The following is a 60,948-nucleotide window of genomic DNA, read 5'->3' on the forward strand; positions in this document are numbered from 1 at the left end:
AAGGAGTTGGCTGTTGGTTGCTCGCACCAGCAGCTAACCCAAACTGTACCATGACCCAGATAGCAGCAGGAAATGTGACTTGGCATTGTGTTGGATGGCATAACTGTGATGAACTGGGTAGCAAATGGAGAGCAACACACAGAAATGAAAAGTGAAACATTGTGCAAATGTCAACTCATTAGGAAGTTGACCAGTACATGGAAGAGTGAAAAGGGAAAAAGCAGGGAAAATAAAAACATAGAGAGAAATACATGAATAATATTTTGAAACTAGTTTAGCAACATGTGCTTGCTTTTTTATGTATAGCAAAGCAGGAAGTTAACTGCACAGGATTTCTCCTGCGGCTCTGGTGATACACACTGATGAGTTGAACTGTAACTCAGTACAGTTACAGTCTTTGGTTTGTGCCGTTTCTCACACTGATGACAGGTTTAGACATGCAAATAGGTGCTGGACAAGAATGGCAGTAGGGGCATGAAGCCAGGAGGGGAGAGGAGTGCTGTGGGGGAAAAATACACAGCAAATATTTATTGAAGGCAAGCTCATATGTAGGGACATCAAGCCCACTGAAGGTGTGAACAAAACCTAACATCGATAGATAACTATGTCCCCAAAAATAAATTGGCAGCAGGGAATGTTCATGATCCTGAAATGAAATCAGCTGGACTAACAAACTCCTAAAACACTCTCTGTCTTGCTTTCAGCGTAAATCAGCTGGGTTTCTTCACAGCTGTTCTGAAGATTTGTCCAGGGAGTAGGACCCAAACACTCTCAGCCTGTCTTCATAGGAAAGGTGCTCCACCCCTTTGATCATTCTTACGGCCTTCCTCTGGACCTGCTCCTGTGCTAAGGCCCCCAGAGCTCGACACAGGTGAGATCTCATCAGAGCAGAGCAGAGGGACAGAATCACTTCCCTTGACCATCTTGTCACACTTTTTGATACAGCCAAGGATATGGTTGATTTTTTTTGGCTGCAAGTACACATTTCCAGCTCTTGTCCAGCCTCTCATCCACCAGTACCCCTAGTCCCTCTCATCAAGGCTATCAAATTGTTTCCTTTGTTGCTGAAAGATTGGATTACTCGGAATCAAAATAAATGAATCATACAGACACACAAATATGTCAAGTATGTGGAACAGGTATTTGACCCTTGCCCTGTGGCTCTGTTCTCAGTCTGGCTATATCTGTACCAAGTTTACTGTATGGATGTGAACTAATCAGGAATTACCTTGTGCACACCACACCTCAACCTATTTACTTTGAATAGGCCGGAAGCAAGGACTATATTACACTGTTTGTATTGATTTGTGAACCACACCTTATGATTACCTTATCTTTGGGCTATGAATGTGAGGCATCCTCTTGTATTTACATTTATGCCACTGGTTTTCTGTGCAGCTGGGGACAACTTATTTAAACATGCTATGGCTCCATTTCTTCATCTCTAAATTGGGGGCAATTCTTTCCTCATAAGATTGTTATGAAGACACATTAATTAACGTTGATAAACAGAGGATATCCTGGGGTGAATGAGATAGATGCATGAAAAGTATTCTTATAATTCATATTATGACAGCACATTCTGTTTGTATGTACACAGGGAATATACACACTGGCTTAGAATGGGTGAAGTTTACCTCAATAGTGAACTATACATAAGGGTGGGATTAATTTTCTTTAGTCACCTAACACCTACTAGTCACTGCTCTAGGCTTTTTTGCATTATTGATAGAGATGGAAAACCTCAGTCAATGACTTTTTTATCTAAGGGTGATAGAAACATCTTCCTCTACAAGTATCTATTTCTCCCCACTGGCTATGGAACCTGGAGCAGCTCATAGAAAATTTGCAGGTGCACAGTGGAAATTGAGACTAAGCACAAACTTACCATTTTGATCAAGCAACTGCTACTGTTTATTACTTATTCATTAGAATGATAAGGCTAAGATATCACCCATATTGTACCCACCATATCCTTTAAAGTGAAGTTGGATAGCCATGTAACAAAAATTATACAAGTGCGTACCCAGCTTTATTATTGCACATGTGGATACTTATTACACTGTCTTTCTAAGCATGCAGACACAACACTGCAGAATCACCTGGAAACTCCAGAAACTCCAAATTCTGCAGGCGTGATCTCCGGTTTCTTCACTGAATGCATGGCAAGCCCTAGCCCCAGAAATTGAATATGCAGCAGGAATCCATTTAAATTTAACAGCAGAGCTGAGCTCACATTTGGGAGAAGGAAAGGAGGTGTAGGAAGAGGTGAAAGAGGTGGACTCATCTCAGGTACCCCTTTGAACTTCAATGATCAGTGAGTCATTGTTATAGGTCACTATACCTATAGGAATATTGTCTTGGCAGTCTTTAGCCTTAACATGGACCAGATGCCTTTTTCCCTAACCTTCCCTCCTTTGGCCAGAGCATTTCTCATGCAACCATAGCAGAGTGTTTAAAAACTGCCAATATCCAACTTGCCTGCAATGTATTTTTATCTAAGCTTATTTTGCAAGGGCTTTATGGTAAGGGCTCTGTTCCTGCTGTACATGTGATTGCTAGCATAAAGGTTCCAGTTCCAGTCACTGTGGCATTACAGATAAACTATTCTATTTGCAATTAATAGTATTCCACTCTTAGGTGAAATTCCATTTATACATGTGTTAGACATACAGAATATTCACATTTTAGGATATAGTGCAAGATATTTTAACATGTTTGATATTGTGATGCAAGAAAAATCTCTATACATTCATATGAAGTTTGAGCCCAAGCGGCAATAAAAGTTGCTGTAAGTGCTATATTGGTTTAGTGTTTGATTTTCTTAGTAAAATGATCTTCCAAAACTCCCATGATGACCATGTTGGATAGTCTGACTGTATTGTAACTGCTGTTATTATGATTAATCACAGAATTGCCATTCCTATAGGGTAACGTATCTGTGGTTATCATTACACCTATACATTCACAAATATTCTTTTACAGTATGACTTAATCTGTATCATCAATGAATTTGAGTAAGTTTGGGAGTATAAACATTACCTGATCATAAATCCTGTATGATGTACTGTGAGATAGCATATACTGAAAGTATAATTCAGGTCATGTAACATTGTAACCTGTGTCCTTTTGCACATATCAGAAAAAAAAAAAAAGACTAACTACATCTAGGACTAGATTCCATTTTTACTTGTCATACAAAAACTTTTCTGACACTTTAAATGCAGTACACATTGAACAGAATACAATTTTCATCCCACCTGGCCACTTCACAAGTCACCAAGTAAAGCTATCCCATTTGAAACACTTGAAGTAATATTATAATTTAATGGATGCATATCTTTAATGATATTGGTAATATTAAAAACTCTAATCAGCACAGAAATGAAAAACTCAGAGTCCAAGAGTATTAAAACACTAAAATACTTGGCCAAATGACTCCCTTAAAGTTGATTTTTCTCTAATCTTAAAACAATAATTAATTTAATGTGCATTAGAGAGAACATGTTCAAATATTAAATTGGTTGATATCACAAATGTGTAACTCATTAACATGGCTCAGGTTCAGGACTCCATAAAAAGGCAGAAATTTGATTTCATTAAAACAAAAATAAAATACGTAAGCAATTAATGGCCACCAACCAGGTATTATGAAATACAGATTTTGCTAGATAGGCTTACTATTTGAAGATCAGAAGTCTGATCAAAAAAGTTAATGGTACTAGCCTATAAGATAAAGCTTCTGTAAGCATCTGAATTACATGAGTTTAAAGAGTTAGAGGTGCAAAATCTAGTTAATTTAATTTATATGAATTAACAAGTAGCTAAGTGACAGCAAGTGTAACTGCAAGTGGACCATCAGCTGTATGGAGCACAATAATTTCTGAGAAACCGTTGACAGATCTGGCATTCACATTTCTACAAATAATATAACATCTCCAATGTGCCTAACACTAACCATCAAAATAAGACTAATCTGGTTTGCAGTCCAATAAAAAATCAAGAAGTTACTAAATGAAGAAATATGAATTGAATTCCAACATAGAGAAGAGATTACTGACAATAGTCTGATCTATACAGTAGGGCTGACAAAGTAGAAAAGCTGCAACTGGAAATTCTGGCAAGAAAAAATTATTATAATAACAACTTACAAGTGATTAATTCAGAAGAAAGAGAGAAATGGAAACTCTTGTATACCACAGAGATAGAAGATATAACTTCTTTTTCTTTGTTGCAGAAAGTTACATGGAGGCTATTTGCTAGGCAGCCAGTCTGGGCTGAAAACAGAGCAGAGATGCTGACAGCAACCAAGAAGGATGTTTCATCTGCTTCTTGACACAATAACCAGCAGCTCTGAGCACCATAGCACTGGGCAGCTCTGGGCACTGGGTTATGGGCCTGCACTTTGGCAGAAGTTTCTGGTGCACTCCCTTACCCCTGTGTCAGAAAAATACAGGAGATAGATTCTCTTGTAGGTACTCTTATAGGTTCTCTTATAGTCAGGTACTGTCCTGCACTGCATTTTTGTTTAGGCACCAATATTGTACTGTGTAAAACTTTAAAAAAGTTAAAAGTACAGTTTCCTTTCTGTAGCTAAATAGCCCCTGTGGAATTTGAATACAGCCCTGGAGCTAGCTCTGTATCGACAGATACCCTTCCTAGAGCATGCTGGTATAATGAATGCTATTAAATATCATATGTACTGTATGGATACTGGTACTGTTGCATGGTGTTATTCTGCCCAAGATGCAAGACTGCATTTGTTGGATTTCAGAAAATGCTTGTCAGCCCATTTCTTCAGCTTGTCAAGGTGACTCCAACAGCAGACATATCATCCAGCACGATGACTGCTCCCTACATTTGGATATCATCTGTGAACTTGTGGCAGATACATGCTGTTCCATTGTCAAAGCCATGAATGGAGATGTTAAACAATACTGCTCCCAATATGAATGCCCAAGGAATACCCCTTGTAAACAGACAGCACATAATTTTCAGCCTGTTGCTCCAGCCTTTTTTTTTTACTCACTTTAATTCACCCAGCTAGTGAATTAAACTAATAGGTAAACCCACCTCCCCTGTCTAGTTTAGCTCCAAAGATGCTGTAAGAGCAGAGACAAAAGTTTGCCAGAGTTAAGGGCAACCACTTCTCTGCCCTCATCTTCAAATCCAGTCATTAGAATGACAAATGTAATGAGGTTGGTCAAGCACAATTTGCAATTGGTAAATCCATACTTCTTTTTCCCAATCACTTTCTTCTCTCTAATGTGCCTGTACATGACTTACACAAGGATTTGCTCCCTAATCTCTGCAAAGATGAAAGTAAAGCCAGGTGGTCTCTATTTCCCCAGCTCTTCCTCCTTGTCATCCTGGAAGATGACTGTGACATTTGCTTCTGCAGTCATTGGGAACTTTTGATCACTGTAACCTCTTGAAGAAGTAGAGAACAGTCTTGCAGTGATATCAGTCACTCTTCCTACCTGGCTCTGTGTTCAAGTTGATTGAGTCATCCCTAACTCAGTCTTCCTCTCACACTGGTTATATTCCACCAAACACATGGAAAGCCTGAGAATTTTGCCCATAAAAACTGGGATGTAAAATCCTCCACCTTTCTGACTCCTTCATTATAGGCTACCTGTTCACTTGGCCTTATTCTTTTATTCTTCCTCTTGCTGCTTTCTTAATGTACTTCATCATTTTTTACTCTGGCTAGTCTTTCAGTTTTTTAATTCAATCATTTCAGACTTGGGAATTCCTTCTGTATTTATCCTGAGCAGCCCATGCCTTCTTCTGTGTCCCATAGGATCCCTTTTTCCCCTCTAAGCTCTGTCAGGAGTTTCCCATTTGGATAGTCTGGCTGCCTCGCCTGCCTCATGTCCTGCAGACAGAAGCTGATACTTCTCATGGTTTGAGACTCATTCTCCTGGGATCCTTTTTCTTTCAAAGGAGCAGCTCCTGGGAACTTGCACAACAATAATCTCCCTGAGGTCCCCTTCTTTTTAGTTCAGAATAGATATCACTTCTTGCCTCTTTTGTTTTCCTTCTTTAAATCTTATGGCTTACTAGGTCTACACCAAATAATCCTGGTTCTTTTGTTATTAGAATCAGCTAGGCAGAAATAAAACCAAATTTTATTATTTAACAAGCTTATTTAAAAAGAAGAATTTTTTTCAGCATGTATCAATAAATTGATCCTCAGAATATACTACTGTAAATATTTTATTGTACTCTTATAATGCAGCATCCTTGGCCTTCCTCACATTGACCACTTTCCCAATGAAAAGACAAGTAGCATATTTCTCTTAGTGTTTTTGCTGTAAAAATATAAAATAGGTGTCCATAAAGACTCTGCTGAATTCAGTGGAGTCCTGCTCATTTACACATTATCTGTTCCAAGTATTGATTCATGAACTCTTGAAGTAATTCAGATACAGAGCTATCCTTTTGTGTCCATGAGCCTGTCATTACTTGTGGTTTTTTGGCAGGTATTACAGTATCTGATTGGCCTTTGTCCTTTGGACATACTTTAATATTGCCTCCAAAAGATAGATTCTCTTCCAATGTCAGGCTTCCCAGGTTTTGGTTTTAAGCATCCTGCTCCATTACATAGATAAGACCTAATATTTTGAGAAAAGGTCTGCGGCAAAATAAAGATTTGTGGGTAGATGCAGAGTTCATGAAATGTGCACGTAGATAAAATGTGCTCATTTAGTGCATCTACTCATATGCAATAATTGTCTTTTAAAAAACAGGAAAGTTTAAGGTGTCAGCTTTCCCTTTGGGAGTCCACTTATCTGCCACGTAGAGCTGTGACTTTTACCTTGGGGACAGGTGACTTCATTCCCACCAGAGCTTTGTAATCCTGGTAAAATCTTCCTGAGCATTAATTGCTGCTTGCGCTAAGAATGGATGGCTCAGAGGCTAACACCAAGGCCAGTGCCACAACACCCTGTAATGGGCAGTGCAAATCCCAGCAGGAAACCCAGTCTGCCTGCAGAGCAGCCCTCCCTGGGGATTTCCCTGCCTGGATATCCCCAGCCAGGAGACATGGATGCATGGCAACTTGGGCTGAGTGTGATCAGGATGTGGTAGAAGATGATTTCAAGGCTCTTTACAAGGTAATGATAGTGTTTCTGATTTCAACAACTAAATATTCATATGTTCTATTATCTTTTTCTGCTCTTGCTTTTTCTCTTGAAACCTTATTGTTTTATACACACACATACACACAAACTGCAAAATTTTCTACTGCAAATCCTGACAACTAAAAGATTTACAGTAGTCACTGCACAAAAACTCAGAGCAAAAGCTCATACATTTAGTAAGAAATTTAGAATTTCACTATACAAGAATTTCACTATACAGGCATAGGAAGTTTAATGTTTTATATGTGTCTTACTTGCTTTCAAATACCTGGTGGATCTTCAGGTTCTCTCCAAGTAGTGTCCTGAGGCTCATGCCTGCATATGGCACTGAAAAGACCCATGAACCATGGGTTTATACCAGAGAGTGGCCAAGACATAGCTCATTTAAAGGACATATCAAAAATTTCTGCTCTATTCCATTCCAAATGGTTGGAACTGGCATCACTTTTCTCTAGGCTCGTTTTCCCCATACATAAAATGAAATTAATCATCCCAGATTACCTCAGTAGGGCTATATGGCTGATCTATTGTTTATAAAATGTGCAAGCCTGTGGCAAATACTTTCACACGATTTTCTGAGGATAAGACAACATGCCTATAATGATGACTGGCACTCAGGCTTGTCCATCCAGAGCGTGCAGATCCACAGCGTATCCCCCTGGCAGAGTGAAAGGTGGAGCGGGAGCCAGGTCACGCCAGTTCAGGGGCCAGAGGCTGACACAGCCTTTATATATAAATGCCTTTACCACAGTTTTGTCCTCCACACAGCGCACAGGTAAAGGGTATGGGCAGCACCATGGTTACCACCCATACTCACACAGTTACGGCTGGAGGCAGCACGATGGCACCCAGCTTGCATAACCACCGCCCTTCCACCTGCCTGCATTGCTATAAGCAGCTTCTGCAGGGGACTATGCCCTACATTTCAGGCCATTACTAGTGCAGAAGCAAAGGTGCAAGATCATCCCTACAAACAGCTCCACGCCTTCAGGAGGCTGACACACCCAGTGAAGTGGGTGCAGTAGCTGTGACACACACCTATGGAAAAGGCTGGATTTGGGAGTTAGTGACTTGCTGCAGATCTGACTATACATGTTGCTGTCATTTCAACACAGTGCCCTCAAAACATCAGCCCATAGTTTAGCATCGTCCTTCTCCAGCATGTACACATATGAAGCCCTCATTGCAAAAGCGTGCTTGCCACACCTCACAAATGATAGATGCTGTGACAGATATCACCGCAGATAAAAATCTTAGCTGTGTAAAAGTATGAGAAACCGTGTAAGAAAAGTATCGTCAAGGCAGAGCAAGACAGTATATATACAGGTTTCTGTCATCTTCATGTCTGTTGAACACTCAGTTTTGAAAAGAAGCTGAAATGCAGGTAAAGCTATGAATGTATGTGTACCTGCTGGGTACACAACACATCTCCTATACTGGATATCCACATTAGCTTCATGGTTAGTGACATTTTCCACACAGGAATCAATGATAAATGAATTGCTCAGAATGGTGCTGGGAAACACTGGACTAGTGGCTCCTCTTCTGAACAAGTACCAAAGAGCATCAGTTTAAGCTAAATGCAGCCCAGCACTGCAGGCCAACACTTCCAGTCTCTGCCCAGACTGCAGTAAACAGTGTTTGTTCTACAGTTTAGAAGAAAACTCTAAATATAATGATCCTGAGTAAAATCAGAGATATATTTACTTGAGAGTCAAGCCTGATATGGCTTCGGAGAAAGCTGCCCACCACTTCCCCCATCTTCTTCTTGGCACCAATTTTTTATGCAGAAAAATGAAGAAGAAATGTCAATATGTATAGAGAGCCCTTTGGAAACAAAACTTGCATTGACTTCACTGGGAGAGTTCAGTCTGACCCTTAATGATTTAAACCAGGATTTTAAACATACTTTAATTCTCATATTTCTGTTGGAGCCACAGTAAAAATGGCTGATGTTCAAAACATGAAGTTGACACATATGAGAGATCCAATCCAGTGCTGGTGACAACAGCAAGGTGGAACCTTGTGGGAACTTACATCAAGGGTAGGTTTTGGCCAAAGCCTGCAATGAGCATTAGCATCTCTGGACACTTGCTTATGCATCACTCCAATATATTTGGTTTGGAAAAAATTCTTTTGATGCAGTTAAATATATAAAAGGACACATGGAATCTAGCAGATGGTTTAGAAAACAAAAAGCCAGATCTGTTTCAGATCCCATGGAAGACTCTCTGTGGTGTGGAATACCTGTATGCAGAGTTACTCCACCTCAAATTATGGAATTAACAGAATGTTACGTAATAAACAAATTAATTAGTGCTGAAAGACGCATAGTTGGTTTTAATGTTATTATTTTAAAATATTATGGTTGTATGAAATCAGCTTCTTTTAAGCTTTTATAGTATGCATATGAATACACTTGAGCCTGTACTTGTTGATTCAAAGATCAAATGAGCTTTTTTTGGCTCAGCTAGCAATCTTTATAAGGCATATCAACATGAAAGTTTTAATGCAAGGAGCATATCAATTGGATAGGCTGTGCAAGAAAATCCCATTCACTGCAAATTAATGTGCTAATTTATTTAATCATTTTCCCTCCCAAGACACTGATGGAATCAAATGAAAAGACATGAGAATTCGATAATTCAAGTAATTAAAACCCATTTCTAAAGTTAAATGTATTTTCAACATTTAAATTTGGTCATGCTTCAATATATACAATACTTGATGCGCCTTCTTCACTGCTAAGTGAATAGGCTGTCCCTTACCACATCATGTAACATTTAGATCTGTCAAATGTGTTGATTCAAGCAATTTTATGATTTTCCACCAGGTAAGTTTCTGGCTGTGGTGATTGTCTTAGTAGCAAGGCAGAGTTCTTTTACTGCTGTTTTTGTCTTTTATTGAGCTGCCTGGAGGGATCACTGGTGGCAACATACAAAGCTCTGACTGCTTTCTTCCTACTACACTTCATAAGTATTACCAAATACACCTGCATTACATTTTCCCCTCACAGTAATTTCATTGCTAACCTGAAGCAAAACCTGAGTGGGAATACTTTCAACTAGTGCAGAAGCATCTGCTGATTCATCAATCATTACAATAGCATATGCTTCACTGAAATTAATGAATAAATGCATTTTTACAAGCACAACTAAAGGCACTGATCATCGGGAGCTTGTAACATTTCTATTGTTATTTGTTTGTTTCATGAAAAAGCAGAAAATGGATTGAAACAGCTCTGAAATGAGATATCATTGGGGGTTTTTTACAAAAATATCTGGAAGAAATACACACAGCTTGTATCTGGAATGGGAACTGGGAGGAGACCTTCCTAGAGCCACCTATCCCACGACTTCCTGTTCCCTTCCCAAAGCACACAGTTGCCTGCTGCCAGCACAAGCACCCTGGAGCACTGGGCAAATGGCCGGAGCACAGCTGGGAATTCATGTGTGTGTTCCTCTGGAATCAGCTGCCACAGACCTGCCTTTTCCTAGCAGAAATTTGCCCATCTGAGATGTCCAAGTTTTAGGAACGAGTAGATTATCAAGTAGAAAATGACAACACTGGCCAACTAATGATATTGAAAAATCATCATTTTCTGACAACCATGCTGGAGATTTCTTTGGAGGATATTTTGATACTATGCCTTTGGAGGCCTTCTTCCTTCTGCTCTCTTTGAGTAGAGGACATGGTCTCAGCATTCTTAATTTAGCATATCCTGCTGGGTGCACAAATGTAGAAAACTATCTGGGATGTGTTTGGAAGCCCAGACACAGACCTAATTTTAAAAGCACATCCACATATTTGCAGGCTGAAAGTTAAACTAATGAAAATAGTTAGCCATAAATTTCAGCATGCTTTTTAGGGCAGTCTTAAAGCACAGAGGAAGTTACTCTGGTTAGAGAGTTCATATTCTCCCTGCTGTCCAAACTCTGCAACTCAGTTGTGGCTCCTCTCAAGCCTTAATGGCTCTGTGAAATTATCTATGTACAATCATATTGCTAATATAAAGGATTTAATTGCCATCAAGAAAAGTTACCTAATTGGAAATAGATGAAACTGTAAATTGGATGATATAAACATTTTATAAACAATAATTATTGGTGTCAGTTGTGCAAAAAAGACTTCCACAGAATAAACAGGCATTCTAATAAAGAAATATATGTAAGCTATAATATAAATAATTATTAACAGAAATATGTATTCATATTCCTAATATGTCTTGTTCCTTTTTTGTTCTTTGGTAGACTGTGGATCTTCACTCCTTGGGCTGGTGGCACTCTCCTAAGTCCACATCTTGCTCAACAGGGCAGGGAAGTGCAAACCTCTCTCACGTTGATTCCCTCAGTAGCCGTTCTGTTTCAAGCATGTGGCCAACACAAATGACCACATACCAATTTGAGGATTATGACTCAATCTCCTGATTTCCTTTTGATTCAAATGACAATGTTACCAAAAGTTCTGAAGCTGTGCTTTAGACAATGCTAACCACATATCAAGATACTAAATGTCCAAGAATGCGCTCCAGTGGTTTCTTCTATTTGGAGGCACAGGAAGCACAGCTAACACTACACTGTGTGCCTGCAACTTGAGAAGCAGGTTGGTGTTCACCTTGCCCTACCCAGTGACAGATCCATTTCAGAGCTCTCACCAGACCTTCTGCCACTATCAGCACCATCAAAATAAGGCATAATTCAAGTCACTGTAATTCATGAAGAATTTTGATTGACTGTTCTCATGTGCGAGAAGTAGCAGCTGTCCATCCATCCGCATGTGACATCCTTGCTTCACTCCAGCTTTCAGCCAGCATTGGGGTAAGTTGGACTTCCCTGCCCATCGAGGCCTCCTGTTGACATAGCTCCTTTTCCTTTTCCCAGTGTAGGTGATCCCTACTGCCAGCCCCCTGGTTTTGGTGCAGTGACTCTGCTTCCAGTGGAGTAATTAGTGATGGCCAGTGTGTCTGTCCTGTCCATAGGGCTGGAATCGCAGCAGCCAGAGCAGTACAGGAGCTAAGCTGGGGGTGACTCACCCAGGAGGAGGACTGCAAGCTGTGCTCACCAAGACCAGGTGAAAAGTGACAGAGGTGCTGCTGCACTGGAGGAGGGAGATGCAAACACCATCCGATCTGCTGCCTGCTAGGAGGAAAGCTTGCAGCTTGGGTGGAGCAAGTCCCCTCCTGCCCCTCGCTCCCGAGGGTGTCATGCAGCCATCTGCACTATGCAAGATCATGGCACAGACATGCTGCCAAGAAGGAGATAAGAAGCAAAGGGTGTGAGGAGCAGGTGGTGCTTGTACACCAGACAGAGAGTGCCTTAGACAGAGGGTTTGCTGGGACTGAAACGCAGGGTGCAGAATGGATGCTTCTCCTGCAGCACCCAACAGCACTCCAGGCAGCTCAATCTCTCTGCTTCATGAAGCGACCACAGGGGCCTTGGTCCAGGAGATAAGGGGAGGTGTGCGAAGGGCATCTGGGTGGCACCTGGAGAAGGCTGGTCAGGGAGATGCCACCAGGTGGTGGGGCAGGGAGGTAGCGAGGTCCCGTTGCTGTCGCTGGTGTTATCCGTGCTGGGAGGAGGAAGGATCTTAGCGAAGGCTCCTGGAAGCAGCAGAAGAGCCTCGATACGCACAGACCGAGGTAACCACAGCATCGCTTACGCCGGACCCTCGACGTGTCTGTCAAGGGGTAGCAGGAGGGGAAGAGAGAAGAAAAATACAAACTCACACAAAGGGAAAAGAAAGAAAGGAAACAGGAGTTGGCTGAAACACTCATTTCCCCCCTTTCTGGTAAAATATAAATTAAAAAACCCTATTTGAACATAAAAAGCCGGGCTGAGATAACACGCACCTCCTCGCCACCCCGCACGCCCTCCGCGGGAGGAGGAGCGGGTCCGCGCCGCCCGCACCTGCTCCGGGGGGGCCGCCGGGCGCCTGCGCGGCCGGGCCGGGCCGGGCCGGGCCGTGGGGCCGCGCTCCGCGGGCGCCGCCGGGGGCAGCGGGACGGCGGCCACGTGACGCCCCCCGCCCCCGCCCGCCCGCACCGCGCCGGGCGCTGCGCACCGAGCCGGGAGCGCCGGGCCGGGAGCACCGAGCTGCGGAGCCGCGGCCGCCGCCGCGCCGCCCCCCGCCTCCGCGCCCTCCGCCCTGCCCGCGGGGCACGGGAGCCGGTGACGGGAGCGAGGCGGAGTCTGGAGGGAAGATACGGAGAGATAGAGATTTAAATCACATCCCCGGCTGTAGAAGGGGCAGCAGCAGCAGCAGCCCCGGCGCAGAGGCACGGACGCACGCGCCAAGACAGGTCTGCCGGCTCCGCCGCTGCTGCTGCTGCTCACCATGGGTGCCGCCGCCGCCGAGCCCCCCAGCGCCATGGGCCTGGTGTCCAGCGTGGTGAACGACACCCTCGAGTTCTACCGCTGGACCTGGAGCATCCGAGGTAACGCGCCAGGGCGGCCGCGGCCCCGCCATCGCCGTGCCCGGCGCCCCCCGCCCGCCGCCACTGATGCGCAGCGGCTCAAAATGGCTCCATCTCCCGGGAGACGCGGAGCGCGCTCCGGCTCCCCGGGATGGGGCCGCGGCGGGGACAGACCCCCCACCCCCGCCTGCCCTCCTCGCCCCTCCGGGTGCGTTCCGTGCGGTGTTTGTTTATCTGCCGTAATCCCGTGTAGCGGCCCGGGGTGCGCGGGGCATCGATCCGCGGCAAGGTGAGCGCGTCCCCCGGGCGCCCGCGGGTGGACGTAGCGAAATCCGCTTCCCAGGGCCGGGGTTCCTACGGTTCTCTGCCGCCGCGGCGTGCCTTGAGCTTGTCATACGGGGATCTGATGTCGGAGGTAAGCGAGGCCCTCCGGTAAGTGGTGCCGGAGCTCAGGCGGTCTTTGGCTTCTGCGGCAGGTGGGAGCCCCACGTCGGCATCGCGTGGAGTTCAGCAAAAGAAATGAGGAAATGGTTGTTACCGCCGCTGCAGCAGCTTATCATTTTATATTGTGTTTGGGTCAGTCCTGCTGGTTTTCGTTTTCAATGTGCTCCACTCCTGTATTGGCACTCCACGACTGCAATGTGGCAGATGCTGAAGGAAGAGTAAATGTCTTGGAATACGGAGAAATGTGCAAAAGCAGCTTGCGGTGCTGGGACAGCAAATGAGGTGGTGCCTTGCTGCAGTGGCCGGTAGCTCTGGGAGTGTTATTGGTCAGCGTGAATGGTTCTGTCTCGTGTATCAAATGAAAGGAGTCGCTTTCACAGCTGCTATTGTGAGTAGCCACGGGCAGCTGGCAGAAGGATCATTTACTCCTCTGGATGTTTTCTTCACTTTTTCGTTGTCCACGCAACGATGAGGTTTAGCTATTTTGAAACCCAGAGCAAAACTGGTGTGCATGTAAGTGTGGATGTATTTGGTGGCAGTGTGATAGGTGGGAATGCGGGGCCTTCATTACAGACGGGAAGCTCACTGCATCAGCAGTCTTTGCTTTTCCACCCCCCCTTCCTTCTGCCATCTGTCAGATAATAAATTAATCTTATGTTATAGGTGGAAGGAGCTCCTTTTTTCACAATTTGCCTTTCCATAACTTCTGTATATTGCTATATTTTAAAAATTGAGCCTGCTTGTGTATTTTTCTCTTCTGTTTTTAAAAACTGCCAGAATACGAGAGCAACTAAAAATGCTTGCAGCAGCACTGCATTGTAATCTACCAGTGCTTGCTCTCTGACTCTTGCAACATACAGTTGTTCATAGACTGCCAGGTAAAGAATGAAAGAGATGCTATTCTGGTCAATCAATAGCATTTTCAGATGGATATAAAAATAGATGTGGGTACAAGGTTGATAACCTTATAGATTACTTGATTTATTTGAAAAAAATACTTCAAATTCTGCTGTATTTCCTGAACTTCAAAAATATCGTTTAAGTCTCTCAATAGACTATGTCTATTGCAAGCAAAAATGATCAGAAGGGAAAAAAAGAAGAAAAAGCAAGTAAACATAAAGAATGTAACAATAAGTAACTAACTATGATACTATACATAGAGCAAATTTTTTTCTTCTGCTTCTTTGGAGGATGTTAAGCAGTAGTAGGATGACATTGTTATTGCCCCTAAAATATGTGTAAGTCTTACTGATTTACTGAAGTAATTTTTTTAATTTTTGCTTTAAGTTTGGTAACACTGCTGTTAAAGCAGGATTCCATTGTAATGAAGTAATCAGTCCTATCTCGTGGAAAGTTTCTTGTTCAGATTTTGGATTACAGCAGGTCCGTGCAAGGCTAGTTTTGAGTAGAGCCTAAGTCACATGAAAAACACATTACAGTTCTTATTTATACCCAGTAGTATGTGGACCAAGGTTATCCTGTAGTTTTTACAGTCAGGTAGGGATAGGTGAAACATGTAGTGTGTCACATTGTAGTTACAAGGTAGCTCAGAATAAGAAAGTGTTACTCATGAGGCAGTGCCGTGCGGCTGTTAGTGAAATAATCTTTAATGACCGAAGTTCTGCAAAAATACCTGCTCAGTTTGCTGTTTTTCTGCATGTTTCTTTGTTCAGACAAAAATAATTGTCTCCATTTGCCATCTCTGAGTGAACATACAGCATCCTTCCAGTACCTAAAGGGATGCAGGAGAGAGACTTTTTAAAAGGGCATGTAGGGATACGACAAGGTAATGGCTTCAGACTGAAAGAGAGTAGGTTTAGATAATAGGAAAATAATTCTCTCCTGCAAGGGTAATGAGGCACAGGAACAGGTTGCCCAGAGAACATGTGGGTGCCCCATCCCTGGAATTGTTCAAGGCCAGGTTGGATGAGGCTCTGAAATTCTAGTGAAAGGTGTGTCTGCCCACAGAAGGGTGGTTGGAAGTAGATGATCTTTAAGGTCCCTTCCAACCCAAGCCATTCTATGATATGTTAAAATTGTGAATTCAGCACTGTTATGAATTCATGCAATTCACCTTTGTGTTAAGAGCTATAACAGTAACGTTGCTCAACAGAAAACACAAATTATGGCATGCAAGACCATTGCCTAATGTTCAATATCATTAAATAAAAAACTATACCACGCAGCAAAGTTGCTCAACAAATGATGCTATGCAATAGCATTACACAATAAATCATACTGAAACACTACTACACAGCAAAATTACACAACAAAATGTGAAGAAATTTTATTCCCACTACTACTCCTACACTTATTCTCTCAATTTCCCACTTCCATTTTTTTATTGAACACCTGTGTGTCTTTAGCCCTGTTCTCTGTATTCAGCAAGATTGTCTTGCCAGCAGGTGTTTTCTCCTGCTGCCTCGGACTCCTGTGATGACACTTCTGTAGAACTGTGCCAGAACATCCCACTGAGTCTTGTGCTGCTTTATTTTTGCACATTAAAGATTTGATCATTTTCCTTCTCCTGCTTTGTGCTATTTAAAAAGCAACTGACCTTTTCTGAGACCAAAAACCCCCAAAAGACCAAGTATATAATGAGCCTAAATGGTTTTGAGTCGATGTTACAATTTCTTTTAGCATTAAGCATGCTGTCTAAATCTGATTTGTTTGTGGTTTTGGTTTTTTAAGTCTTGCATTTGGGAATAATAGCAGTGTTCTGTGACTTTTCCCCCAAGTATATTATCAAATACATTTTCAGCATTAGCTTGATGCTTTTGCTTGTTCATTTGTTGAAAAACTACTTTGTTTCTCTCCACCCGTGACTACTTTTCAGACCCCTTCCATGAAAGCCCAAAATCCATTGTAACTATATATTCACCTAGGAGGCTGAAATTCATAATTTAGGAAGCCATAATCTTCAAGAAGAGATAGAAGGGTCAAAAACATGTTCTTAGCGGTCATCAACAGCAAAAAAAAGGTGGTCAGAGGAACAGTTACTATCAGGAAATATGATCTAGGAATTCCATGTCCTTATTTCTGTAAGGGCATGGGACCAGTTCCATGTAATTGCTAGGGCAGGGCTTCCTTCTTTCTCTCAGCTCAAGTAGCTGGTTGGGGTTGGATTTGCCAGGAAGGATTAAGGGTATGATTAGATGACTGAGCAAGTGACTTAAAGGGAGGTTCCAGGCTGAGTCCAGGGGAACTATTAAGATGAATAACTCAGGACACAATCAGAAAAGAAGAGTGTGGAAATCTCAAAATGTGGGCAAAGAGACCATTGTCAGTCGGGGAGGGGGAGTAGGGGATTGTGGCTTGAAAAGAAGACTCATGAAACACTGGACAAAAATATTTATTTAGAGGAGCTACTTAATTTGAATGTACTGAACTAAGGAATAGAAGGCTTTACTGACTTTGGGTGAGAATGATTGTTCTTGGAGCTCAAGAGTTTAAAGGAGGCAGGGCCATCCCAGGCCACGTGGGACTGCTTTGGAACAGCAACTATTTACAGCTGTTGCAGTTAATAAGATTACAGACTTTTTCCATCAGTAGGAAAGGAGAGAGATGCAAACTTTCACTTAAGTGGTAGGGTGGTGTTCTCCCTAGCATCTTGTTCAGAAGCAACATCAATTGTAGGTTTTATCAGTTGGGTCAAAAGTATAAGGCAGTGAGGATGGAGAAGATGGGAAACTTAGAGCTGCTTGCCTAAAAGGTGAACCAGTGGAGCAGCTTCCTTGAGAACACTGATTGCCATGACCACTTTTGCTAGGTAATCTTGGGACTAATTTAAAAATTGCCCAGGAGGTTCAGGTTCGTTTTCTATTTCAGTCCAGGGAACAGAAACAGAACAAAACACGTTTTTTCTTCCCTTGTACCTTCCCCATGGAGAACCCAAGTATGACCAAAGGATCCTAAGTGTTTGTGCTTGAGAAGTTCACTGGGTGCTTAGCAGAACACTCTGAGTGCAAGTAGTCCCTTGTAGCTGAGGATTTGTGCCAAAGTGGAGGCAAGTAGAATCCCAGTGAAAGTGCTTCAGAGGGTGATGATGGGGAAAGAGAATGAAGGGTGAGATTAAGGTTCATGAAGTCTGTTTCACAGAAACAAAGCAGAATGTGTTCCTGAACTTTCAGAGGGCTGGTTGAGCATCAGATTTGGTGATTTGGCACAATACTTGTCCTGCAAATACAATATTTCTCAAGGGAACAGTTTTTTCAGTCTGTGGCCATGGCTGGGTAAAACACAAGGATTAGACAGGGAGAAACATACTGGAAATGGAAAAGCTGTCTAACTGGGCTGGCTGTCTTGTGGCAGAAACACAAAGAAAAAACCTGTGGCAGGAGCAGCACTTGGAGAAATTGATTGTGGAAGCAAAGAATGTTAATGCCTAGATCATATGAGACTGCTGTCAACTAAACTGAGCAATAGGAGCATCCAGTTTATTTGATTCACTTGACATTTAATTGCCAGTCAGTGAAGAGAGGGAATTTATTAGTGAAGAAAAAATATAATGCTTGGTATTGAAGGCAATTTGCTGATTGTTTGAGGGAAATTCTACCCCCGTTTCATCATCAGGAGATTTTATCAGATTGTACAACTCAAAAGACATAATCAGAACTAAACAGATACCACACATTTTTGGAAGTGGAAACATCATTCAGAAAAGTACATTAGTGAAGGGGAAATGTCTACTTAGACACCTTGGGTCAGCAAGCTTCAAGACCTTGGTCATGAGGGAGTAGGACCAAGCAAAATAAACTCTATGGATGAAAAGTGAGTTATGAGTGGAAGACTTCTTTCCTAAAATGAAGGAGGAGAAGTTGTAGGGAAGATATGCAAATCTCAGCTCCAGTAAAGAAATGAAACAGAAAACACCTTCAAAGAGCACCAGCAAGAATGTAATACAAACCTCTGTTTGAACACGCATCAGCATATTCCAGAAAGAAAAGGAAATGTGTAGACAAAATGACAAGAACATAACTGAATATTTGAAAATTCATTCTAAAACTGTGTAGGTAGCACATCTTGAAATCTTTAAAGGAAATAAGTTGTTATGAGTACTCTTAAAGGAGAATCCATGGGAAAAGATCTGGAAATGGCTGTTTACAGAATTGACCAAGCTGATTGCATGACCTTAGTACCTACTGCAGAAGGTCAAGTGGCTAGATGTTTAGAATTCAGCACATGGCAAATTGCTGTTGCAGAGTTCTAAGCAAATCATGTTTCTCAGCTGAGGCATCATGAGGTGTAAATCAGTGTGTGGTCCTGGAGCCCCATACTGCAACCAGAGGTGAAGAATTCTTGGGAAGTTGAAATATCCTTGCTATGAAGCAGATGCAGTCATCCTGGAGACTCCACTGGTTACACAGACTGATCAGGGATAGTGGCTGAACTCTTGCTCACAGGTAGCTGTCTCTAGTTGGAGTACCTCAACAGGAGTGTTTGTAGTTGTCACCCTGCCCTCATGCTGCGCTCAGGGTGAGGAGGGCTGTGGCAGGGCTGGGGTTATAGGTATGAACCACCAGAAGAGGTTGTATTCAAGGCAGCTGTGCTGCTGTCCTGTGCAACCAGGGAAGAGTGTCAAAGGCTGCACAAGGACAGGTAGTAGAAGAAGCTTAGGGAATATAAGATGTAGTTCCTTTTAAGGTCTTGTAGATCAGGAGTCATGAGGAGTGGGTAAGGCAAGACTCCACTTTTTCCTCTTCCGGTCCAGACAGGTTTTTGGAATTACTTGATTGATTAGGAGAGCATTTAGATAAAAGGTGAATGAATGAAAATACTCCAAATAGATATGGAGCAGACTTTGAGAGGAAGAATTTGCTAGGATGCAGGGCTAAGGGGGGAGAAGAGGCTGTTGTATGTACTGAAGAGTTTTTCTGAGGTAAGGCGAGTGGGATTGAATGAATGCCGGAATGACCTGAAAAACTGGAGCTAAATGAGAGTTCATTTACCTAAAAAGAATTGACCATTAAAGGAATGACAGCTTTGGCTTTTAAAGAGTGTTGATGTGACTGGGGTGTTTCCAGAGCACAGAAGTTTGACAGTGTGATTTTAAGGACAGATCTGATCCATAAGGTAGGACTTCTCTGACTAGTAAATATATTACAAGGCTTTGCTTTCTCAAACTGTATTTGGAAACCAAGTTGGAGCTACCGCTGCACTTCATAAGGAACACTTTGAGTGGGTCTGTCTGACTGACACCTCACTTAGGAGGATGTAGATGCTGAATACAGTTCCTGCATCTTGTGTGGTGGCAAGTGGGTACAACTAAGCTCAGTGTTGACAAACTCAAGTGCTTCTGAGTGTATGAACTTCAAAGTCTTGTGGAATTTTAAGGATGCAAATGAAGTCAGCTCTGAAATTCAGGCTTGGCAATACTTAGGTGTTAGCCCTGTTGGAGTTTTGAGTACTGCACCCTAGCTACTAGGCAAAGCAGTAAGTAGCTGCAAGGCAAGCCTGGAGATAAATGGAGTGCAATGTGGTTTGTATTAACTCATTTTGTGTTTGCTTGGATCTATAGATAAGCATGAACTAGATTACCTTTCTCTCATGGAAGGTGAGGGAGAATAAGCTACCTCAGTTTGGCTTGCATTTGATGAGAGATAGTGATGCCTGTGGGCATCAATAGCTCTTGGTTTTGTGTTGCTTGTTTACCTGCAACTCAACTTCTTTCTTTAGGCACTTGAATTATTTCAGTGGTTTGATCCTTAACTCCTGTCCTGGAGTGTTCACTCTCTCTGTGGCATTGTGTCTGCTTGTACCATGGGATTCTTCCTTTGTATTGTGTTTGCATGGGAAGGTTTTGGTACTGGGAGGGCTATGCTAGAAGCTTCCCCCATGTCCAACAGAGTCAATGCTGGCCCATTCCAAGGTGGGCCCGCTGCTGGCCAAGGCTGAGCCAATCAGTGGTGTAATAAAATCTCTGTGACAACAATCACACCATGAAAAGCAGCATGGCCAGCAGATTGAAGCAGGTGAGTCTGTCCCTCTACTCCACTCTTGTCTCTCTACTCCACTCTTCCACCTCGGGGTCCCCAGCACAAAAAGGACAATGACCTAACGGAGCAAATCTGGAGCAGGGCCACCAAGTTGTTCAGAGGGATGGAGCACCTCTCCTATGAGGAAAGGCTAGGAGAATTGGATTTGTTCAGCCTGGAAAAGAAAAGGCTTTGGGGTGACCTAATTGTGTCCTTCCAGTATCTGAAAGGAGCCTACAAGAAAAATGGAAAGAAACTTTTTACAAAGGCATGTAGTGAGAAGATAAGGGGGAATGGCTTCAAACTGGAAAAGTGGAGGTTTGGGTTAGAAATGTTAGGAAAAAATTCTTTATTCTGAGGATGGTGAGATGCTGGAACAGGTTGTCCAGAGAAGCTGTGGATGCCCCATCCCTGGAAATGTTTAAAGCCTGGAATGTTTAGGCTGGATGGGGCTCTAAACAACCTGGTCTAATGGAAGATGTCCCTGTTCATGATAAAGTTGTTTGAAATGGCTGATCTTTAATATCCTTTCCAAACCAGGCGATTCTATGATTCTACAATAATATATTTAAGAAGAGGGGAAAAAAAGTAGCACAGAAGTAATTGCAGCCAGAGAAAAGAGTGAGAATATGTGATACAAACCACTCTGCAGACATGGAGGTCAGGGAAGGAAGGTGAGGGAGGAGGTGCGCCAGGCACTGAAGCAGAGATGCCACTGCAGCCCATGGGAAAGACCTTGGTGAGGTGCCCCTGATGCCTGTGGAGGTCCATAGGGCTGCAGAGATCCATCTGCAGCCTGTGGAGGAGCCTCACACCAGAGCAGGTGGATGCTGTAAGAAGGCTGTGACCCTATGGGAAGCCTGTGCTGGAGCAGGCTCCTGGCAGGAAGGATCCAACACTGGATCAGTTTGTGAAGAGCTGCACTCTGTGAGAAGGACTCAGGCTGGAGAATTTCATGGAGGACTATCTCCTGTGGGAGCAACCTGACACTGGAGCAGGGGAAAGACTCCTCCTCCTAAGGAAGAAGCAGAATCAGAAACAGCATGTGATGAACTGACTGTAATCCCTATTTCCAATATCCCATTGCAACTGACAGGGCAATGACAGGTACAGAATCAGGAGTAAAGTTAAGCCTGGGAAGCAGGGAGGGTTTGGGAGAAAGGTGCTTTTTGGGTTTGTTCTGCTTCTCATTATACAACTCAGATTTTGATTGGTAATAAATTCAAGTAATTTCCCCAAGTCACATCTGTTTTGTCTGTGACAGTAATCAGTTTGTGACCTCTCCCTGTCCTTATTGCTCTCTACAACACCCTGAAAGGTGGCTGTAGTCAGGTAGGGGTTGGTCCCTTTCTCCAGGCAACCACTGACAGAACCAGAGGATGCAGTCTTAAGCTGCACCAAGGGAGATATAAGTTGGATATTAGGAAGAAGTTTTTTATGGAAGGAGTGATAAAGTACTGGAATGGTCTGCCTGGGGAGGTGGTGGAGTCACCATCCCTGGCTGTTTTTAAGAAAAGACTGGATGTGGCGCTTGGTGCCATGGTGTAGTTGAGATGTTAGGGCATGGGTTGGACTTGATGATCTTGAAGATCTCTTCCAACCTAGTCATTCTGTCATTCTGATTAACTCATTATGAGCCTTTTCTTCTATCTTCTGTAACCTATCCAGCTGAGTGGGGAGTGACAGAGCAGTTTTGGTTGGTACCTGGCCTCCAGACAGGGTCAAACCAGTGCATCCCTGGTTTCACTTTCTGTTTCAGCATAGTCATGAACTCTCGACTGTTTGGTTTGTTTCCATCATATTTTCCTATTCCTTTTATCTATTTCTGCTATATCTAAAAAGTGTCTTCTTCCAGCTCTTGCATATGTTGTGCTTAGTTTACATGCTTGACTATAGTGTTCTTCTATTTTCTTTTTTTTATCTGCTTATAGATATTATCTCCTTGATTGCTTCTCCCAGTTATGACCAATAAGAAAAATTGGTCATAAATTTTAAATGTTTTAAATGCTTTCTAAATGTTCTTAGAATATTGCTGAAAGAAGTGAATTTATAACCCATGTCTTTCACTTTTTCTGTTGAGCCAGCAAATCTTCCCTCTGACCTGATTTTATGTCTTCCTATTCTTAGAATATCATTGTAACAACTTGTTTTTAAATGGTTTGAGTTAACATTAAAAAAAAAAGTACTTAGTAGTTAAATTGACTAGCTGGGCTGTAAATAGGAGACTTCATAATCATATTTTCTATGCAGTTTAATATTTAGTGGTTTACCAGGAACAGATGAGCCCAGTAGAAATACTCACAGAGTACCCTAAAATGCTTTGATAATTAGGTCAGGTTTTTTTCTACTTTGTCCAATCTCCATTTCAGTGATTCCTGAATATTTTACCATGATGGAGACACTTTATTGCTGAAACCATTAGAGAAGCTTGGGACCCATGTGTTAGCATGGAAGGTAACACAACTGTGGAAGTGAAAAGATTCAATTGTAGCAGTCATTTGGACATGGACATTATGTAGCTTCCACACTGATGATTTTGCTACTGTGTATTAGTGAATCAAAGATTCAGACACTGATCATTCTTTTCATCACTTTTGTGTTAAAAACATGTTGTCATTCAGTTCCTATTTTGAAAATCAGCCTTTCAAAATTAGTCTTTTTTTGTGCTTGGTTCCTCATCTCTCCAATTTGTCATTTTTGCTGATGTTAAAGGGATGTTGAGGAATTAAGTTCTAAATGTTTTAGAGTTTTGTTTTTCCTTGGAGGCTTTGACTGATGTATTTGTGTTAAGCTAACAGAAGACCTAATGCATCTCACAACTGTAAATTTACTTCTGTCTCTGAACTTTGAAGCGCTAATGCATTTCAGTAACTCCTTTTGTAGTTTTTAATCAAAACAAAATTCTCATCTCATTCATCCTTCTGTAAAACCAAAGTGATGAGGAGCATCCTTGTGATAATGCGAACAGGGAAAACAGGTAGTTTATCAGAGAGCTTTCTGTGCTTGCAAATTTTACCCTGTAGTTTTCTGGTATTATTTTTAGTTAGATTTCACTTGCCACTGCTGGTTTTCATACATGCTCAAGCAGTGCTTTTAAGTCTCTAAATGTTCATCCACAACCCCAAATAGCTGTGTTACAAGAGCATGGACATAAGTTGTTTATATTTGCTGTGTAGTTAAACATCACTATCCTTCTAGCACATTAGTCATGTGTCAGTGCTGAATTTACTGTCAGTGCTGAATTTACTGTCCCATGTATGTTGAGGTTGTAACACTTGACTCCACAGTGGATAAGACCTTGCAGAGTTATAATTGAACTGATATTAATAATCTTTCACATTTTTCAATGAACTTATGTTTAAACTGAAGGAATCCAGTATCTATCTTTGGAGGAGGTTATCATACCCTGTGATCATCCCCTTCAGCATTATAAAACTCTGGGTGGGCCAGTAGACTAATCTGTTGTTGCAAGATTGAATGTGCATAAATCCTGTGTTTGCATTACTGCTTACTGATACTTCTACAACTATTTTCATCGTGCCAAACCCCAATGTGAAGTGCCATACCCCAGTATGAAGCAGTGACATGATAGATAGTTTTGGCAAAAACCACAAAAGTTTGAATAAAAGTTTCAGTGGAAGAAAAGCTTTATGAAGTATGTTTTGTGCAGTACTTCTATTGCTTTAGAAATACAGACATATATGCTGGATCATAAAGTCTGCAAGTAGTTTATAAAATTACATTGTGTGGTTGGATTGGGGGTTTTGTGTGCTTTCATCTGTTTACTCCATAACTTATAATACTTAAGAAAAAGCATGCAGGCATGACTGCATTGGGAATGCATCTTGCATTTGTGATGTTTGGAAAAGAAGATATGGCAACCAGAAGAGTACTTCATAGCTCAAGGGCTTGTATCTTGCATATCTTGTGTAGGCTTCAATGAGGATTATATTTTTATTATTACTTAAAGCAGTGCATTTATTCTGTCCCCACAAGTAAGCATAATCAATGGAGGAGATACATATAATTTGAGCAAGGCAATATATTTGGAATTGAAAATCCTGAGACTTGATGGTAAATTGTCATGTGTCCTGAACTTCATAGTAATTCCATAACTATCCTTGTCTTGAAACATGTGTATAATGTAATTGCTGTGTATAGGCACAGAGACAATATGATATTAATCACTGAGGCATAGGAGTCCTGAGAAGATTACAATTATGGGAAGGTTAGTTAAAATACATCAGGCCTTTTAACAGCAAATTGGGATTTGGCTTTCCTGTTACTTAAATGGGAGTTTATAAAACACATGCACATTACACAGGTGTTCATTAGCTGCAGGAGGTGTTGCTCTTAGCTGCGTGGCATTTTGATTTTATGTTGCTGTTTACAGCTTTAAAGAAGACTAAGCAGTCAATTACAAAGCCCTGAAATTCAAAACAAAGCCACAACTGGTTATGGTTGGTACCTGTTAGTCTTGCCTCATAGTCCTCTTGGTTTTGGGGAAGGCATCTCTCATTTCTGACCACAGGGTTTTGTACAGCAAACTTAGAATTTGTGGGTTTCATTGTTTTGATTTTTGGGGTATGTGCTGTCATTATTCATTATGCTTGAGGCTGAATACTCTTATTTTTGCACCTTAGTTTTATGTTTTATGGCTTGTTAAAATGACAATGCTTTGCCAAAACATTTTGATGTCTCTTGTTCTTGACCTGAACTAATTAGTTTGTTCCTGACTAGTTAAAGCTTAAGGATAGACAAAATACTTAACTCAGATTTTTAGATTTATTATCAAAGATTTTAAAAAACCTGCTTTGTCTCTACTGATCTACTAATTAATTAAAAAAAAAAAAAAAGCATAATAGCTGACCTGGTTAAAGTATTTTTCCCTGGGTTTTGGGAACCTTTGTCCATATAGCATCCTGTGCTATATGGACCTTTGTCCATATGTCATCCTTAGCTTTACCAATACTGTACATGGGAAGAAATTCTTAACTGTGAGGGTGGTGAGGCACTGGAACAGGTTGCCCAGAGAAGCTGTGGATGATGCTCCGTCCCTGAAAGTGTTCAAGACCAGGTTGGATGGGACTCTGAGCAACCTCTAGTGAGGTCCTTACTCAAGCCAGGGTGGTTTGAAATGGATGATCTTTGAGGTCCTTTCCAACCCAAGTCATTCTATGATTCTCTGATACTCACATCTTTGTTTTCTTGCCAGTTATTAGCACCACTGATACTGTGACATTATGATAATACAGAATTTTTTGTGACATAAAGCAGCAGGGACTTGACTGATTCCTGAGAAACCACTGCAAGGCAAATTTAAATGTTTGCAGAATATACAGAGATGAGCCATGAAGATGATTCTGTGACAGGAAAATATGCCTGCAGGTGCATAAGATGAAGTGTTTCTTTAAGGAAAATTAAAAAAAAAAAAAGGCAACTAGTGAGTGACCTGATAACTGTTCAGAACTACCCAAATGAGGAAGGAAAAAAATGATAGGTCAAGGAAAGAAAGTTATAGTGAACTAGTTAAAGTTTAATCCTAATTTCTTTGGCTGTAGTGAGAAACTTTATGCTAGTTAACATTTTACAGCAAGCTGCTATATGTTCTACCAGGCTTGCTGCCTCTGAAAAATATGTATCCTGTGCTAAAATGGGAAATGCTTTTAAAAATGATCTCTTGGCTTATACATGTGTTAATGGAAGCTTCATGGCCTTTGCTTTGTAGATGATACTAGATTCTTTCTGAGTTAGGTACAGGTCCTGTCAAACTCCTTAGAAATACCTGTAGTGCCAGAAGACTGCAGACATTGCCAAGTATGATAGGTAAGAAGGAAGCATAAACTGGCCATTCTTTTTGTCCCAGTCATTTTGCTTTCCTGCGGCAATCTGTCTGCACGATCTCTCCTAAGAAGATATGGACTTTTCTTTTGCCTGAAACATGGATGAGGCTGTGGGGATATAATTTTAATTCATGCAGTAGCTTCAATCTGCTATTACAGGATTTCTCCTGTAAAGTATAAAGAAACTTTATAAACTGAGATTATTAGCAACAGGACAAAAGGAAATGGCCTGAAGCTGTGCAGGGGGAGGATCAGGTTAGACATCAGGAAAAATTTCTTCACTGGATGGGGTGGTTAGATGTTAGAATGGGCTGCCCCAGGAAGTGTGGGGTCACCCTCCCTAGAGGTGTTCAAGAAATTACTGTTCATGGCATTTAGGTGCTATGGTTTAATTGACATGGTGGTGTTCAGTCATGGGATGGACTAGATGATCCTGGAGGTCTTTTCCAACTTTAATGATTCTGTAATTCCACTAATTGAGGAATGGAGTGCAGTTTGTGCAGTGAATAATCAATAGCAAAGCAGGTAAGTTAGTTCAAGCAATGACAACCTAAGAAAAAAATTCATTTGGGGCCATATGAACAGCTCTATTAAAATAACAGTAAGTGAATAGAAAATTTTTAATTCTATAGATTTTCCATCCAAAAATATATGGCCTCTCAATTTTCACTCTGCAGTGCTACTTCATTATCAGTCTTCAGTCTCAAACTGTGCGGCCCATGTAGTCATGTACTGTTTTAAAGGCTAATTTTATAGCTTTAGCTGTTGTTTTTCTGAGGTGTTAGTTAGTCAGAGACTGAGCTTTTTTTTTTTTTGGAATTTCTACAAACTGCTTACAGTAAATCTACTCTGAAATTTTTCTGATGTATTACTCAGTTTAGTTTAAAAGCATAGGGTCTAATGAGGTAGATGCTTATTCAAGTTTACTTTCAACAGATCCAGTCTGCAATGGTTGTGTAGCCAGAGTGAATCTTGTATTCACTTGTAAATATTAACATGACTGAACCAGTATTTCTAATAAAAGTCTTGGAGAGAAGTATATTGTATATTTATGTGTAGCCAGAAAGAAAAGGGGGAAGGAAGGGGGTCACTAAAGCACTAAAATCACTGAAGGGATCTAGTGTGAAAACTTGGTAATCATTTTAAGGTGAGTGAAGTTATATTTCTCACCTGTTTTTTTAATATTATATGGGCTTTCATTTTGTAGTTATTTCAATTATAGTGGTAGTGGAACTAACAAGCACTAAAATCACTGAAGGGATCTAGTGTGAAAACTTGGTAAACATTTTAAGGTGTGTGAAGTTATATTTCTCATCTTTTTTTAAAATATCTATGCTCTCATTTTGTAATTATTTCAATTATAGTGGTAGTGGAACAAGCAGGGAAATCCTTAGGTAATTAAAACACTGTGGTTCATGGAACAGTACTCCAATTAGGTAAACTGCTGTGCCTTCCTTCTATTGTGGAGTCAAAATTTGACTTGTTTAAGAAAATCTTTCCTAAACTTGAGGTTGGCTTTGAGAGTACTTTTGTTAAAATAGAGGTGATCTGCAGAGAGCTCTCCCAGAACCACTTTTAAATGCTCACTGTCATTTCTGCAGTGTCTTTAGAAATGTAATCGGCCAGATGGATGTGCTGGATTGGCACTGTAAGTGTCTTTGCGCTGAGAATAGTATCAATAGCTATTAATAACTTTGAAAGTCTCTCCAGATAAATTAGTGAGCACCGACCTGTTAGCTAAGGAATACATGTGTTGTTAAACTGAAGATTTTCTAAGTATTTCTTTTGAACCTAACATGAATGCAGGGAATTGCAATAATCATGTATTTTAGTGATGTAATATTTTCTCTAAAACTGATTTTAAAAGCAAATATAATCGCCACTGTACTGTTTCAGGATTTCTCTAGGTGAATGTCAAAGTGACTGTGCTATGGATTTGTTTGCTTGTTTTTCAAGAGGAAAGAAAAAAATTTATTATAGGCTAAGAAAAATGCAGGAAAGTTAACCATCTAAAATCTTTTCTATCAGAAAGGAAATGCTGAACCATGTTTAACAGAAATGCTTACATATTAAAACAATTACAGTATGTTTCTCAAAAATTTATTGTGATTTTTAATGCTAGGACACCATCACTGTAGCCCTACTTACTGAAATTCATCTTCACTTTCCATCCATATTTCAGTATAGGTTAATGTCCCCTTTGGACATTACCAGGTAGGATATTCAGTTCTTTTCACTGGTCCTGTTCTTCTTGCTTTGAATGAAGTCAAAGGGGCCTACTTGTGTGTTCCTTGTTAATTTCCCCACAAAAAGAATTACATCCTGCAAAGGTAGGTACCTGTGGGCAATTGCAATTATTTTTATATATATATAAAAAATAATAATAAATATACTTACATATAAATATATAAATGTAAGTTCTTCTGTTTTTGTCTTGGCAAGGTGTAACTTCAGAATGTATATACACAAAATGACAGGAAAGCCTTGTGTATATACATATTTCCTCACATAACAGTTATTTTCTACCAAGAACATGTTAGTAGGTGCCTTAGTCTAAGCTGGATTCATTTTTGCTAGAAAGTGCAACCCTAAGTATTTGTTGTAAAAGTTTTCCCACCTTACCAGAAGAGCACTGTACTACAGGCTGTGCCACCACAGCAGACATTTTATTTGTGATCGAATTAGAATCTGGGTCTTGGGATTTGAAAGACAAATGCATTAATCCCCTGAAAGATTCAGTCAATCTCTGTCAATTCTAATCAGGTAAAGGCATTGGTCGTTTTGCTTCACAGCAGTTGGAGGGATTTTTTTTTAATTCAGGGAGCTGGCCTTTTTATTTCAAGCTTATTTCATCTTTGAGGTAAAAATATCCCTATTCCGTGTGAAATACTGCAGGATTTAATGCACTTGTATGTCTCCTTAAGCTATCACAGTTCTCTGTAATTTGCAGAATTCTTTTGTGGTCATCAGCACCAGCTAGTAAGTAGGACACCAAATTATGCTGGTTTTGCTAAAACAGATTGGGGGCTGGGAAGGAGGAAGGTGTTGGAGTAGCTTGGAATGTTTGTCACTTGAGCAGATGACTTAAGATAGTGAATTTATCTTTGAAAGAGACCATCTGAAAAGAAGTTTGGAGCAAGGGTCTGCATTTTTCTGGGTTTTCTGTGTAGAACATGAATGAGCAGGCTTGCCAGGTAAACTGAAATGAAATTGGTTTTGTATCATCTTCTGTGCAATAAGAATGGAGTTGACTTATGATGCAACAAGTTACTTTGCATTATCCGGGAGAGATGCTGTGATGAAAAAGTTCAGGGAGTAATAGTATCATGTTTTCTGATGCCGCAGTACTAGTTAAAAATAATCATATGCAGAAGCTCCTAGATGCCCTCAAAATAAACATAAGGTGGTGTTTGTAGTTAGCACAGTAGAACAGACTGCTCTACTGTCTTGGCCAGGATGCACTCCAGAACTGAATTGCCTACATGTTCCCTCTCATAGAAGCATTTTGTGTTTGTAATTACTTGTCCTAGGAGAGGTCAGGCCCCCAGAATGGCAATGTTGGATACCCTGGGCAGTGTGTTACAAGGTTTGTAACAGTAATATATGTTTTTCCTGTAAATAATTCAAGACTTGTCTGAGATGTAGTGGCTCACTGTCCCATTCTCCCTTTGGAGAGGGAAAGTAACAGGCTGAGACCATGGCATGGAAGAGTAATGGCAGCTTTTCAGGTGCTCTTATGTAGTTGTCAGAGTTAATAAAATAAATCTCTTGGTTTTCTCCAGTGAGGTTCTTCAATTTATAGTATTTGTGGAAAGGAGGCAGAAGAATTGTTTACAGTACTGATGAGGTGTGAGGAGGCAAAGCCTACTTGCAGCTGGGTTTTGGTATAAGTTGTCTCTTTGTCTTTCCTTTCACCCTCTGGTGAATCCTCATTCTTCCATCTAGAAGTCCAGAAATGTTTGTCCACTGACACAAAAAGAAATCTGGAACAGGTCATGGGTTCCTGTTTTCAGCAGCGGGTGGTAGCATTCACCTCATGGCTAAAACTCTAATCTTCCTCTTTCACATTTCTTTGTATTGCCACTTCAGTGTGTAAAATTATCATGAAACATTGTGTTAGAAAATAGAAGAGAGATTCTCTAATGTGTCTTTTTCTCTTTATCCTCTTTATATTCCTTATTGCAAGAAACCTGGGAAAGCAACTGTGTCTCTTGCCTCACCTGCTCTTAACTCTTTCCGATTACAGTGAAGGGAAATCTGGATTTGATTAAAGCATGGCACTCATTGGCTGTTCCCAGAGCTGTCTCTTAACTGACATCTTTCTTTTTGTTTCATGATGAATCCTTGCCTATTACTTGGTGCCTGGTAGATGAATGATGAGGTTCTCTGCTTTTTTTTTCTTTTTTCTTTCTTTTTTTTTTTTTGGTTATTTTTTGGTTTTAGATTCAGACTGGTAGAGTAATCACTAAAGGTAAGAAGGAACTGAATTGTAAAGGATATAAGAGTGTAATAATTGCAATGCAGTAGTGATTTCAACTTTGGTAGGTGATACTCTCTGTGGTTTCAGGAGCTTGATGAAAAGTTGAGTGGTAACTCTTCTCTCACTCTGTTCAGGTCCTCTTTCATTGCCTGTGTTTCTACAGCTGATCTATCTGATTTTTGACACTTCTCCCTGTAATCTTTGCCCTATCTTGCCCTTGGCTTCTTTTGGTGGCTGTGGCCACACAGCTGAATCCCATCATTCTGGCAGCATCAATGTCCTATCTTGAAGTTTCCATGCATTAGGATGAATTTTCTCTTCTGGCATTAACAGCCATAATGGAAGCAGTTAGGCTTCTCTTTCTGCTTTTCCATTTCTTTTTAGGCCTCCTAGCATCTTGGAATGTGCAGCTCAATTATTATTAAATCATCTGGAAATAAGAATAATCTGTGTTCTGCATGCCCTCTTTCCCTAGATCACAGTACTTGTTTATTAGAAATAGAGGGCCTCATGAAATTTGTTCCTAAATCTTGGTTCTAATTTATGGCCTTCAGTACAACAAAGGAAACAAGAAAGGAGTGTGGGAGAAGTAATGACAACAGTGTTCTGTACTTTCCTCATTTTCTTGATAAGAAGGGGTTTCTAACTTGCTGGTTGTATGCCAGGGATCAGGAATTAATTTATGATATAGGGATTTTTCATGGTCTTTGACTTAGTTCTCTAAAAGAACCTTGTCCTCTAGGTAAATCTCTGGCAGCTGCATTTGTGAGTTTGCCCACACTTGACTGAAGACAGGTGTTTCAGATGTTTGAGCTTCCCAAGGAGCCCTGTGATGTGATTTCCATGGGAACTGTAACTGGCCTTAGCATCTGGAAAATAATCCAGTTAGTATCATAGGGCTGTGCAGTATCTGAAGTTCTGATAGTTATGAAGTAATTACCTTTTATCTCTTGCTGCAGCTTGATGTTAGCCTTCAGGACAGGGGGAGTCGTGTGACACATGGGACAACACAGGCACTAAGCAAGGAGGTGCCACTGCAGTCTTGCTTCCCTCCTCTAGCAGAGCTATCTTCTAATCCTAGGTGTCACTGGTTCATCAAGCTAACACTGCTTTTTTCATACTGATCTAGAACTTAATATAGCATATTCTCAGCTCCGAAACATGTGTAATGTGACTGGGTGCTGTGAGTGACTGAAGGAGACTGTAAATAAAACTTTTGTTTCTGTGCTCCCATATGGCAGCACAGATTGACTAGAACCATCCCTGTAGAACTCTTTTATTTGGTTGTTTTCTGGTAACACTGTTAGTATTCTGTCTGGGACATGAGACTGACCTACATCAAGTAGCAAAGGTTATCATCATACAACCTGTATAAACTTTATAGGAGACTTTCTAGTGCCTAATTTTAAACTAATAAGAGCTACTGGTTTTATCAGTATTTTGCCAAATGTGTGTATCTTTCATTTGCACTGGTGATAAATATTTGGTTATATTGCCACTGCAGCCAATATTCATCATAAGCAAAATTCATTTGGGGGATTAGTGGGTTGATTTGTGTTTGGGTTCATGTGATTCTGTTTGCTTTATTGTTTTGGATTGTAGAACTGGACAACAGAGCTTGAATGACATAATGAATCTCTCTGTGAGGTAATGTGATATAGTGGGTTTTTTTCTAAAAAACTGTTTTCTTTAACCTTCCTAGAAAGAATGAGTGCATTGTGTTTCCACTATCTGATGCAGCTATTCCAGGAGAAAATAATACTTAACAAATTCAATGCTTAAAGTGATGATGGAATATATTTTACTCAGACCTTGCTGACTCCTGTTTGCTTGACTCCCCCAGACAAACGTGTTGATGACTGGCCCTTGATGCAGTCTCCATTCCCAACACTGACTATCAGCACTATTTATCTCCTCACTGTCTGGCTGGGCCCCAAGTGGATGAAGACGAGAGAGCCCTTCCAGCTACGCTTCCTGTTGGTTGTTTACAACTTTGGGATGGTTCTGCTCAACTTCTTCATTTTCAAAGAGGTGTGTATGCCCTCTTGCAAGAGGGAATTCTTACTGAGGTGTGAGGATGTCAAAATGAAAATGATGTTGCATATTCTTGATGTCTATTGAGAGTCAATGTTTTGCAGACTTTTAAAGATGAGTTTGCCTTTGAGGTGAGTATTTCTATAAATAGGTTGTTTCTGTTTGAGAATAAGTACACTAAATGAATCCATAGAGAGAATTTGTGTTTGAGGTATTCCAAGTTCTTCTTAGATTTATGTTAGTCTAAATACTGGAGAGACTAAAATCTGTAAATTTAACACCTGTAACTGATACATTTTTTTTTCATCTTAATAATCCTAAAGGGTTTCAGAATATATCTTGTTAGAAATTGAGCTGTTTACTCTTTCAATGTGTTTATAATATTTAAAAATTCAGATATCCATTGTCTGTAGTGAGGAAAAGTATCTTATCTGGACGTTATCTTTAAGAATAAAAATGAAGTGAACTATAACTTTAAATAAAAGATAGGATACAGACTTCTAATATTTCGTTTGCAATGTTCTGAGTGTGTTACATGTAATAAACTTCAGTGTTGCTGCATTTTTCCTTTGTTGGATTTTCTGGACAGAGGGATTGAATAGTAGCACTGCAGTGGAACAGCTGTGTAGCAGTAGCTAACTGGGATTACTTAACAGTTTGGTAATTGTTGTTCAAGGATCACTGTACAGAATAAGGCTGATGCTAAAGTTTATGCTGCTGTGACTGCTCGTGTGGATCAGGAGTTGTCTTCCTGGAACACCTCTGATCATAGATTTTCAAAATCTGTTTCCAGAAGTAAGCAAATGAACAGAACAGTTAAAATTACAGCATTGCAGAGCTGTCTGGTCTGTTCTGTACTTTTGCCAGGAAAAAATGGCATATCTGATGATGATCTGCATTTTGACCCTTTCCCAGAGCTCCTAGCATAAAATCATTAATCATAAATTATTTCAGCCTCTCTTTAAGACACGGTTTAGTAAAATTTAACCATCACACCTTAGTCATCATTTTGTCTAAACTGTTTTCTTGGACTGTTCAACTAAGTAGTGGGGCAGGTACAAAAGAATTTAATGCTGACATGAAAGCATCGTTGAAGGAAGAGATTAAATCCAATCATCTTGGCAGGTTAAAACTGAAACTCCTGAAATTAGTTCTGCAGTGTTACTGCAATGCCTGTCTTTTTCACATATTCTTTTAAACTTGTTTGTTTCATCCATAAGCTGAAGGATACCAAACTTGCAGTCAAATAATTTTCAGACCTATGTTTCTTACAGGATATGTGTTTGTAGCATTTCCATGTCACTGAATTAATATAAAACGGAGTGGGACTGCAAATACATATTTGTTGTTGATATGCTGAAAACTCATAACTTTATACACAGAGGTTCTAGTTTCCTCTTCTGTTCTAGTGGTAGGTTGATATTCAGTGGATGTTAAGACAATGGATACAGCACTTCCAGCAAGAGTCTTTTCTTGATTGTAGAGACTGATAGCAGGAAGGTGTTCAGGTTTCAGTGGTTCCCTGTAACAAGGCAATTTCTGCTTCCAAAGTTCACAATACCACTGTGCCACTATTGTAATTCACTCCAGTTTTAATGTAATTGTTATGAGTAAAATGATACTGCTTGTATTTTGTGAGTGATTGTAAAGTTTCCAGACATTGCTAAGAACAGAATTTGAATGTGAAATGCCTTTAAAAGTTATTTAAATAACCATCCTGATGGCAAGCTCTTTTGTTCATCTGTGGGAGCTTATGTTAAATAGTAAAGTCATAAAGCACTCAGCACATGAGTCTAGTGCAAGACTCATACACTGAATTCAAATTTAGGTCCAAATTTGGAGCAAATTTTGCTTAGAACATGCGGAAGTCGCAATGGAATCGACCCTATTTTGCCACAGAATTGTGAATTTCTTATTCTACTTCAGGGCAGTCTGGTGAAGTCAATTTACTGTCTTTTACCAAGGGAACCTTGGTTGAGTTATCCAGTGGGTCACAGTAGAGATGGGTTGGTTTCTGTAACAGTGCAAATTAAACTTTCCCTGCTCCTCTCTATTAGTACTGGATGTGCTTGTGCCCATGTGGGATCACACTGGAGCTCCAGTAAGTTACAGTAGTTTGTAAATGGAATTAGATGATGCAGAAGTAGTTCAGTTTTTTTTCTAGCATAATTTCTGTGGACAGTTCTTTCATTTCCCTCCTTTAACACACGTGCAGCAAACAAGTCCAGAGGTTCACAAGGTTTTGTATGTTGTAAATAAGATGGAAGTCAGGTTAGTGGTAAGGGTAGTCAGTGCCTGCCCATGACAGGCTTTTTGAAATCTTTTTCTATCACCCCAATTTATGTCTGCTCCACTTCTGTTTCTCTTTGATCCTTAATAGAGGGATTACTTGTCTTTAAAATTCTTGGATCATAACATTTATGAATGTCAAGATAAGTGTTACTTGAACCTTGTACAATTCTAGACAAGTGTACTTTCCAGTGAGAACTTGTTCAAATGTCAATTTTGGCTTCTCCTGTCCAGATTTTTGCAATGTGCTTAACTAAGCACAGAGAGGCCCTACAGAAGCACTTCAATTGCTTTTTTGTTGGCCAAAATGGGGAGCTTTTCTCCAACCTTTTTCCCCTACTGTGTTTAGTGGGTATTCAGCTTCAGCTGTTCAAAGTGAGGGGGGGAGGTTCTATATTTTGGTTATTATACTGTGCTAAGAATTGTAGATCCAAATTATCCAATTCCTGTCTCTTGAATAGTGTTCTCTTGAATCCATACTGGGAACAGCATTTCTGTCAATTGTGATAAAAGCAATTAGGTATTTTCTGTTTCTGAAGCTAGAGCCATCAGAAAGAATATTAGTGTCCAAATAGCTTAAGGTCATACTGGAATTTGTTGTACAAGGCTCTCAGTATCTGGGCAGATACATGCAGGGAAAAATTAGTACTTTCTTTAATTTACAAGGAAAAAAAAAGTAATCTGTAACAATAGGTTGTTTGTTCTAAATATTGGCTTTCTTCAATAATTTTCTTAGGACTAATAATATTTTAAGTATTTCTGTTCTTGTAAGTTTGATGTAACAAGAAATTTGCTGATAATTGTTATAAATGTGCTTTATGTATTATATTTCCCCTCATCTATGACTTTAATATTTTCAGTTATTCTTGTCATCAAGAGCTCGAGGGTACAGCTATGTCTGCCAGAGTGTGGATTATTCAGATAATGTTTATGAAGTTAGGGTGAGTATTTCTTTTTTGTGTTTGTATATGAATGTGTGTAATACGTAGCGCTACATGATGGGTTAAGCCTTTTCTGATAACAGTGTTTCCACAGCTGCTGTCAGCAATGGCTGTGTCCCGTTACATCCTCACAGGCCACTTCAGGTTTGCCTGCATCCTACGTGGCAGGTTTAATCAAAATGCATCAGCATATTTGTGCTAGCTTGCATCTGACTGCTGCAAGCAAGGGGAATCTTAAAGATACCATCCTTGGCTTCATCCACAGTTGTACCATCCAGGGTAAACTTTGTGTACATCCTTTGCTTCCCAGATTTGCTGAAGTTTGGATAGCAGGGTAACCACAGTAAAGGAGGTGTGTCCTAGCTAGATCAAAGCAAGTGAGATTTGTCATCTTATCTTGTGCTTGCACTTCACCCATCCTGGTGTGGCAACTCTTTGTCTCCTTTAACCATGTTTGGCTTTATGAGGCCTTGCTGGCATTTGGCAAATGTGTTATCAGTAGATTTCATTTTATAATCTTAGATTTCAAATATCTGGGTTTTGAAAAACATCCAAATTAAAGCAAAGTGCAGTTCCTTGTTCATTTTCATAATGCTGTTGATTAGCTCATGTACTAAACTTTATCTTCCAGCAGAGCTGACACCTGAGAATCTCTCAGCTGTTCTTGCAAGTTCCATGTACAAATTAGGACATGTCCCTGAAAATGCAGTGAAAATGTGTTATGTTTATGGGAGTTTGAAAGATGTTTGTCTGTGAGTGGCTGTTCATGGACAGTGTTAGTCAAAAGCTTGTGCACGTGGCAGGGGTGGTAGTAAGAGCAAAAGGTTTGAGTCTTACACCTTGTTTATAATGGCTGATACTGCAGAACAGCTCTGTGTGTAGATTTTTATTGGCCTCATTGCAGCTGCCAATCTTTCACCTTTGCCAATACAGTGCTCTCACTATGGCAGCCACTAGAATGATTCTGTTAAAATTTTTGTGGGAAAACGAGATCTAGCAGAGTATAGCAAGTGCTTGACAGGTTTGGAGTTTTTAATAGATTAGCAAAATAGAATGCCCTTGCACTTAGCTGAATGACATTGAGGACTGGTGTGGTATATATTGAAAGAATTTTTATACTAGCTAAATACAAGCAGTAGTCTGTTTCATAGCTTTACTTTTAGGTGCACTTATTTGTGGGAGGCAGTGGAGAGGTCCGACCTGCTCAGAAGAATTATCATCCATTTTGTTTGTTATCACAAACACAGCATTATTATACAATGAAATAAAGGCAAAATGACCTGAAGAATGTATTTATGCTATATAATATGTCCAGATAGGAAGGATTGCTCTAGCAATATTTACTCTTTTGACTTCCTTTTTTCTTTTTTCTTTTAATTTTATAAAATTATTTGCCATTTTTGTGTATTTGCATAAAATTTATCCCTGAAATTTTAAGTTGTAGCATGTTCAGTTTGCAACTGAGGGAGTTGAGGAAGGAGGGAAAATGGAGTTGTCTCAGGTTGCTGCAGCAAGTGTATAGTATGCTATCAGTTAAGATTCTTATCTTGATCATTTTCTGGTAGTTCTTTTGAATGAATTCTCAGTTTAGGTAAATAAGTTGCAAGTAGAAAATGATACTTTCCACAAGTGTGCTTTGTCAAAATGAGGATTCTGGGATACATTTCTGTCCTGCTTTACAGTATATCATGCTCTGGATTTAGAAGGTATGCTGGTTTTTGACACTGTCGGACCAGAAAAACAAACCCAAAAAAAACCCCAAAAACCAACCCAGTCCAAACCTCCTCAAGATTTCATTCACCATCGTCTTCCATAATACAAACCTGCAAAAGCAATTTTAAAATGTTTTTGCAGTTTTGAGTATAGAATTTTCAAGTATTTTAGCACATTTCTCATACCCTTTTAATAGCTCTAGATACTAAATGTCTAGCATTTACTGGCACCAGGTTTGCTCTGCAGAGAAATGCTGCACTGCAACAGCAGAATCAATTACAAATGCAACGATCATATTTGCAAGGGAATGAGTAAATAAATCCTGTGTTGCTCAGATAAAGAAGACTGGGACTAGCTCACACGGAAACAGCACTGAGCCCAGAAGGCATTATGGAACACGCTCTGAAAAGCAGAGCTTCATATATGACTTTATCTGGGGCTTTGAAATTTGGAACAAATGTTGAGAAACATGAAACTAATTGTATATAGTAGTCTAAATGGCAGCATAGGAGCCTTGGTAGGGGCCCTGTTTCTGGCTTTTTGGAAATGTGCCGCTGTGATATTGCCATCACATTGAGTGGCTTCCTCTGTGTAAAGCTCCTGATCAAAATAAGGGGTCAAGAAACCATCCTTTGTCCTTCAAGAGACTACAGAGAGCTCCCAGAAAACAAGTTTGGCTATCCTGGGTACCAGAGAATGTCCTTTTCTGCCTCTCCAACCCACATCACGTATCAAGACAGCCAGTAATTTTAAGGGAGCAAAGTAAGGGCAGGTGGTGCCACTTCCCCTGTACAGTTTAGCAAGTCAGCAACTTGTGGCTCAGAGACCTCTTTAGTCAGACAAAGCCTCTTCGGTTTTGCCAGTTTTTAGGGGAATATTTTTCCATGTATTTGTGTGTATATTTTCTTCAACTTTATATCCATCTTCTGGCTTTCACTGATGGTTAATTGTCTAGGTAGTTTACACAAAATGTGCAGAAGCTGGTCCTCCTGCTTACTGTTTTGCACCTACCTAGACATGTTAATCTCATTCAGGCTCCCCTGATTGTTCTACAAGAAACAATGGACAACTGGAGCAAGCAGGGATGAAAATTAAATTCGCCAGTTGCCCAAACATTTGCTGAAATAAACTCCTTTGTGAATGACTTATCTGCTGAATGTAGTAGGCAGCCACTGTACTGACTGCTGGCAGGAAGTTGAATGGTTTTGTTATTAAAAAAAAATAAAATGTTCATAGTAGACAGAAAGAAAAAGGGGTAGAAAACCTCTAAGAAAGTATTTAGAGGGATCTACAGATGTAACTTGCAAAAACTTTTTTGGTTATAGCTTAAGAGTCAAAATAATAACTGGAAAGGGCTAAGTATGTGAAGTGAATGATTTTGTAACATTGTCTAACTTAATGTATGCTGGTGTCTGTCAGTAGTCATTTCACCCCTCTGCTTATGTTTGTGTGTCCTTGTTTACCAGGTCAAAATTCATTTATTTTATTTACATTTCTGAAGAATTGGGAATATGGGGCTGTGTGAATTGGTTCTTGTTTTAAGTGTGCTGATTGTAATCATGAAGCCAAGCAATGGTTGTTTCCTGTATTGTCATTGTAATCTGCATTGTTAGTATTTATGTCTAGAGCTTGAGTGGTTTCCTGTTATGAAAAAGACATAATATACTTTAAAATTCAGTAAACTCGACTTCACAAGTTCTGTAAACAAAATTCTATAAATGAAAATTCACTATAAAAGCTATTTTAATTTTTCACGTTGCTGTGACCTTCCAGGAAGTATCTGTCCCTTCACACCCCTTAATGGATTAATGTCTCCAACCCAAAATGAGGAAAATGCTGCAGAAACAGAGTCCTGTAATAAAACAGCCCTCCAGTCAAAAACCCTGCAGCAGGCAGAGGACATGGGATTGGACCTCTTGTTGACCCCCTTAATCCTAGGCTGTAATGTAATCTTTCTGTGCCATCTGGTGTTTTAACAGACTTAGATTGGTACATATGAAAATTACCAGAAAATATATAGTTGTGACTAGTATTATTCATTACAAGGATGTACCTTTTTCATGCATATTTTCTTTTCTTTTCAACTAATCTTTCTTGCATGCAGTGTCCAAAGGCTAAAGGTTAGGTCATGATTTTTGATGCTTTGAAAAAGAAATTTAATAGTAGCCATCTGCTCCTGACATAGCTTACATTATCAGTGTATTGTTCTCTGTTGCTGCCCTTTTTCACTAACTTTATGCATGGCCTCAGGCAAATGACTTGACATTTGTTTCATTTTTTTCTATAAACTAATGATGAAAACATCTGTAGAAGTCACTGGAAGTACTGAAATAGATCATCAGTACACAAAACCTATCAGGTTTGGGAGTAAATGGTAGAAAATTGGATGATAGTAACAGAGCAAAGAAGCTGACAGGCAAAAAAATCTACAGGAACACAAAATCAGCAGGTATAATCCTTCAAAGAGTCCTGTTGGTTTTTTTTTTTTTTAAGTGATGGGAAGCATTTTGTCTAAAGTTCAGATTATTTTTACCCATGGAGTGTAATTGCTTTCTCTGCTAGGTGAAATTCAAAAGAAGAGCAATGAGATGTGTTATATGACTTGTCCAAGAACATATACTGAACTTGTGGCACTTTGGATATAAGACAGAAATATTTTTGTAGGATTTTTATATTTTGCTCTGTGTCACAGTAAATTGGCTATTTTCTTATTGGCTATTTAACTTATTGTTCCCTTATTTCATTAACAAAAATGTCCATTTACTTTAGAAAAGATTTTATGGCAGTTTGCTTGTGACTGACCTCCTGGTTCTCTAAAAGTTTCTTTGAAGGGAGGACCTCCAAAGAGCTAAAGTATTTCAGTGCTGGATTGTCATTTTATGGCTATACAGTCCAAAGTGTTTATTGTCAACTTATGAAATGAAAAGATGTTTATCTTAATTTATGTAAGAGATACAACTTTAGCAAAGACCTGTAAGAGATGCTGGACTGTTCTGCTAACCCATTGGGTGTGAGACAAACCTTGATGTGGGTGTTATTAAATACCTGACTACCTGTCCCAGAGGCAGTACTGGATATTGAGCAATATATACATATATATATATATAAATGATTCTTGCAGCTTGCCTGTGTGTCTGGGAACTCCAAGATCTGTGGGAGTCACTTTTCTGTCATTAAACCTCTCTCCAGCTTTAGATATTAATATCTCTTCATATAAAAGTGAAAAAATCTGCCTCCTCTTCCCAAGATGTGAAGTGGGCTAAATCATATCCAGAGAGAGAAGGGTGTTCATTAATGGGTACATAGAAGGCTGCAGTTTGGCATCTGTAAGATGTGCAGTCCCTCTGGGAAACTGCAGAGCCTGCAATGCAGATATGCAGCACTCTTCCCCTGGGCTGCATTTTTGCTTCTGCTGTAATTTCTCCTAAACTGTTCACCAGACCAATTATGGCTATGACAAACTTAGTCTGTGGAGAGATGTTGTCCTTTCCCACTGCTTTGGAGAGGTGGAGGAAAACACCATGCAGGGCTATAACATTGCTCTCTACAACTCTTTATGGTTCCTCTTATCTCACCAAGAAGTATGTGTGGAGTTGAGAAGGGAAGCTGCTCTGTGTTAATTCTTTTTTCTTCTGTCTTCCCTGTGGATTGAGGAGGTGGTGGGATTATTTCACACCATATTAAGTTAAGAAAGTCTCATTTACCATGAACTGAGTCCTGAAAGACAAGGCCAACATCTTACAAATAGTGTGTTGTGACATTGCCTGCTCTCCTTGCTGGTGGTACCAATTCCAACTCTTTTTTTTTTTTTCCACTCTCTGTGTGAGTCACCATCTGGTCCCACCCTTGCATAACAAGCTGGATGACTTACAATGCCAAAACGAGACTTGTTGCTATGTTTTGGGATCTGGGAGGGAGTCCCTACCACCACCATACTCCCATATCATAGCATTAGCATATTGCTACACAGAGCTTCTGGGCTTTACTTGCTTTGACAATATCCTAATTTCAGCAGGAAGCTCTGTTTGTGTTGCATCCTGGGCAAGATGCGCTGTGATGGGTGGATAAGAAAAAGAATTTTGGGTGTGTAGCACTTCCCTGTTGGGTAGATGGATGATATCTCTTCAGTTTGTATGGCTCCTGTGGTCTCTTTTTTTTTCCACTCCCTGAATAGCAGAGAGCCACTGGGGGAATGCTGCTTTACAGAGGGAGTTACTGAGCAGGCCAGAAGAAGCTGAGAGAATATTGCTATAAGGAATGTGAAACCTGTGCTGCATCTTACTTTTTTTGATATCTTTCCACCCATATGCCTGTGGTACTGGAGGTTTCACCTTTGCAACTTCATTTTATCATCATGTTTCTGCCTCATTGTTCTGACCACATCAAAGTGTTGCCTCATTAGAAGGGGAAGCCCTGTGGCAGACTTCTGCAAAGCTTAGGAGAGAATGAGGACACAAACTTCCCATGCTTAACTGGTAAACTGTTCAGATATGGTGGAGCTTTTAACTATATCAGCTCTTTTTTACAGATGTGATTTGTGAGCAACAGGCTCAGAGTAATCTTCTTCCATAATCTTCTTCCATGTCCAGAACAGATGAAAGGAGTATTTTCTGTTGTTCTCACACTGTCAGATGTTTGGCTCCACCTCAACATTTAACCAAGATTTAGGGAAGGAAGTGCTATCCTTCTCTTACAGTAGCTAGGTGGTGAGAACTTTATTCCATTCAGCTTGGAATCACTCAAACTTACATAGTCTCTGTTTTTCATTGCAGATAGCTGCTGCTCTATGGTGGTATTATGTCTCTAAAGGAATTGAGTATTTGGATACAGTATTCTTCATCCTGAGGAAGAAATTTAACCAAATTAGTTTCCTTCATGTCTATCACCATTTCACCATGTTCACCTTGTGGTGGATTGGTATTAAGTGGGTTGCAGGTGGACAAGGTGAGTTCCCTTCCTCTCATATGCTTTTGACTGGACAGCAGGGAGAATTGTGATTGTTTGGGAGCAATAGAAGAAAATGTCATAGACTTGACTTAATAATATACAAAACTGTTTATTAATGCATACAGTCTCCTTCTGTGGGAAACATGGGGGAGGAAAAGATAACAGGGCAATAGTCTAATGAATTGCAAAACTTCTTTTCTTTTCCTCATGGGCATCAATTGCAAGCCTGAAGTTCTGCCTTCGGAAGTATCTGTATCTGTGGGAAACAGAAAGATGTATGCATCTTGCTTAACTTTAATTTTTGCAGATACAGAGAGCTGCAAAATCTAATTATGGGCCACATTCTGTGTGTAAATTTAATGAAGACAATGGAGATGTTATTCTGGCATTGTATATGAGTTTGAGGTTTGCTTTTATTTTTATTAAGAGGCAAATATAAAATTCTGAAACCTTCCCTTGGAGGTGAGCCAATAAATCTGTCAATTCACTTTTAAAACCTATTCATAATGACACAAGTCTAAATTCATTATCAGCCTTTTTTCCCTTGCTTCTTTTCTAAAGCCTCCATCAAATAATTTTCTTTTTGTTTATTTTATTTGCCTTCATTGCCTACATTGTACTCTTGCTCCTGTTGTTTAACCTCATCTCAAATTGAAAGCTCTGCAGAGCTGAGGGCACAGGGAAAATGCTCTCTTTCCTTTGATGTGTGCTTTGTAGGCTTGCAACACTGAAAATACCATATAGTAAAAACACAAAATACTATGAACACTAAACTAATATTTTGGGTTTGGTGTTTTGGTTTTGTTTTGTTTTTAACCACATTAACACTTAATGCATGGGTGGTTTATGCTCCCATTTACTATAGGTATTTAGTACTGAGTGGCCACTTACATTGCAAGGAAGAAATATGTAAATTCAGCATCTCTTGACTGCCTTTCAATTTCTCTCATGTAATATGCAGGAAGCAGGTATTCAGATGTTTAATGATCTTTAATGGCAACTGCACCTATAAAATAAGATAATTGGAGACTGGATGGTTACTTGTAGTCTTGCTGAGAAATTCCCTGGATATCTCAGAAGGTCCACTCCCTTGTTGCCTTTTCAGAATTTTCATGCTAAATATCTGCAGTTTTTAACTGTTGCAGTTGTAACTGCAACAGTTACAACTATTTCCAAATTTATTTCAAGTTTTGTGTTCTAGCAGTGCCTCTTAGTTCCTAGAGCCTGCAAAAGGAAAAGCAGCAGCTGCTTTTCTGCCTTTATGTAGCACCACTGCATAAATGTGGATAGATCTGTGTTCTTCTATTTTCTAGTTGATAGCACATTGCTTACATAGACAGGTCTATTATAAACTAGACCCTATTACAACAAGTGGATCCAGACCACACGGGCATCTGAGCTGTTTGATGTCAGCAGCTGTTGTCTGTATTGCCCTAATCTTATACTTTTGCGCCTCTCTGTCAGTGTAAGAATACTTTAATAAAATATAATGTGTTTCTGTTAAAGGGCTGCTAATCTTGCCAAAGCAAAGGGATCTTAATGGAAATGAAACTGTCAAGATGCACCTTACGTGGATCATTCTAGAAAATGTTATACTATACACTGACATATTTAAGAATGCTGGATATTTTAAATCATAAATAAAGAAACTAATGATTATTAATTTAGACAAACTCACCTGGCAATGCCTAAAAGTCTTATAAACATGAGTCAAGTCTTGCTTTGTATGGGCTTTTTTTGGCCTATTTAATCAGACTTCCATGTGAGTTTCTTGACTTCTTGCTGAGAAGTGAACCTTTTGCATTTAAATACAGTTTAAAAGATTGGAATTCAGAGCCTGGTACTTTATACTTTGCATTGCCAAATGAAACTTCTAATAATCCTTTAGAAAAACATTTGCAGTTATACTACAACAACTAATGTGGAATAGATGTCATTTATGTTTATTTAACAAAAATCTTATAAAAAGCTTTGGCGTAAGTAGTTACACTGAAAGTGTGACATACTACTTGCATTAACATCTGTTTGTGTCAGCACATGTTGAAAGCCAGGTCTGTATTATACTATTTAATATTTTGGAGATGGAATCCTGACATGTCTTGTGTTTTGCAATTTTTACTATTATAAAAAATGATACAAGTAATACTAGAAAAGAATCCTCTTTTCCAAAATGATGTGATGGTCTTCCCTTCTGTTCCTGGACAGCTTTTTTCGGAGCTCAAATGAATGCGTTTATTCATGTCATTATGTACATGTATTATGGATTGGCAGCTTGTGGCCCTAAATTTCAGAAATACTTGTGGTGGAAACGATATTTGACCATATTGCAATTGGTAAGTAATTCCCCTCCTTTTGGGATAAAAAGTGTTGCCTCTGTGTGGATTTGCATTTGCAGAGCTTTGGATCAGATGCTGCTCCTTCCAAAAGTTCTCTGCCTGGCAGTCCTCAATTAGAGTACTTCCTGGAGATGGAAGCATTTATTCAGCTTTGAAAAAACATATGCAGCATATGTAAGAGTTGTGTGAGTTAAAGTCTAATGCTTCCTTGCTGGTTGTTTCAACTGAATAACAAAAGCACCTTCAAAATGTAGAGAAAATTCAGACCGCTTATTACCTTCTCATTGTCCTGTTTCTGAAAACTGATGCCAGATATGACAATAAATGGGATGCTCCTGGTCAAGCATAAATGTGCCTGCATGAATGTGACAGGCAAATATAGCTTTCCTACCACCTCCCAGTTCAGCTGTTTTCATTACTTAATGAATTGGTATAAATTGATGTGCTCAGACCTACAGAATATATCCAGAGGTTTTTGATTCTATATTTTCTGTCTTTCAGGTGCAGTTCCATGTGACTATTGGCCACACAGCCTTGTCTATTTATATTGATTGTCCTTTCCCTAAATGGATGCACTGGGGTGTCATTTTCTATGCTATCACCTTCATTTTCCTGTTTGGTAACTTCTACTATCGGACATATAAGCTGCCCAAGGAACCTGTAAAGAATGGCAAAATAGCAAATGGTGCTGTTGCAAATGGAGTAAGCAAACCAGAAAATAATGCGGTGGTGGAAAATGGAAAAAAGCAGAAAAAGGGAAAAGCAAAAGGAGAGTAACTTTATCCAGGCCTTAACCATTGCTGGCAGTGAGGAACCTCCAGTTTGGTTTATAAAAGGAAGAAAAAAACACTATCTGTACCAATTAACCTTAGGTTACTGAAGAGCTAGAACACAGATATTTTCATTATTTATGAAGATTGTTTTAAGAACAACACTAAAGTTGAATTTCTATTGTAATTATGTAATTATCATGCATATGGTATCTGTGTAAACTTGTAGACTGCTGGTGTTGGTGAATTAAGGAAGAATTGCAGTTGATTCCATGTTTAGCAGTCCAAAAGTTAATACTACCATTGATACAGGCAGTTTTGTTGGCACCCACATTTCTTGGGGGGTGGGGGGGAGGGAAAGGAAGTAGCATTTGAATACTTGTGCTTTCTTTCCAGAAAATTATTAAATTTCAAATTATGACGTATTATCTAATCAGAATGTGCAACTTTTCTTCTCCTCCTTGGAGAGTACCTTCAGACAAAATATGTGCTGTCAGAACAGTGTTTGACTTTTCAGACATTACTTGATTTAATTGAGTATCTGTTACAGTTTGGTTTTTGTTTTATTATTTTTTCTTGTGTGGAAATATACCTACCTCTTCATCTGCTGAAAATAATATTGAGCATTAAATAACTGGTTTCTGAAATATGGACTCCTCTAATCTAAATATCCGTTAATACTAATTCAGGAGAACGTGTGTTTCCCTGTGGGAGTAAAAGGGATTTTTGGTGATATCCTTTGATCAAGTCATCATTTTAGTGTAAACTGGAATTTTGGAGTGGTACTTTTAGTAGAGCCAAGTCAAGAGTACATTTTAAGAATGTGTAAATATGAACAAATATATTGGTTGAAGCAAGCAGTAAAAATAGGTCCACTGCTTGTTGTCTGTGACCTGCATTAAATCTGTGGCACTGACTCAAAATACTCAAAATGGTAAGATAATGCTATGATGGAGAGAAAACAGCATGTAATTCCATTTAGAAATGTGTGCATGAGTAGTCATGCTAACTACAAGACCAACCATCACTTTATTGGGAGAGAGAATCGGGGTTAAAAGTACTAAATACAGCAAACATAAAACCTTGAAAATGTTGCTATTGCTTGATACCTGTCAAAACTCTATTGGTTAGACACTTGCAGGCAAAGTATTGCTGATAGACAGGCCACCATTGTAAGTCAAAACTGCTAAAATAAGTAGAAACTTTTAGATGGATTTTCATTTACATGTTACATAAAGGACTTTTTACCATTCCTTTTGTGAAGAAAATAGGGAAAGATTTATACACCTTCTGAATAATGTGATTACTAAGAGATACATTTTGAGCTGCTTAGCATGCGATGAGTAGAAGATGGGTGGAATTAGAAACTATATCCTGAATTACTGTGTTCCTTGGCCATCACTGCAAGCGCTGCATTGTTACTGTCCAAATGCATTCCCCCCCCTCCCCAGCTCTGGTCAAAAACATATCCAGAGGTAGCAACAAACATATATCTGGCAAGTGGCACCATTGGTGCAGAAAGCGTACACTGAACTGTGAGTATAAAGTGAGTGACATGTTAATAGATTTTTGTATCTCAATCATCCATTGACTGTTTATAATATGCAAGCGGGTCACATATTCTGGCTCTCAGGTTTTTCTTGTTTCTATTTTAAAACAAATCTCAACCCAGAAAACAGGTCCTAGGAAAAAGAGTTAAGCATATAATCTGTTGTATTAAAAAATAATTCCTAATGCTGGAGTTGGTTCAGCTGGGAGGTGGTTCATCCCTAATCACCACCACTTTGGAATTTTGGGCAGAATGTAGAATTGTGAAAAACTGTCTCTGCTGAACTCAAATGCACGTGACCATTAAGTTTCTTATCCGCTGTGTCTTCTGATTCTTCCAGCCTTTGTAATGATGCTTTTTGCATTTGCATAACTGCGTATTTGTGTAGTGTGGCATGGGGAAGAGGGATGGGGATCTACCCTTCCTTCTTGGACAGATGCCACTACCCTTAACCAAGCCAAAATGCTGGCTTTGTAACTTTGGCTCAGTAACTTTGGAGTAGCTAAAGGAGTAAATAACTACAGAGCAGATTTACAGCACACCTGCTGCTCCAAGGTAGTGACTGGTGTGAATGCAGTTACCCTGCTGTAATTTCAAGGTCGTTTACCCCACTTTGATTAAAGGGTAGCTTCTTTCTATTTGCCATGGGATGTGGGCAGCTAACTTCTAAGTCTGTATCATTCCTTGAATTGTGTTAGATTGGTTGTTTGCTCTGTCATTCATTCAATGAGCCAGATCAGCTAAACTGATACTCTTAATGTGATCTAGCTCTGAAACAGCATACTGAGGAGTATTCCAGTACAGATTCAATTGTGTCTTTGCTACACTTTCTGACTAATTCTTAAGAATTATGTCTTGCATGATGGTAAATATTTAAATAACTGAAAGTCAAAATTTTTTCCCCCTCATCATGCATGGAAGCGAATTAAAGTTGATTGGAACTTGAACATTGTTGACAGAACTTGAGTAGAAATCTACTATCAAATTCTGGGGTAATTGTTAAATTCTAAACAACGTGACAAACTCATTGTGAGAATGCACGTGTACATACACACCATGTTGTCTGGCCCTGTGCATAAAACCGGTTTGAGAGATTGCCATTTCATGGGGGAAAAAACCCCAGTTATTTAATTACTGGAACACTGCTGTTTTGAGTACATCTTTTGCAGTATGACTTTCCTAGGTCTATTTATGATATATTTGATTGTTCACGTAATTCAAGTCCCATTACAATCTTGAATATAATGGCCTTATTAAATGTGCATTTTTGTAGGCATGATCTCGAGTGCAATATTTCTGTTTCTGGCTATGCAGCCAGACTCAGAGAATACAGGGCTCAACTTGTACAGCTTTTTGTTTATCAAAATATAGGCAATAATGCACATGTGAAATACTGACAGATTCATTAGGGTCATCTTTGGATCTAAGGAAGCTTAAAATTTTGCCATGAAAGTATGTATGAATGTGTATTTTCTATACACAGTACTGAAATTCAAATTATACAATCTTTTGCAGTACAATTATTCTTTACAGGGTTATTGGGTTTTGTTCTTCTAAATATTTCCATTTATTGAAAAATTCAAACAATTTGAAACTTTTCTTTTTTGCCAATGAATGATAATTTTTGCTAAGAGTTCTGAAGCTCTTGGACCAGAGTCTCTAAATATTTGATGCCATATAAGTAATACCATTTCATTTAGCCTCATCTCTAGCAGTGACAGTTGTTGGATTATTTTAGCACTTTTTCAGTGTAAAATTAAATACAAATTATCTATACATGTGTGTATATATGTGTACACATACATAGTGTATGTGTGTGTATATATGTATGGGTTCTTAGCAGATTCTTTCAATATGTGAAGTAAATTATATTTCTTGAATGTGAATTTGGCAGGAGCTAATAGAATGATTCCTAGCTCCAGCAGGAAAATGAAGCAGTTTTCCTTCCACAGATCCAATATCAGTCTTGCAAACATAAATAGTATTTGTCAGTTATTTTAGGTATAGGATGGCAGACAAGACAGAGCCATTTCTACCAATGTAATAAATATTTTGAGGCATCAGTTGTAGATTCTGAGGGGAGAGATCTCAACTCAGGGTAGCTGGGGAATTATGCTGTATTATGGTAGCGATCATTTTAGTATGATTAACTTGCTCCAGGTGAGTCTTTGAAATCATTGCAATCATATTCTCTGTTTGACAGAAAACTTCTAAAAATAAATCATAGAGTCATAAAAGCATTTAGGTTGGAGAAGACCATTAAGATGACTGAGTCCAACTATTAAACAAATGTTTCCCTGTAAGTTCAAAAGCATGGCCTATTTGATTACAGGACCATCAATTACTTCCAGCTCCAGACCAAGAGAAAAAGGTGAAGGCAAAATGAAAATGCTGCACATTTTTTCAGGTTAACCTAAGGGCACATTTCTTCAGAGTAAACACTTGAACTGCATGTGCTGGGAAGGGAGGTAAGAAAGGACAAATAGCTTTTGTGATGCAAGACCTCAGTCCTAAAATAGCTTACAAGCATTAGCTATCTCTTAAAAACTTGAATAAAACTGTTCATGGTGCATAAAATTAAATCTTGCATGAAGCTAATGTGGGCTGAGATGTATTTCAGTCAAAACTGAAGAGAATGGGGAGCTAATTAACTATCTGGATAGTGTGTTTATCTTGGTTAGAAACACAGACTAATCTAATTTGATACCTAAAGCAAGACACCCATATGACATCTCATTGCACTGCAGTCTGATGCACTGGCCCCTTTGCTAATGCAAGCAGAGGGAACTCCATGGAAATGAGTGGGTTGGTTCCCATTTACCTCAGCAGAGTATGTTGAGCACTAAAGAGCAGAGAAAATACTTGCTTTCTGCCAATATCCCAGGAGGATTGAGGGAAATGTATGGTTCAGGGTGCTGCTTTTGCATAAGGTGTTCATGCTTTTGTAAACATTAAAAATAAACATTACTTTTTTCATGCTGTTTGAGTTTGGTTTTATACATTCTGTAGTATGTTCTTCTGTGTCCCATCTTGCCTCAAGATTCCTGCTAATTTTAGTGTTGTGCAGATTGTGTGATGTAATCTGTTTTGTTGCCCAGGACTTTGAGAAAACCATTTTTTGTGACACATCCTCCTATTTTAAGGTTACAGGGACTTCCTAATTAAGAATATTGTCCCCAAATAATAGTGGAGTGACTTTGAAATCACCCTTAGGGAACTGACTGAAAATAGGATGCCCTCTTAAAACAAACAAAAAAATCCCCTTAGATTCCTTATTTGGTCTTGGAATTGTTAACAATTAGGAATACAATTAGCCATGAAGTTTAGCTTTTCTGGACATTGTGTGCTGTTAATGAAGTCTCTTATCCCGGAGAATCTGGAGCACTTTTGGCATTAGGTGCAATTCGTGGTTACATGTGCTGGGTACAGTAAGTTCCTTCATTGTCTGCCAAGTATGATCTCTGTAATCAACCTTATAACATCAAGTTGCACTGATGTTGCTCTCCTAGAACCTCAGTGCAAATAGCTACTCCAGATGTCAAGTAGTAGAGAGTCAAGCCTGCCATCATAGCAAAGTATGGTGTGGTCAATTATGTCTTGCACAAGTCTCATCTATTGCTTCAATCCACTGCTTGCATCCTCCCTGGAATCAGAAAATACACCGTGTTCAGCACAAGATTTGTCCTTTAGATGATTAACATGTGCTGGGGTAGGCTCTCTCTGCAGGCATCCTTCTCACAACTCTATTCCCCACCAGTAATTAAAAATAAGAACATGGTCAAATCAGATTTATTGGATGATTGGATAGAACGGACTGGATCCTCTGATGTTCAATGTTCTTTTTCATATCACTTGCTTCTTAGCATCTGGGAAATTGGGGTTTGATGGGGGAAGGGTTTTATTACCTGTTCTCTTGCTCAGCTCAAAGCACTGAACGTGGGTGAACATGGGCTACTCAGACACACACATGAAGCATGTACTCAAAGACAGCTGTGAAGGCAGTACCTCTATGGACTGTGTCTTTTTTATGCTTGGGAGTTCTAGGTCACCCCGTGAATGCAGGCACAATTCTCTGTTGGTTGCCTGACATATCAGTGACATCACATTTGACTAAATTACAAAGATACTTATTGATGGGTAAGTTTATGTCTCTTGATCATCCAGGCCCTGATTAGTGCACCCTATGAAACAGTGCTGGCAGTTCTTGCTAGGGCACCACACAGCCAGTGCTGCTTTGGGGGAAAATGCTATTTGCATTTTGATTCAGTAGGTGGGAGTCGATACAAGCTCGTATGGCATCACTGCTATCTGTCAAATCAATCAGGTACGTTTTAGTCTGCTAAACAAAAAGAAATCTTTGATTTTTGAAATGATTCAAAGTGTTTTCTGTCCTCCTTATTTTTAGCTAGAGAGCTATTGTTCTTGCAATGGTATAACCTTAATTTGTTTGACGAGAAAACCACTGTTATGCTAGTATTTTTTTGAGTTTATGTGTGTTTATGAGAGAAAACTACAGAAATACAAGAAACAACTTGGGCCAAAAGCTGGAGAACGTGAGGTAATTACTCCTCTAGTTTTTGCTGTTGCCCCTAGATGTTGCAGGAGTTAAATGACTGTAGCTGTTACTGTTGTGTATTCATTACAGATGCTGTAAGGGTATACAAGTAGTGTACTTGTGCATAAGTACACTCTGAAGTACATAAAAGTTTGCTTTGTCTTAAATGACAATCAAGAAAGTGATTTATCTGACTACAAATGCTTGGAGTGAAAGTAATTACAAACATCATACTCCTGCATTGTCAGGACTCACTCTGTATTTTCTCACTGATAATCTTCAGAGCTTCCGAGTAACTTCTTGCAGTAACACAAAGCCCTAAAAAGCTGAAAATTGCTGTAAAACTGCTAGAAAACCTGGTTTTGCAGAGCTTCTGGTACTGTTTTGTTTCCTTTTAGTACATGTATCTTCAGGTCAGGTGCTTGCTTACTAAATTATTCCAGAGTGCGATGTGTGTCATAGAAAGATCTTGTAGCAGCTGCAAGTGAGTAAAATGTTAAAATAAACTTTGGAGTGTTTTACAGTCAGGCTTTCAAGTCCTTGGCATCATTTGGTACACTGGGTGCACCTCAAATGCTGCAGTTGGGCACAGGATACAGCAGCCTGGGTCTACCCAGCCTGATAGGAATTTTCCTTACTGAACAACAGATTCTCACCTGGAAATTGGTGTCTGACCTGGTTTCCACACATTTGGCAGATGACACAGAAGAAGTCCCTGGGCCAATGAGGAATGGGGGTTTTTTTTGTAGTTCTACCTATTGTGAAAACAGCAAATTTGGCAGGGGGTGCCAGAATGTTTTCTGCTGACAGCATGAGGTACAGAGTTTGCAGAAAATGTGTCCCTGGATGCAGTACTTGTAAAGAGTCTAGAATACTTTTCAGCTCTTTGTTGCTTGACGTAAACCAAGCATGCTGGAAATGCTTCAGTTAAAAAGGAAAAAACCCACCACACTGTTGGGATTTACTCAGAAAATGAGATTTAGGTAATAGGTAGTTCTTTACTGAAAATTTTCCCTTTTTTCCTCTTTGCCTACTTCAATCACTTCCTCTGTGCATGCCTTTCTGCTGTGCTAGAGTGGCTCCTTGGATGAAGACTGTGATGTGTTCAGGGAATGGTTTACTGCTGTGATTTGTCACTGGGACATGTGAAGTGGCTTTTCTTGCAGTCTGAAATGCCAAATAGCAGCTGCACATTCTGAGCAGGTTGAGTAGTAACAATATCTTTCATTTCATGATCTCAAACTGAGTGTTCTGGATACAATAAGCTAATAGAAGGAACAGCTTTTATTAAATTTTGTCTTCATGCTTAGCAAATATAGGACTACCAGTACAAACTAGTTTTGTATTCTATGAAATGAAGGCACACTGCAAATTCATAACCAGAGCTTTGGCTGTGAGAAACAGAGAGTTTACTGCACTATAAAATCACCTTGTTAGAGATTTTATACTGAGCTCTTCTGTGATGGCAATTTAATAAATATCAGATTTTTCTATAAATCTGATTTTTGGGTATTTTTATTGTAAAGTCAGGTAAGTTTTCTTGTACAGGTCAAATCTCTCATTGTGAGTTTTGATGATTTTTGGTATTCTCTATGTGAAGTTTCACTTATTTCAGTGATAATTTCACTAAGGACAGTCCATGATGCTAACAGAATTTATAAAATTTATTTACCCTCTAGACCTCACATTGCATTCTTGGAAAGTTGGAGTATAATAAAAAAATAGGGACCAAAACCTTTAATTTTTTTCCACTTTTATTTGGTAGTTGTTGTTTTGGTTTCTTTAGTTTTGGGGTTTGTTTGTTTGTTTGGGGTTTTTTTGAAGACTTTACAATGAAGGTGTAATTACTTCAGTAAAATACTAGAAGTGGCAACATATTTTGAACTTACACAGTGTTGCCTGAGAAAGCTCCCCTTTGTGCTGCAGACCAGTGCATGGGTGACTTTTTTTCTGGCTTTATGGCACTTTATTAAATCTGTTTTTGATAAGGGATGAGATATGAGACTTGTACGTGCAATGCTTGTAACTCAAACTCTCCTTAACGTCTTTAGTTGCACCAGCACTGTGGAATACCCCTGTAGTACCATCTTGATAAGCACTTGGCATAAGTTGCCTGTCTCACAAGTCTATAAAATCTCTTGGATCCAGAAGGTGTTGTCTGAAGCCCATTGAAAGCTACAGAGGGATTGATTTACTAAAATCCTTGAGCTGAACAATAAGAACAATTTCAATTTCAAATTAAGAAATTGTAATTTTGTAATTTTTAAAATTGTAAATTTTTTTTGATACTCGGACTCACAGGGTGCCTTTCAAAATACATTTCAGCACATTTTTGGCAGTGAAACAATTTTTCATTCTTCCAACACCCTGAGTCTGACTCTGGTCCAGCCACTGGCTACCAGGGAGCAGCACTGGACTCTCTGCAATTCAGGGCAAGTATTAGAAGATGGCTGCTCAGCTCGGTAGGTGATGCACTAAGTAGAAGGAATTAATTTACTTTGTAATGTGTTTTGTTAGGAATTTTAACTGACTGGGGAATAAGTGGGTATTTTCATCTGACAAAAATATTCTTGATATTTTCTTCATATTACCTCTTGATGCATGTTTTCATGGGGGGTAGAAACGTGCTGTAGGAGCAAAGAGATGCACAAAGCATTAGTGGTCTGCTTGCTTTTGCATTGCAAGGATGCTGAAAATAATACCATGTTTTAGCTAGACAAAGGATTTGAGACTCTGTTCTCAATTTAATTTTTGGTGTAGCAATTTTGGCAGCATGACATCTCGAGGCAATGTAATTCTTTGTTTGTTAAAAGAGCAGCAGAATGCTGTGCAGTGCCTCCTTCACTGAGAAAATTTCCCATCATAAACATAATGCCAGACACAAAGATTAGTTCTCAACATTATTGTGACCTGGTGAGCAGTCCATTCTGGATCTAAATTAGAAATTTAAAAGGATTCCATAATCTGCCACAAAGTCAATATAGTTAACAGCTTTTTTTCAGCACAGTGACTAGGCCAGGATATAAAAATTATTAGCTGCCAAAGCTATGTTTAGGAACTAGGAATTCGGAAAAATAAATGAAAAAAATCAATAGATTGTTTGTGTTCTAAGTAAGTTTTTAAAAGTCATTTAAAAACATTTAAAAGTCATTTAAAGTCACTGATTAAAGTAAGTTTTAAAAGTCATTCATTCAATACAATTTTGTCATGTCTTTCTTCAGCATTGAGAAATAAATTAAAGAAAAATCCCTGAACTCTGCTCATTGAGGGTATTACTTACTGTTCTTTTTGTGCCATCTTCTCTTTCAGTAGCTAAAGCAACTGAATTAAGAAATGCCCTCATTTTTGCTTATTAATGCTATTTATATTAGGAAAATAAGTATCAGGTTCTAAATTCTCAGTTAGAGCTTGTTTCCCTTAGATGCTTAGATAAAGTAGCCATTGCAGTTGTGAAGAATGCTTTAGAGAAGGGATTGATGATACACTCAATCAGAGGTGAGGGTGGGCTAATTAACTATATTTCTTAATTTATTTTTTTCAGCTGTTATAATGCAACCTGAATGTTTATGCAAGAATTTTAGGTCTTGAAACTGGAAATTCCATAGCAAAAGGAGCATTTTTTGTTGGCAAGGAGGATTCATTTACTCCCAGTGGGATGGCCCTGCTGTCCTATGAAAGTTGAAAGAATAAGAAATCATAAATCATAGCAATATTTGGCCCAGATCCGCTTTTAAAATTTCAATATTCTCATCAGTGGTCAGTCCTATTTCTTGGGACTGGTGTACCTTTGAGGACTTATGGGATTGACTGAGCAGCAGTCAATTTAAATATGTAAATGGATAAAAATAGCAGATGTTGAATATCTGTTCCAGGTGATTTAGTGGGGAAAGTGAAGATTTCCATAGCTGGAAACTGAATCCACTTGCAAAACATTTTTTGGGTGGCACTTGAATTCAGCAGGTTTGCACAACCTGTGAGCTGTCACCAGATTGCAGGATGAAGGGATGAATACAGGTGAGTGGTGGTGAAGGCACAGACAGCTGGATGATGCATTTCATCACAGTGTTTCCTTGGGAAAACTTGGAGCCCTTCCTAACTGCTGATGTTTTCTAAGGAAGAGCTAAATAATGTTCTGGCATCAATAGGAAGGGCGTTTCTGCAGCTCCACCTCCACAGCTTTAGAGCTTTAACTGATGGGCAATCTTAAAATGGCTTTTCTGGCAGGTACCTACCACAAAAGCAAAAGCTGATCTTTCCAGAGCTCCTCAACATTGGTAAAAGACCACTCTCTGTTGTTTAGCTTTGGGGTATGCCTTACCTTAATATGGAAAGGAGACCATAAGAAGACTTACAGCTTACTTTGAGTGGCCACTGTGCAAATTGTGAGAGGTTTTGTATGTTTTCCAGTGATTTACAGGCAAGGATGAGAGGACTAAACAAGTTTTGAGCAGACACCCTTTCTGCAATGTGGTGTCATGCCTTAACAACAGTGTTATCCTTCCTGGCAGGGCTATAAAGTAAGGAGATTATTAATTCAACAGTAAAAAGCACAGTAGGTAATTTGTGTTAGCCCTAGCTCTTTGTTATTTTTTTCTCCAAGGGAAAAAAAAAAAAAAAAAAAAAAAAAAGACATTCACAAAGTGGTTGGAATACCTGGTACACAACCAGAAACAAAACTTGCAAGGACTTGGGCAAGGATGACTCTCTCCTTTGATCCTGTTCCTTCGGCAGTGTGGCAGGCTAATACAGGGCTAGTGCTGCATCTGCAAGCTCCATGGAGGACTTGTCACACTGTGGGGCTGGAAATGAGATCCTGCAGCCACTGCTGCCTCCTGGGACATGGTGGAGTGGAGAAACACCGAGAACTGCCAGAGCTTTTGCTCTCCTGCCCATGCCCAGAGCACCCTGAATCTTCTCGTGCGGTGAACGTGCTGCAACGCGTGATTTGTACCGTCACGGCTTTTGCAGTTTCTGGTCTGGGATAAGAGACTGAATTAGTTTGCACAGCATTAAACAGGAATTGTGCTGAATGCTGAAATCAAATGCCAAATCCCTGTATCTTATTCATTAATAAGGTCTTTTTTAATTTGGGATGTAATTAGCTTACATCATAAAAAAACTCTAGGTAAGCATTTTCTAACGAATAGCTGAAAAGCAGTCCCATGGAAATATTCATAATTCCTGGAAATGGAGCTAAAACCATTTTGCTTAAAAAGCTTCTAGCATAGCAGCAGTTGTGTTAGCCAGAAAACCAGAAACTGTTTATTTTTGCTCTGTATGTCTACATGTACACACACAGACACCCACCTTCCCAATCATGGTGCTACACTTTTTACTTTTTCTACAGTTCTTGCAAAGTAAATTGTAAAATGTCCAGCATCTTTCTGGTGTTATTCATGAGCATTCCCAGATACACCTGTTTAGCTGCCTGTGTTCAAGCCCAAAAGCCTTTCTCAGCTGCACAACAGCTCTTCCTTAGCTTTGACTGTCTCTGAGCCACAGGAGGGAGACTTTTATAGAGTCACAGCGCTCCTCTGTCCTGAAACTCCAGAGCACTTGGAGTAGCACAATGCCAGTGATCAGCTGGTTTTATGAGGTGTTTTATGTAAGTATTTTATCACCCTCTAATGAAGGTTAATGATGTGATATTACCACAGCCAGCAACAAAAAAACTACATATGGAAGTGTTTTGAAAAGCCAGCAACAGCTCAGGGATAAGACTGGTGGCTCATCAGCACATGGGGTCCAACCCCTTCATCTTGTCCAGAGGATGTGTCCCCACAGGGCTGGCAGTCACCTCTCCACTTCATCCATTCTCTGTGCTTCCTCATTCCCAGCCTAACCCTCAGCTCATGCCCACCTCTTATGGAAAGGACCAACCAGACTGGCTCCTGCTGCAGCAGCACTGGCTCAGGCAGGAAAGCATGCCAAAGCCTCACCAAGCAACAGGGAAACATGAGCAGGCTTGGTCTTGGTGTCGGCCAGGCTGCCTCTGAAGAGCACCGGCAGTGCAAGGCAGGCCTGCCCCTCGCCTGCTGACAGCCCTGTGTTATCTCCCCTGCCATCCTTCCCATCAGCTCTTTCTGCTTGGCTCTACCAGTGACTCAGGCTATTAAATGGGCGTCATATTTTATTACAAACCTGAGCTGATTAATTACATGCTGTTAGGCAAAAAAAATGCAGGGCAGCTGTAGAGGGGAGTGGTGATGCAATGGAGGTGCAAACAGAAAAGCTGTCACTTCTGGAAAGGGAGAGAAAAGGATTAAAGAGTTAATGTAACCAGAAGAGCTGCTTTCCTAAGTGGATCAGTCACTGGAGGCATTGGGAAAGCTTGGCTTCACAGGCTGCTGCCATGGGAAGCGCTGCCACCCACCATGCCAGTGCCTTGCAGCTTCACTTGTGGGCCTGGAGAGATGGGGAGCTCCCTGTGCCTTTTAAAAACAGTCATTGTCATCAGTGCTAATGAAAACCAAAAATGGTGATGCATTTTAGAACAGATTTTGAAAGTTCTTTAAATGGGGAGCATCTGAGCTAGTATGGGGGGGGATCCAGATGAAGGAGAGTTTGGAAACATGGTGCCTCCCTCCTCTGGCCAGTAGTAGAGCAGGAGGAGGAAGTACCTGCTCATCCTGGCTTTCTGTTTGGGTCAGCATCATAAGCCTAAACAGGAAAGGGCAAGGCACTTCTTCCCAGGAAGAGATGGAGAGTTCCTGGCAGCTCTGTGTCTCAGCTGGTGCCTGTGGGTAGGGAGGACACACTCCATCCGTTCAAGGGGAAAAGCAAGCATGAAGGAGATGAGCAAGGCCAGGGAGGATGGTGACTTTCCACTGCCAGATCTGTCTCTTGGGGCACAGGCTGGGATTGCCTGTATTTCCACACACACACATACATACAAGCACCCTTTAAAAGCAATTTGGGAATTTTGGGTCCAAGGCAAAGAGTTAGTGGTGTGGTTTAAGAAGCCAGGAACAGCAGTAGATGAGAGCATGACTCATTGAAAAGACCTTTTGCAAAGGGGAAGTCGGCAGGAATCACTCTGAAACTACCATGGGTGGTAGCTCACACCCTTTGGAGCGCTGGCTAAGCCAATTTATTTTTTGCTATACGTGTTTGTTGCTCATGCTTGAAATCACACAGGAAAAAACCCACTTCTGCTTGCTCTGTAAAATAGCCTGTGTGCTTAGTTCTTGAGCTGGCACATCTCTGCTGGTGGGTTCACCCTGGCTGGATACACGGTGCCCACCAAAGCCACTCTGTCACTCCTCTCCTTCTCTGGGGCAGAGGAGAGAAAATTCAATGAACAGCTCATGGGTCAAGACAAGAGCAGGGAGAGATCACTCACCAATTCCTGTCCTGGGCAAAACAGACTCAGCTTGGGGAAATTAGTTTAATTTATTGCCAATTAACACCAGAGTAGGGAAATGCAAAATAAAAACAAATTTGAAAACAAGTCTCCCCACCCCACCCTTCTTCCCAGGCTAAACTTCACTCCTGATTCCTCTACCTCCTTCCTCCCAGTGGTACAGGGGCATAGGGAAAGAGGGCTGCAGTCAATTTATCACACGATTTCTACCTCTCCCTCCTCGTCAAAAGGAGGCTCTTTACACTCTTCCCCTGCTCCAGTGTGGGATCTTCCAGGGGCTGCAGGTGGATCTTTGCTCCAGCCATGGACCTCCATGAGCAGCAGGGGCACAGCCACCTCACCAGTCTGCACTACAGGCTGCAGGGGAATCTGCTCTGGCACCTGGAGCACCTCCTCCCCAGCTTCTTCATGGATCTTGGTGTCTGCAGAGTTGTTCCTCTCCCATATTCTCACTCCTCTCTGGCCAGAATTTGCTCCTGGGCAGTAAATTTTCCCCCTCCTAAAATGTGTTCTTGTAGCAGACCTACCATGGTCACCAATGGTCTCATTTTGTCCAGCAGCAGGTCCTTCTTGGAGCTGGCTGCCATTGCCTCTGTTGGGCATGGGGAAGGCTTCTAGCAACGTCTCACAGAAGTCACTGGCGTAGACCCCTGTCGCTATAGGACACAAAATAAAATGACACGCAGCTCTCCAAGGCAAAAAAGAGGGAAGTTTAATTTCTGACTCCAATATTTATAGATTTCCAAAAGTGACAGTGGATTGGAAGGTGACAGTGCCACCTCTCCAATGACACTGGGCAAACCAACAGTCCACCAAATTTCTCCTCCTCCATAAAAGAATAAGATATTTACATAAAGTAAAGTGCGCGAGAAAGTTCACTACAAGAAAGTAAACATTAAAAGGCTTAGAAAAACTTTAAAAAACAGGGCAACAGACCCCTGCTACCAAAACCTCGCTGTGCAAACGCAATACACCCTGTTTTCCAATGCCAAGAAAGTAGAGTAAGTGAAAGGGAAAAGAAATCCTCCCATATTGACCGCTACACTCTCAAAGCCAAACCCATGGACTCAGTAACTCTGGAGAGGTGGCACAAGTAAGAGATGTGCACCTGCAGAGCCCTCTGACAAGCCAAGGCTATGTGCATTTTGGGGCC

The 60,948-nt window shown here is 40.1% G+C and overlaps 1 protein-coding gene across 1 annotated transcript; it reads left to right on the plus strand.

The window, feature by feature from the left end:
* Nucleotides 1-13,257: 13,257 nt before the first annotated feature.
* ELOVL4 (ELOVL fatty acid elongase 4) lies at nucleotides 13,258-50,856 on the plus strand. Its single transcript, XM_030946106.1, has 6 exons — nucleotides 13,258-13,578; nucleotides 33,142-33,329; nucleotides 36,482-36,562; nucleotides 43,048-43,219; nucleotides 45,428-45,555; nucleotides 46,060-50,856. Exons 1-6 carry the CDS (start codon nucleotides 13,479-13,481, stop codon nucleotides 46,333-46,335), a joined length of 945 nt encoding a protein of 314 aa, XP_030801966.1. The 5' UTR covers nucleotides 13,258-13,478; the 3' UTR covers nucleotides 46,336-50,856.
* Nucleotides 50,857-60,948: the final 10,092 nt, after the last annotated feature.

This window comes from Camarhynchus parvulus, chromosome 3 (assembly GCF_901933205.1).
Source record: "Camarhynchus parvulus chromosome 3, STF_HiC, whole genome shotgun sequence".
Lineage (NCBI taxonomy): Eukaryota > Metazoa > Chordata > Aves > Passeriformes > Thraupidae > Camarhynchus > Camarhynchus parvulus.

Coding starts and splice junctions, on each gene's coding strand:
- ELOVL4 (XM_030946106.1), top strand. CDS start 13,479: ATGGGTGCCGCCGCCGCCGAGCCCCCCAGCGCCATGGGCCTGGTGTCC. Junction 43,220..45,427: donor GTGGGTTGCAGGTGGACAAG/GTGAGTTCCCTT, acceptor GTTCCTGGACAG/CTTTTTTCGGAGCTCAAATG. Junction 45,556..46,059: donor ATTTGACCATATTGCAATTG/GTAAGTAATTCC, acceptor TCTGTCTTTCAG/GTGCAGTTCCATGTGACTAT.